This window comes from Stylophora pistillata, chromosome 9, assembly GCF_964205215.1.
Source record: "Stylophora pistillata chromosome 9, jaStyPist1.2, whole genome shotgun sequence".
Taxonomy (NCBI): domain Eukaryota; kingdom Metazoa; phylum Cnidaria; class Anthozoa; order Scleractinia; family Pocilloporidae; genus Stylophora; species Stylophora pistillata.
Genome location: NC_142527.1, coordinates 11,704,034 through 11,760,200, shown reverse-complemented (window position 1 = coordinate 11,760,200; position 56,167 = coordinate 11,704,034). Strand labels below are relative to the sequence as shown.

Sequence of the window (56,167 nt, the reverse complement as noted above, 5' to 3'; positions counted from 1 at the left end):
TGAAGACTGGATATGACTAAAAACCTTCTGGAAGGCAAAATCATTCCATTTTCTCGGGTATAACAAATTGTGCACAAATACCTTATCATGGACTTACTTTTAATTATTTGTATTACCTCAAAATGAGTCTATCCTCTCATAACTTAGAAATAGTAAAAATCTCAACATGAAGAAAATGCAGCCAGGAGAAGAAAGGTCCTTAACATATTTTTTAATAGAAGCTCTCAGTTGACCGGCATGTTTCCCATAAGCGAGGGATTTCAACAATCCTGAGTCAACTCGACGGAAAAGGGTGCAAAAACCTCCTATTCGTGGAAAATACAAATATTTGCTCTCCAGAGTTCAAGAAGATTAATGAAGAGTGGAAGGCTACTTTTACCGTTCGCTGCCGTTCAAAGAGCGCTGTCAAAGTCACGGCATTAAAAATCTGGTTTCCCTGACGCCAAATTTCAAGTCGAGCTTCACTCTTAACTTGCCACGTAAAGTAGTCATAACGGATTCATTCATACAATTCCATTCACCGAAAGCTATTTGCAATAAATACTGAGGATAAATACGTTCGAACAAACGGAAACAGTTCCAGAATAAACAGAATAAAACTGAATTCTTGAAATCATTGTGATATTGTTATCTGTTATAAATATAAATGATATTTCAAAGGTCTTGCATAGGTGATTTTGTGATACAAAGTAGACCTGAAACGAAATGTATTTAGACTCACCTTAGTTCCTTCGAACATTTCAAACGAACAAAATTCTTTCTTTGGCGACTCCCATCCGCACACCTCTTTTAAGCGTGCGCGCTTAGATTAACCACAAAGTCATATTTCCCTAATCGCGTCTGAAATAAGCTGTCTGTTTAAAAATATTCGTGGATTTGATTAAAAGCTATTAGAAACAGCTCAACCTGCTTTTTGTTCTTTTGAATGGGCCGACAGTGTGCAAAATTGAGTTAATTTTTCTTTAATTGAATTGTCCGCGAACTTTCCGTTCTTGGATGAGATATTTATGACAGAACAATGGATTACTTAAAAACGATTAAATATTCTTTGTTGGAATTAATAAGGACGGACCGTCAATAGTATAAAACCAAGCAAAAAAAAAAAAAAAAATCAGCACTCTTTTAGTGACTTATTGAGAAGTAATTCCAGTCTAGCAGTCTACGAATACTACGCAAACATCGATCCTTAAAGCGGGAGGGCTAACATTTTTTTTTTAACCTGTCATTTGTTATGTGCGGAAAAATCCATAAACATGTCAACGATACTTTAATTGCACCGTTCCGTAAAACACAACACTTTATTATTTGTTTACCCCCACTGTATTATAGAAATGAAGAAAACAACAAATCAGCAATGTCACTTTTGACTTTGTAGTTTCACAACCCGAGAATCTCGCTCGTGTTCTGCAACTAGATATAATAGGGACCTAAAGAAACCACGAAGACGACGGCAAAGAGGACATGGAAAAACAAGAGATCTACTTGGCAGAACAATAGCTCAGCACGTGCGTTTTGAAACTTTGTACATTTCTTAGCTGTCCTATGCAAAACAAAAACGTGAAATTGCCAAAATTTGCGTCGTCTGCGAACCGAAACCGCGGCGGCAAATTATTTTAATTTCCATTCGGAACTCAAAGGCTACTTCATACGTCAAGCCGAAGTTGAGCTGTGGCCCTGTATGAGACAGTAAGCTCGTGCAGCCATTTTAGAAATTCTAACTAAGAGTAGAAATTAATCTTTTAATCGAAGTCTTCCTTGACGTTGCCGTCGTGGTTTCTTAAGGTCCCTATTAGCACAAAATCGTGACGCGGTACAAAGAAAGTCGCCAAAATGATAGCTTTAAAACGACCGTAAGCGACAAGGCGGCTACAGAGCGAGGGTAGGGAGAGTTAACACGCTATATTCCTCCTTTTAATTTTTTTCTATTTCTTTTTTCGATAATTTTTCGTTTTTTTACAGTACTGTTGTAGAGCGTTTTCAAGGCTCGATATTTCAAGCATTTTTAGGTTTACCTTTTGTTTTATTAAGTCTCGCCTTTTCGCCCCTACGAGCTATTTTGATGAATTTATATTTTTGATCATTTATTTTTAGTGTGTGCTTGAACTTGGCTCAGCACTTACCGTGCTAGACATTTTAATCCTTTGTTATGGTTGAAGATAACTAGTTTGCTAGGTGGTCATGTTTGAGTTGGTAAAACTGACCTTGAGTTTTACCCACACTGAAACATGACCACCTAGCAAACTAGTTATCTTCAACCATAACAAAGGATTAAATTGTCTAGCACGGTAAGTGCTGAGCCAAGTTCAAGCACACACTAAAAATAAATGATCAAAACTATAAATTCATCAAAATAGCACGTAGGGGCGAAAAGGCGAGACTTAATAAAACAAAAGGTAAACCTAAAAATGCTTGAAATATCGAGCTGTGGGTCCAGCTTCAGATCAAAACCCTCACATGAGCAAATCTGAGATGAAACAAATTATTAGAGACGAATTCCGCGAATTAATGAGAAGCAATATCAATAATAGACCCAGTGGTTATAATCAGCGCTCAAACCAGAATTTTCAGCCAAGGAGTTCCAGGTCTCGTTTTGGCGATGCCGTTTGCTATAATTGTGGTCGAAAAGGACATACCTATTATTTTTGTCGTTCAAAACCTGATTCTAGGAATTTTCGTCGTGGTCGTGGTAGACAATTTTTATCAAAATAGGGATCAAAACACTTCTGACTGGCAGTCTAAGCAGCAGGGAAACTGAAAAGTGCCCCTGTCTCGTTAGAAAATGAACCCATGTTGCAGAGGATGGTACAGTCCCTATTAGGTTGGTTAATCCTTCTTTTAAACCAGTGAAAATTTACCGACGGACTCGTCTAGCTAATTTTGAGGAGATAGATCGCAACATAGCTACTTTCGAGTTGAACGCAAACGAAAAGCTACACGAAAGTCATTGTTCTCTTAGTAGTGACAGCGAACCAGAAGAAGGTGATTATTCTCAGTTGCCTGACTTGTCTGATAGTATACTGTCAGCTGATGAAAAAATGAAATTTCGTGATTTGTTTAGTAAATACCGTGATGTGTTCGCTTTTTCTGATACCGAATTAGGTAGAACGTCGTTACTACAGCACGTGATCGATACGGGTGACGCTACACCAGTTAAACAAATGCCATATCGCACTTCGCCTGAAGGTAAAAAAAGAGATCGATAGACAAGTGAAGGATATGCTAGAACGTGGAATTGTTCAAGAGTCAGTTAGTGCTTGGTCTTCGCCTGTTGTTCTAGTCAAGAAAAAAGATGGTTCTATGAGATTTTGCGTTGACTATCGTAAATTGAACAAAGTTACCAAAAAAGATAGCTTTCCTTTACCTCTGATTTCCGATACTTTAGATTCTTTAAGTGGAACAAATGTTTTTAGCACAATTGACACGAAATCAGGTTATTGGCAAATAGAACTTCATCCTTCTGCCAGAGAAAAGACTGCTTTTGCTACGCACAATGGCTTGTATGAATTCTTGGTAATGCCTTTCGGTCTTACAAATTCTGGACAGAGTTTCCAGAGACTTATGGGCCATATTTTGAGAGGATTGGAATATCGATTTGCATTTATATATATCGATGATATCATTATATTTTCAAAGTCGGTCGACGAACATTTGGTCCATTTAGAAGAAATTTTTAAAAGACTTCGTGAAGCTAATATCAAACTAAATCCAAAGAAATGTGATTTCGTTAGACAAAGGGTAGAATATCTTGGTCATATCGTAACTCCCGAAGGTATTAGTCCAAACCCAGAAAAGATTCGTGTTGTGCAGGAATTCCCTACTCCAACTAATCTCAAAGAACTCAGGAATTTCTTAGGTCTCGCTAATTATTACAGACGTTTTGTCAACGGTTTTTCTCATATAGCCAATCCTCTGAATGCATTGACTAAAAAGGGTGTTTCTTTCAATTGGACAGAAGAGTGTGCCGTCGCTTTCGACAAGTTGAAACGTGCTTTAGTGTCCGCTCCTATTTTAGCTTATCCTAACTTTAAAGGACCTTTTCTACTGTTTGTCGATGCTAGTTCTACAGGAATAGGATTTACCTTAGCTCAAGTCCAGGATGGTAAAGAAGTAGCGATTGCTTTTAACGGTCGCGGTTTGAGTAGTGCAGAGCGCAAGTATAGCACAACTGAGAGGGAAGCACTCGCGTTAATAGAAGGTATTAAGAAATTTCAGCCCTATCTTCAGAGTCGCCAATTTACAGTTGTTACTGATCACAGTTCGTTACGTTGGTTAATGAATGTTAAGGATGCTTCTGGTCGTCTTGCAAGATGGGCTTTACTTTTGCAACAGTACGATTTTGAAATTGTTCATCGCCCTGGCAATGCGGATAGTTTGTCTAGACGTCCTTATGACACAAGGGAATGTAATTCAATCCAAAAAGACGAGCCACCAGTAGCGAAAGTACGAGAATTACAAAGGCGTGATTTCGACCTTAGTGAGATAATCGATTACCTAGAAAATGATATTTTACCGTTAGACGATACTGCGGCGCGCAAGCTTTTACTTGAGACTGATAGTTTTTTACATCGGACATGATGGTTTACTTTACCATTTAGGCAACAATAGAAAGCGCAATTCTTGGGATTCATTTTCTCAGCTCGTTGTACCTCCAGCATTGAGATTTGAAATTTTTTCGAACATGCATGACCACGTTTCCGGTGCGCATTTTGGAGTCCATAAGACTTTCAATAAGGTAAAGCAACGTTATTGGTGGAAAGGAATGTACAAAGATGTTGAACATTGGTGTAAGTCTTGCACTGAGTGTTCCATGAGAAAATCCCCTAGGAATACCAAAAAGGCACCCTTACTTCCAATTCCAGTGGAGAATGCTTTTGATAGAGTAGCTGTTGATGTGTTGGGGCCTTTTCCACCTTCTAATAAGGGTAATAGGTACGTCGTCGTTTTCAGTGATTATCTTACTCGATGGTGTGAAGCATTTCCTGTTCCGAGCGTTGAAGCAACTGTAATTTCTCGTCTATTAGTGAATGAGATCATTGCCAGACATGGTGCACCTAGAGTTCTGTTGTCTGATAGAGGAAAAAATTTCTTATCTAAAGTGGTAGCAGATGTTTGTAAGGTCTTCCATATCCACAAAGTGAACACTTCCAGTTATCACCCGCAAACTGATGGCTTAGTTGAAAGATTTAACTCTACTTTATGTCAGTCACTTTCAATGTATGTCGCAAAGAATAAAAAAGATTGGGATGATTTTATACCGCTAGTTTTGTTTGCCCATAGAACGTCAATTTTAGAAGCCATTGGCGATTCTCCTTTTTACGTACTGTATGGCCGTGAGCCCCGTTTGCCTATGGATGTCAAGTATTTACCGCCAGTCGATGACGACGTTACTGCTTCAGTGTTTGAACACCGCAAACGAATTGTTGAAAACATTGAATTAGCACAAAATTTAGCTAGAGAAAATTTGCAGCGTGCTCAGCAGAAAATGAAGGATTATTATGATCAGAATACTAAAGAACCAGTGTTCGAACTTGGTCAACGTGTTTGGGTTTATCCACCTCGAACTAAAAAGGGTTTATCTAGGAAACTTTTGCACAATTGGTTAGGACCATACAGAATAGTAGAGCAATCATCTCCCGTTCATTTTCGTTTGAGCTCCGATACTAATAAGAAACTTACCTTTGCCGTGCATGCGAATCGAATGAAGCCATTTATCGATCCATCTTTACGACCAATTGAACCTCCACTAGTGGACGACCCTAATGAGCCTTACCTGGATGAGTCTGATATTCCAGATGACTGTTTTGAGTCGGAGGTTCCTCTCGATAAGAATGTTAGTCCTGAACCAGTTTCAGATACTACTAATTCAAGTTCACATTCAGACAATCAGGTCCAGCCTTGTTCGGATTCCTCAGAGAAAGACGACGATAGAATTTTCCAAGCTGAGCGAATTCTTAAATCTCGTAAAAAGAAAGGCAAAATGGAATACCTAGTTAAGTGGCATAACTTTCCCAAAAATCAGTCAACTTGGGAACCAGAGCAAAATATTTTAGATAGACGACTTGTTGATAATTTTAACAATTCGAGGAAGTGACTAGCTCCCACGTAATCAATTTATTTCTGTTTTGTTCTTCTCGAGAATTTCAGGATTTTAGGCAAATGTTTTTGTTTTCAAATGCAATTGGAGAGCTTTGTCGTTGATAAGGATGTTGCTGTCTGTAATATTGTCGTTAGTAGCCACCTTGTTGTTGAAAAGGAGGTTGTTGCTGCTACTGCTGCAACACGAATGAATTCTCTTGTAGTCGACTCATTCCTATTTTTGTTATCCCCCAGGAACTTCAACACTGTATGCAAAGATTTTCGTTTTTATATCAAATTAAAGGATTTTGGGTAAATGGATTCCAGGCTTGCATCCCGACCATTGCTTTATCTCACATTTGCCTTTGTTATTGTTCAATTTTTTTTGACGCATGCTCACAATTTTGACTCCCTCGTGCAGAAAGTAGAATTTTACCCCGCCCCGTTAATGATTGCTCATTCCCCTAAACCGCTTACCTTTTATACCGAGACAAAGCTTTTGAATATTCACACAGTCTTTAATTTTACGGAAATGGAGAGTACTTTTTCTATGAGTAATACATCCTGTTCCGCGCCTATGGGAAAGTTTTTCGATCAATTATTGCTGACAGTTCGAGGCTTCCAAAAGGTCGTTCGGCGACTTCTTTCTTTGCCAGGCTTTTCAACCCTAGTGGAGTGCGACACATATTTGCCAAGGTATTACCAGTTTACGGTAGGAAAAGTCTCCAGAACGTTGTGCCCAAGAGTCTATAAGAGCTCCGTTTCTGAATGCAAAACTTGGGCGTTAAAATTCTGTCGCGGTCATTCAGTTGACGAAAGACAGTGGTTACGAGGACAGAGTCGTACGCGACGTTCGAATTGGATGTGTCACGCAGGTGTTCTAGGTATTTTTCGTGCAATTTGAACCGGGACAGGACACAAATGTGAAAATAACCACATTAAGAACCTTAAGACCACTCTGAGAGCTCTAACTTACACTATGTCTATTTCACAAAGTATGATGCGAGTTCTCGACGGAAAAATTGTGTATTTATTCAAAATTACTGATCAGATGAACAGCAAACTAAACTTTTTATCTCAGGATTTAAAAATGGTTCAAAGTACCTTTAATGACTGGCAGAAACAGCTAGAAAAATTTTCCAATTCAGCCAAATGCCGCGCAGGAATGACAATGGAATTTCTTTCTAAGTATACCGCTGAAATTAATCGTGCTTTTGCCGCTTTTCTGAGACTTTTTGAAATCCAAGATACTTTGAGTCAGATATCCCATCTACATGAAAAATCATTAGTAGGCTATTCCGATTTACCTAAGTTTATGTCTTCCCACTTGTCTGCCAAACTTTCTACTGATCATTCATTGAGGTTAACTATAACAGCATTAGAACAAGGTTTGTCTGTTCTGGCTAGCCCAATGGTCGATGTCGAACACAGCGGTCAGGATTTGACTGTAGATATCTTACTGTTAGCACCAGAGATTACAGATAAAAATAGTTTCTGCGTCGTACAACATTTGACTCCACTCAAATTTAATATTTCGGGAAAATGTTTTTCAGGGCCTGTCCAACACACAAACCTTGCTTTAATTAATTGTCCAAATTCAAGGCAGGTAGTCTCTTTAGACGGATTAGATAGGTGTTTTAGAAGTGAAGTAGGTTTCTTATGCCCGAAGAATGTATTAAAGACAGTTTCTAGCTTGCAATGGTTAGGTTTTGCTTGGAATCCAGACCTGAAACTTTCTTTCCCGCGAAACCATCAACCAACTTCGAAGTGCGACCATATCCACCCATTGGCTTTCGTTCGGTATTTTCGCTAATGATCTATAGACCCCAAAATTGCACAATACTCTTGGTTCACCCGTGGTCATATCGGTTTGACAACTTGCCTTTATTTGCATACTAGGCTAACGGAACGAAGATATCACGAAAATTGTAAATGATCTTCTCTTCAGTAATTTAACGCACTGTACCTTTCTCCACTGAGTTTTGGCTTCTAAAAATCATAGACAAAGGAGAACTGCATGGAGAAGGAAGTGTCACTCACGCAATGGAGCGGCCCTGAAGCAGGCACTCTTTTAAAGATTTAGAAGCATTCGAACCAGCTTTCCAATAAAGGAATGAGAGAAAGTGACCCAATTACCTTCTAGAAGATACAGTTTGTATTTCACCTATTGTCCAAGGGTTAAATTGAAATCTATCAACTTTTATTGTCCAGTTAATTACACAAATTGTTTAAAATTTAGACAGTTTAGCCACGCAATGCACAGGAACCGAAGTTTAAGGGGCCGGGAAAAGCAGCAAAACGTAGAGATTGTCGCTAAAATGAAATAGTACCAGCGTAAATTATTAAAACAGTCCCACAGTGGTTAAAATACTCATAACAAATATAATATCTAAGTGTGAATAGGTTTGTAAAATACGTAAAGACCAGATCACTCAACTCTTTCCGCTCTTGTGACTCGTAAATCCGCTGAGGGACTTGGGAAAGCTTAATGCTTTTACTGTAATTGCTATCGTACTCAGCCGAATGGCAGTCGTTTAAATGTTGTTTAAAGCTAATCCTATCAAACTGTACCGTGTAAAAAGCATGCTGTTATGTTCCCGTTTCTCGTTCAAGAGATATAATATGAAAACTTTCTTTGTGGGGTAAAGCACCTAGGTGTTTAAAAGGAATCTAAAGCAAGTTATTTCAAAGCAAATTGACCGGTTGACACCGGTCAAAACAGCGCTTAAGTTTCTTTTTTCCGGGCGAGAAGTGTTGGGTTATTTTTACTTCGTGTCGAGAAACCTCTTCCATCATCAATAGGAATGCCGATTGTAGAAGCAGTGTAGTTTACTTTCATATGGTTTTCTAAAATTGCGCATACATAAAATATTTATGCCTGTATCTTATTGATTAAAAACTATCGAGATATCAAGTTGAAGGACAAAGATAAGGGAAAACCTCAAAAGGATTATTCAACTTTTCCAGACTTTTGAAACTCGAAATTGTAATATTTACCGAAGAGGAGTAAATAGCGCAGAAATGAAACATCGAAATATTATGAAGCTATTACGAAAATATAACATATGGAGCTTCAAGCTTAATGTTCTAAAAATTCCCTCTTCAGAATTTGCAGAGCCTGACTATCAATTCAGACTCTAAGCCGCTTAATGACGCATCTGCGTAATACAGATAAGTCGACACGTTCACCCAGTGGTCGATTAAAGATGACCTTAAAGCTTTTGTTATCATTCGGCAAAATCTTTTGAAGGTGCAGACGACAAAATTCTCTTAATTATGCTTAATGATATAAAATGAAAACGGGGCCGTGTAGAGTTACGCTGTATTATCAATTTTACCAAAGGGTTTCCTTAGGCTGTGGAGCCAAATGATTTCATTCGTCATGATTTGTAGTTGTTGACTGCTCGTGGTTTGCAAGAATATTAAAACGAAATTACATAACAGAGGCTGGGAAACTAATTTACCCCTCAAAAGAACTTGAGACTCCAATTACGGAGTGTTTTTATATACGAAAAGTCCTCAAGAAAAGCACTTTGTACAGACTGCTCAGATTCTAAAGAAAACTATATTTAACAAAGCCTATAACTAAACGAACAACACTAAGTTGTCTTGCTCAATACCGATATTGCCTCGTGAAGAAAGCGGCAAAACATTTTATTAAATAAAAAATGGGTCTTAAACTAGAAAAAAATAATTTTTACCTCAAATATCTCTCGTTTTAGCCTTGGAGGAATCAACTGGACAACACGGAAAATTTCACGTATAATCAAAGTTTGTTTCCTACATTCGTTTTTCATGATCAAAGCTACACCGTTGTAGCTTCACATTGCCCTTTGTCTAATTGATGTTGGAAAATTTTCCCGATAGAAATTGTTGTATATAGTCGTTTTCCTTTAGTTATTCTATAGAGCTTTTCCTAAGCGGTTTCTTTACACCTCACTCGGCATAAAAAATTAATTCATTTCCCGAAGTGGGTTCAAGTATCGCCTTCTTTCACGAATAGTTTTTCATAACACAGTAACACCCGGAAACAGTCATTTAACACGAAGCACTGACCAACTTAAAGCCACCGAATTCAGTTGAAGCCAACTACGCATATATCATGTCCACTGCTCCCACTTGTACAGGAAAAGCAACTGACAAAAAGAATTACCAAGGAAGCAGATTGGAGCCCGCAGTTGTTCTCTGTGGCACCTTTCGGCTTGAATAAGCGCCAGGAATTTCACTCCAAAAAAAGAATAAACTATGATTAATGTGGGAAATTTTTCCAAATTGGGCGGGCATCAAAGGTCCCGGTCTCAGCTTTGATTGGGAATTTTGGTACAATTCTTGCCTTATTTCAACGCTGGTTCCTTAACATTTTTAGTGGATTCAACGATTTTTTAATTTCTATGTTTGTTTTTCTCGTAGATTGTGATAATTTTTCGCGTAGTAACTACTGTTTTTGTTAATATGTGTCATCACGCCCTCTTTGTAAACGTATTTAAGGAGTTTGTAAGTTATTGTATTACAACTGATGAAGCTCTCGGATCGAAACGTTTTTTATTAAACTTTTTAGATTTTTTATTGAGTATATGTCTTCCTTCGCTCGAAGTTCTCCAATTTCGTGTGCCACAGTACTTCTTCTATTAGAAGAAGTACTGTGGCACTTCTTCTAATAGAAGAAGTACTGTGGCACACGAGAACGGACAACTTCGAGCGAAGGAAGACATATACTCCATAAAAAAAATCTAAAAGATCTATATATATATAGGAAAAATATTGTAGTACACGAGGACGGACAACTTCGAGCTAAGAAAGACATATACTCAAATAAAAAGTCTAAGAAAGTTTAATAAAATACATTTCGGTCCGAGACCTTCATCAGTTGTGAACAGGTAACTGATGAAGGATGACAGACAACTGATGAAGGACAACTGATGAAGGTCTCGGACCGAAACGTATTTTATGAAACTTTCTTAGACTTTTTATTTGAGTATATGTCTTTCTTAGCTCGAAGTTGTCCTTCCTCGTGTACTACAATATTTTTCCTACTATTTATCGAGGTTTGGACTGTGAATCCCCTTGGATCCTTCTGGCGCGGTGTCACTGTTGGCTCGAGGCCTTTTAACTTATATATATATATATATATATATATATATATATATATATATATATATTACTTGAAACCAGTTCAAGACATCAGGAGTTGATCGTTTTGCAATTGCTCCTCCAAGAGTTGATCGCTCTTTGAGATCCATTCACCACGAGAAAAGATAATACATAGATAATCTAGGAATGGGAGGAAATCCTCATCAACTTGAAAGTGCTCGATCGCTGAAATAGAGCAATGAATTATAATCCAAGAGTTGGTTATTCGCTCATTTATTCGCTACTCTGAGTTTCATGCTTCATGCGAATTTGCTTCCTTCAAATTTGAGTATTGCTCATGTAATTAGTATGCTCCTGAGGAAGACAGAGACTGTCGAAACGTCGAGCTAATAAACCAACAAAGCTACATTGGAGTTGGCCTCTTGACCATCACACTTCTGCTTTTTATAAACTATCAAAGTGCTCAATAGTTGGACTAGAGCAGTAGATAATATTATCAGCAACGAATTGGGTTATTTGGTCCAAGACATTTAATTGAGTTAATTTTTTCTTTAATTGAATTGTCCGCGAACTTTCCGTTCTTGGATGAGATATTTATGACAGAACAATGGATTACTTAAAAACGATTAAATATTCTTTGTTGGAATTAATAAGAACGGACCGTCAATAGTATAAAACCAAGCAAAAAAACAAAAAATTCAGCACTCTTTTAGTGACTTATTGAGTAGCAATTCCAGTCCAGCAGTCTACGAATACTACGCAAACATCGATCCTTAAAGCGGGAGGGCTAACATGTGTTTATTTTTTTTTTAACCTGTCATTTGTTATGTGCGGAAAAATCCATAAACATATCAACGATACTTTAATTGCACCGTTCCGTAAAACACAACACTTTATTATTTGTTTACCCCCACTGTATTATAGAAATGAAGAAAAAAACAAATCAGCAATGTCACTTTTGACTTTGTAGTTTCACAACCCGAGAATCTCGCTCGTGTTCTGCAACTAGATATAATAGGGACCTAAAGAAACCACGAAGACGACGGCAAAGAGGACATGGAAAAACAAGAGATCTACTTGGCAGAACAATAGCTCAGTACGTGCGTTTTGAAACTTTGTACATTTCTTAGCTGTCCTATGCAAAACAAAAACGTGAAATTGCCAAAATTTGCGTCGTCTGCGAACCGAAACCGCGGCGGCAAATTATCTTAATTTCCATTCGGAACTCAAAGGCTACTTCATACGTCAAGCCGAAGTTGAGCTATGGCCCTGTATGAGACAGTAAGCTCGTGCAGCCATTTTAGAAATTCTAACTAAGAGTAGAAATTAATCTTTTAATCGAAGTCTTCCTTGACGTTGCCGTCGTGGTTTCTTAAGGTCCCTATTAGCACAAAATCGTGACGCAGTACAAAGAAAGTCGCCAAAATGATAGCTTTAAAACGACCGTAAGCGACAAGGCGGCTATAGCGCGAGGGTAGGGAGAGTTAACACGCTATATTCCTCCTTTTAATTTTTTTCTATCTCTTTTTTCGATAATTTTTCGTTTTTTTTTTACAGTACACGCTTACGATTGAAATTCAATCTTAATAGGTTCGGTATTTTCGCTAATGACTTATAGACCCCAAAATTGCACAATACTCTTGGTTCACCCGTGGTCATATCGGTTTGACAACTTGCCTTTATTTGCATACTAGGCTAACGGAACGAAGGTATCACGAAAATTGTAAATAATTTTCTCTTCAGTAATTTAACGCACTATACCTTTCTCCACTGAGTTTTGGCTTCTAAAAATCATAGACAAAGGAGAACTGCATGGAGAAGGAAAGCGTCACTCACGCAATGGAGCGGCCCTGAAGCAGGCACTCTTTTGAAGATTTAGAAGCATTCGAACCAGCCTTCCAATAAAGGAATGAGAGACAGTGGCCCAATGACCTTCTAGAAGATACAGTTTGTATTTCACCTATTGTCCAAGGGTTAAATTGAAATCTATCAACTTTTATTGCCCAGTTAATTACACAAATTGTTTAAAATTTAGACAGTTTAGCCACGCAATGCACAGGAACCGAAGTTTAAGGGGCCTGGAAAAGCAGCAAAACGTAGAGATTGTCGCTAAAATGAAATAGTACCAGCGTAAATTATCAAAACAGTCCCACTTGATTACGAGTCAGTGAGTGGTTAAAATACTCATAACAAATATAATATCTAAGTGTGAATAGGTTTGTAAAATACGTAAAGACCAGAACACTCAACTCTTTCCGCTCTTGTGACTCGTAAATCCGCTGAGGGACTTGGGAAAGCTTAATGCTTTTACTGTAATTGCTATCGTACTCAGCCAAATGGCAGTCGTTTAAATGTTGTTTAAAGCTAATCTTATCAAACTATACCGTGTAAACGAATACTGTTATGTTCCCGTTTCTCGTTCAAGAGATATAATATGAACATTTTCTTTATGGGGTAAAGCACCTAGGTGTCTAAAAGGAATCTAAAGTGAGTTATTTCAAAGCAAATTGACCGGTTGACACCGGTCAAAACAGCGCTTAAGTTTCTTTTTTCCGGGCGAGAAGTGTTGTGTTATTTTTACTTCGTGTCGAGAAACCTCTTCCATCATCAATAGGAATGCCGATTGTAGAAGCAGTGTAGTTTACTTACATATGGTTTTCTAAAATTGCGCATACATAAAAGATTTATGCCTGTATCTTATTGATTAAAAACTATCGAGATATCAAGTTGAAGGACAAAGATAAGGGAAAACCTCAAAAGGATTATTCAACTTTTCCAGACTTTTGAAACTCGAAATTGTAATATTTACCGAAGAAGAGTAAATAGCGCAGAAATGAAACATCGAATTATTATGAAGCTATTACGAAAATATAACATATGGAGCTTCAAGCTTAATGTTCTAAGAATTTTCTCTTCAGAATTTGCTGAGCCTGACTATCAATTCAGACTCTAAGCCGCTTAATGACGCATCTGCGTAATACAGATAAGTCGACACGTTCACCCAGTGGTCGATTAAAGATGACCTTAAAGCTTTTGTTATCATTCGGCAAAATCTTTTGAAGGTGCAGACGACAAAATTCTCTTAATTATGCTTAATGATATAAAATGAAAAAAGGGGCCGTGTAGGGTTACACTGTATTATCAATTATACCAAAGGGTTTCCCTAGGCTGTGGAGCCAAATGATTTCATTCGTCATGATTTGTAGTTGTTGACTGCTCGTAGTTTGCAAGACTATTAAAACGAAATTACATAACAGAGGCTGGGAAACTAATTTACCCCTCAAAACAACTTGAGACTCCAATTACGGAGTGTTTTTATATACGAAAAGTCCTCAAGAAAAGCACTTTGTACAGACTGCTCAGATTCTAAAGAAAACTATATTTAACAAAGCCTATAACTAAACGAACAACACTAAGTTGTCTTGCTCAATACCGATATTGCCTCGTGAAGAAAGCGGCAAAACATTTTATTAAATAAAAAATGGGTCGTAAACGAGAAAAAAAAAATTTTACCTCAAATATCTCTCGTTTTAGCCTTGGAGGAATCAACTAGACAACACGAAAAATCTCACGTATAATCAAAGTTTGTTTCCTACATTCGTTTTTCATGATCAAAGCCACACCGTTGTGGCTTCACATTGCCCTTTGTCTAGCTGATGTCGGAAAATTTTCCCGATAGAAATTGTTGTATATAGTCGTTTTCCTTCAGTTATTCTATAGAGCTTTTCCTAAGCGGTTTCTTTACACCTCACTCGGCATAAAAAATTAATTCATTTCCCGAAGTGGGTTCAAGTATCGCCTTCTTCCACGAATAGTTTTTCATAACACAGTAACACCCGTAAACAGTCATTTAACACGAAGAACTTACCAACTTAAAGCCACCGAATTCAGTTGAAGCCAACTACGCATATATCATGTCCACTGCTCCCACTTGTACCGGAAAAGCAACTGACAAAAATAAATAGTTGTATCAGCTATACGGATCTAAGGTTCTGTAAATGGTTTAATTGGTTTACATCCTCTCGTCTTGTTTATAGTCATTTACATCATATAAGGGTTGTAATAGTTTTCACATTTGATCAAGACTCTTTTTGATCTATCTAACCTGAAACTTGCTAAATTAAACATGTCTTTCACTGCATCGATAGGGCTTACTTTTACACTCCAGTCCATCATCATGGTTCATTCACCCTTTAAATCGCTACCTTGCATTTTGTTATTCTTCGTGCAAAGGTGTTTTGACTATGTGCGTCATTAGGCTGGTTTGATTGGATAGTAACTTACCTTGTTGATTTATCTATTTTCCCAGTGTCAATAACTGCTGCACCTAAATTAGTTTTGGTTACTACGATACTGGAGTAGTTTTCGTGAAACATCTTTGCTTTTATCTCTCGCTTCTACTTCAGTTAGCAAAACTATGGTTACTAATGGTAGATTGTACTCCATCTATTCATTTTTTACCTGTGTATTCCGTTGCTCCAACTCTTTCGAAAAACCAAGGTGCTCTGACCTTAGGCGTCGCAATCTACTTCAAGTATCAGTCAGTGAATTGAAAACACTTGCTTATCCTTCGCCAAGTAACACTAAGAGACAAATAATTCAGAGATTCTTGTTGAGCTTGTCTAAACTGACTATGTTATGATGCTCAGCAGTCAAGCAAACCCACATCGGCTTAGTTATCCTGGTTCCTCTGACGACAGTTTAAACTTGATTTCGATCTGGCGGGCGATTTGGATAGATTTTAGTATCTGACACGAACGATGTGTACCCTTCAAATGGCCATGCGTCATTACCGCATGACTTTAGGAGACCACCCAGCTGGAAAACACCGCACTTGCCACTGCTAATGGTTAATTCTAAAATTCTCAAATAATAATGAGCTCTTTATGGAATGTATTATTAGAATTTAGGACTTTCTTTCCATATGAAGACAGAGTAACTTGGAGAATTGATAACAGATTTCGTGAAGACAATGTGAGGTGAAGATCATTGTCAATCTTTTCAGGGTAGGGCGTAACATTCGTTTTTGGAAAACAACAAAGAATAACAATTTACTTCTCACAAGTTTAATGCAATGATTCGGCCGAAGGGTGCAAACTGATCAGCTCGGAAAACTTATCTTAATATATCACAAAATGGTTTCGCTAAAGAGGAGATGCTTATCACATCTTTGGATAGAAATAGATAAAGGAAAAGCTTACGGAAAACCTTGCTTTCAGGAATGAAGTACATGGATGCAAAAATGCATCCAAATGATAATTAAAGTTTACCTACGTTCCTGTTGAAAGAATTTGTTGCCGCGTAGCGATGAATCTTGTATATGTAACTCGGCTGGGTCTAGATTAGGACTTATGAATAAGCTGAACTGTTAGTCTTTTTATAATCAGAGCGATTACGGCTCTTGTCAGTCAATAGGCATTGTTCAACGTACGCGTTGATGTGTATGGAAAAAAATAAAATTGCCTCTGATGGATGTTGAACAAACGAACCAAAATGTTGTAGAGTTATAATAGTTATCGACAGAAAATATCTGTAGACTTATTTGAACCGTTTTAATTCACTTCAGACTCGCCTGAAACAATTCCTGATAATCATCATTTGCATAAGACTAATGACAAAACAAGTTGAGACTATGATATTAACTTTACTGATTCAGTGTCAATCACTCTTCTTTCATGATCCATAATTCATTTGCTTCTGAATCTTGATTAATTCTTAATATCATGCGTGCTCATGCTAAATTTTGAACGACACAGACTGGGTTCTCGACTTAGCGCTCCAATCATGGCATTTCCCGTCAGAAAAAGTCGTGAAATTTCGTGTCTTCTTCATTCGCAGTGGAACTCTTCAAACACGCCAGCCGCGTTTAAACCCCCTATCTGTGGAACTATATATTTATATAACAAGTCTTGGAATCCAGGGTTAATTTCTCAGACTGTATTTGAATCGCACCTAAGATAAAATGAATAATTCGCCTTCAACTGGGAAAATAGGTTTTTCTTCTCTCAATTAAGTTGAAGACTTATTCGGCTGAGAGAAACTAACCCTGAGCAGATTGTGACTGCTTGCCGGGATGGAATTTTTATGAATTCCATTAATAACGATGGAGCCGCAGGGGCTGGAATAAAAACACTCATGGCACTTGAAAAGTTTATCCTTCTACCCTCATCCTACCAGTTATTCGTAATAGAAACGGTACAACAATGAGCTAGCAATATAAATCATGATCATAACGCGGTGAAGTGATCAGGGTTGAAAATAGCCTGGTAAACCGTATAAGTCATTAACTTTTTGGTTTAGTATATTGTTAGACTTGATTTCATATTTCTGAGTACAATGGAAAGAAACCAGCTTGAGAATTGAAAATTAAACACGATATATTCCAGGGGGAGGAAATCTGGATAAAGTTAGAACGAGATATAGAGTCAAAACACTAAGCAATTTGTAAATGTGCCTAAACAAAATCAGCTCGACGACAACTTGACAGCTTGCAAACTCAGTTTGTAGAGTGCGCAATGGCGAAAAAACATACAATATTTTTAAGAGCTGGATATTTAGCATAGAAGCAAAAGCAAAGACAGTCTATTTTATGACATTTGTTGAAACAAATTTGAACTTGAAATAAATGAACTTTACTAGTCGTACAAGCGCAAATGGATAAACAGTCCCTTGTCCATTTATTTCGAATACCAATAGGTCCTATCCTCAGGTGTAAGTTACTGTTTGTTGAAAGTGTTCAACACTATATCGATGTTTGAACAGTATTTGGTAAGAAACGTTGAAGTTCCATCCTAAGTAGTTCAAACTAGTTACCCATAACAAGAGGAATTCAATGTGTGTTCTTTCTAAATCGCAACGGTGTAGTTTTGATAATGGCACACTTCCACTTTCTTTTCAGATTTCCGTCTAATTTCTGCAGAGTTCAAATTCATTTCTTCTGGGAGACAAAAAAATGGAACTGACACCCACTCATTCCTGCTCAAGTCACTTGAAACCCAATAGAAGTTCATGCGTTCCCAATAGAAGTTCATGCGTTCCTCTAAATAGCTAACCATGCACCGTTGAAAGTCAGCAATCAGGAAATTTTTAAGAATACTGAAAAATTTTTTAGTTGCGTTCTCAAATAAACCAATCCTTCGAACAGATAAAATAACACCGTTGAGCAGGTGAGGAAACACTTACATTGTAAAAATAACGACTTCTCACTTTTAATTACACAGAATTACGTGTATTGAATTTAACAGCCAGGATGCGTGATTTCCTTTTTTCTCAGACAAATGATATTACAGTACGTTCTAAGTTTGACAGAGAAGATAATTTAAGGCTTTGCGAGCTTTTAGTTCACTGTGGCGATTTAGACGTTCGCAACACGTGTCTAAGTTCATTTCACCTTACCGCAGATTAAGCCTATTGCGAAGGCCAGTTACTTTAAAAGACCGTCATCTTTCATAACGCTGATATTTTTATAGAGCTCGCTTAATTTGTTGTTCAAATATCCAACACGGTTACCTGCTTTAATCTAAGCCATCTAAGGCAAACAGTAATAATTATTCTTTAGTGGTGAAACACCTGTAAAAATTGACTGCGGCAAACTGACAAATGAAGTATTCTTGGCCTCAATCATCGTAAAGAATTTTCTTTAATACAGAACGTCAAACAGGAAAAAAATAGATAAAAGTTGCGCAGATGAACTCCTAGCTAAACTTTCCTCGGCAGTTACGAAATATTTTTATTAATGAAAAGGATTTTGAAACTTCATAAAATCAATAAAACCCTAAGCAAACAAAACGGATGTCACGTCTCTGTAAATATATCCTCTTGCGTAAGTGACAACTAAAAACAATTTCCTGTCATGTGGAAAGCCACTCATTATAAAAAGAGTACTTACTGTTGAAAATGAACAAATAACGTTGGCTACGACAATGGAAATCAAGATCTTTCCATTGCTCCTGTGTGCCTTGATTCTTCTTTGGACAACAAGAGAAGTCCACGGGTACACTTCTCCGTGGACTCATGGAAGTGGCGGCGATAACACGGGCAGGAGGAAGAAAACTGAAATTTGGGCGAAAGTGAGTTCTATTTCACCTGCTTCAAAATGAGTTCCCTTACCTTGTCTGTTATTGTGAGTTCGATGTAACGTACTTTGAGTTCAAATCCTGTAGCTTTCCTATTAGGTGACGTAAAACAACAGACGGTATTTCTCCCTTAACTTGTAAGCCAGCGTTTTTCCTGTCTCCCTCCGCTTAACTTGAACATGTCAGCGTTTTTTTCTGTCTTATAATTTATTAATCGCTCGAACAAGATAGAAGTAAACGCAGATCTAGTGCAGTTTATTATTGTTTTGACTTCAGTCTCCGGCAACGCAAGGATTGCCTCACCATCATCTGTGGGACACCAGCAAAGTTTATTAAACAGAAAAAATGATTTGAACTAAGAACCAAAAAAAAGTAAAAAAGAAAAAAAAAACTTAAACGAGTTGAGTTTTCTTACTCTCTGCTTGTTTCCATACCTTACAAAAGGCTCGGGTATAATGTAAACTTCAGTAATTGCTTTGGGTTGGAAAAGAGACGGCATTCCTGCTTCATATTGTCAAATTTGAACCAATTGCAGACTTGTAAAATAATTCTTAGCCTTAAGGAAATTAAAATACGCCAAGAAACGGCTGAAATATTCGTGACTCAGGGCTCTTTATGATAATTGACCACACCGGTCAAAGACAAGAGACGTTAAGGAATTTAACCAAAAAAGAACTAACACCGCATGAGAAAAAGATATCTGCTCAATGAGAGCTTATGCCCTGGGTGGGCTCCATAATCCATAATTCAAAGCAAGATTAATAAGATTTATGATCTTCAACAAGTCCTCGCAATTCAAACTTAATTATTCATTAAAAAAAGCATCAATCCTTTTAAATTTATAAAAGTCAATCGTGTTTGTGTATCAATTCATTGTATTGTTCCGTACCTGTTTCTGATATTATTCTTTGTTTCTACATGAGTCTTCGTGCGTTCAATGCAACAAAAGCTCGAAAATGAAGTGATCGGGTCTTATGAATTTTCAGTGCTCTTCTCTTTGAGAAGGTTAATTATCATTTTACTTTATCTGTTATCTAGAGCAATTTTGCAAGAGCACCAGGGTGTACAATCGACTTGTGTTTGATTGCAAAGAGGCTTGGCTGTGACAATGATGTCAGACGAGACGAAGCAAATGCAGAAATATGATGTCACCCGACAATAATTTAGTTCATTTGAATTTGAGCAATAAAAATCGGCTAAGAGATCGTATTTAGTCAAAACGACGCGCAGGCAATCTGTCATTTACATTAAGAAGAGTTTAAATAAAATGAGACACAGAAATTTGAGCTTATCAATTTGTAGAACTGTGTGTTAACTTGAACTTTTTGTGGAATAATAGAATCACAGTGGCAACATTTAAAGGTTAATATAAATTCAAAACCTCTTATTCTAACCCAAACACTAAAGGGTACATTTTAACTTCTTTAATTCATTTTGTATTTAATCATGATCTAATTGGAAATTCAAGCTTACTTAGATGGAGATAGCCTTCGAGATTTTAAACGCAACTGATTTTCTCCAAAGGCAAAGAGAATTTATCGATGCACAGAAGCACAGTAAAAAGGACCGGTGTTGGCAGAAAGCGAAAACAAGGGAACTTTTCTAGGTTTTGAGAAAGTGAAAGCCCATTTGATATAATTGTTTAGTGTTTATGCCAACTTAAATTATGATGAAATACATTTAAGAAAAATGGATCGACAAAACGAAAACTATTTACAGTCCACCACTCCAGGTATATTTCCTTGCCTACACGGTGTACCTCCATTGATCAGAATTGCGCAAAACAAGGGAAGGTAATAGAAAAAAAAAGAAACAATGAGGAAAAACTAAGCAAAGGAGAAAAATATAATCACGTACAGAAATAAAGATAAAAAAAATAACTCAATAAAAAAAGGAAAAACATATATCAGTCAAAAGTCGTTAAACAAATGGGGGCTTTTACTTTCAGGATATCATTACCCCCGTTACTGAGCTAAATGAGGGAAACTCTGTTTACCCATAATTGGACTAAGAACTGTCCTGGAATATGCTATTGCTACTTTTCACAAGAAGTATTGCAGGTTGATTTCTGTATTTCAAAATTCGTCGTCAATACGTACAACATAACAGTATCAACAATATATCAGCGCACAATGAAGTTAGCTAACAAGGAAGTTTTTTTTAAAATTTAGCGCAGAATGCAGAAGGCAATTGCATAAACCGACTGAATTTCATCTTTCTTTCGAGTAGTTCTAATGAACCTTCGACGGTCTAGATATTCCGCAAAATCGACAACAACAATTTCGATAAGCATATGTTGTTAACTTTATTCTTTTGGAGAGAAATTGCTAGCTTCAAAGCTGCTTCTACTTTAGTGAACTGGTTGAAACTGAAACGCAGCACTTCTTCAATCGAAAAGTGCTCTAACGCATTTTATAAATTCAATTTTCTATTTACATGTAGGCTCCATCTTATGAAAATGATTAATGTCTAAGTAACCTACCTTTCAATAACAGGCAGAGCTGAGCGATCAAGAAAGAGAAAGGCAATTCTTTAGTCTTGTCCTAATGTTTTCCCCTCGGTTTGAATCGAAGAATCGGTAAAACAAACAACGAAAAACAGACCAATTATTCATATCAAGGCGACAAATGTCTCTTGACCCAACAGCTGTTAAGCTGCAGCTGATTAACTTTCTTGGCATAATGACGAGCGTCACTAAAACGAAGCAAAACTCAAAGAAAAATACAGATAAACTCCCCTACTGTTACTATCTCCGAAGAAAATTCAAATCTTGAGATTTACCATATCATGTGGTACACTATGGTTTTTCAACTTTTCCTATAATCAATTGACCGAGGCCCTGAATAGAAAGCAATATGCATTTAAACTCGCTTTTGGGATTTTATTTACATACATCATCATTAGTTCAACCAAAAGTGCAGGCGTTATGTAAGTGAAAATCGTTCCTTTCCACATAAGGGGGCCATTTTGCGTCACTTACTAATGACTTTGAAAGTTGCTAACCGTCACGTCATTTGTAATGCATCTTCCGGTTGATTAGTTCTAAGTTTTGTGTTTTGGACTAATGGCAAAATTTCCCATAACTGTAGAAAGACTGTTTCTATTGTCATGATGAGCGATCCCAAACAAAGAACAAAGAGCAGAAAAAACAAAGAATAGCGCACGATTACAGCGATGAAATTTGGAACCTTCGAAATGCCTCAGAACTAAATGACATTTATCACGACAGTTTTTGCTATTCAAAGACAGCGCGATCAGTGAGCAGTGAATAAATTTCGCGTCGGAAATTCACAAGGCTATTCTTGTCATAAGTAATACCGAAAGTAAACGTTTGAAGTTGTCCCTCATTAGTATGTTGATTAAATGGAAGATTCAATCGTGGCATTGAGCTAATGTGTTTCTTTTTCTTATTCCAAGCTTTTGCCTACCTACTGCATCGTCAGGGAATGTCTGGAGTCAGTAATCTTTAGCGTTAGTTTAGCGTTAGTAAAGAAGTAAATGGCGCTTTCCTGCATGAGCCAGTTCACCTGATCACAAATGTGTGTGAAAATGATAGCAAATTTACACCAAAGTTAAAACACGTTTTAAAATTGTTTAGACAAACATTTGACGGTTGGCAGATAAATTTTTTAACGACTAACAATTTGCGGTTATTAGGAACATGTTCCTCATAACAGGTTAAATAAAAGTTTTCACTTTTTTTATAATTTATACTCAGATTTATTCAATCTTTCTCTTAACTGAAGTGGATTCCTACATCTCTAACTATAATTATTGTTAATTTTGGTTACCGTTATTAAGGTGCAGACAGAATTATCACTATCGCAGTATGCACCACGCTGGTTACTATATTAACGGTAGTAACTTAGCGCTATGTATAGTATCTATGTTAGAGTAGTGAAGCATCGGAGCGCTCCATTCGATTCGCATTTTTTTTTTACCGACTCTCGTGAAAGCAGGAAAAAATATCTTTTTGAAACATGACCAGAACTTTGCGGCCCTGACTATCCTAATTCTGAGCACAGCACGTAAAAAGCACGAACGAAACTAGACCGCTCACGGGGGATGTACCGAACGTGAACGCAAGCGCTCGCTTTTCATGTTCTTCGCTTAAAAAAATAAAATCATACGAGAGATAAAACGGCTGTGGAAAGACCATGATTAATAGATTAATACATGTAATCCTGGTAATAACGTATCGCAAGAGGTGAAGATTTCACAAGCGTCTTACCGTTTTACTTGAGTAGCTATGTTATCATTTTCAGTTTTCTCATTAATTGTTTTCACCAGCTGGTACTATGGCCTCTCGCAAAATGCAATAGCATTGTCGCCCTTTGTGATACCTGTCGCACTTAGTCATAAAAAAAAGCTAAGCTGTCTCACTTTGTATAATAAAAGGCCGCTGCAAGTTCTAATAAAATAAGCTGTCGCACTATGATAATAACCATTATTCATTTTATCATCGTTCTCATTCTCGTCAACATCACCATCATTATTACTGTTGATAGCATTTTCCATTTTTATTATAATTATTGCTATTATTATCATCCTTGGTAAGGACGATGATAATTATTGGGTCTACTTTCCTCCTCACCATGCCGACCAAGTTCACAACAAACTGCCACATCTTATTTACAAAGTGAGATGGTTTATTTTTAAATAGTGTGACAGCTTTCTTTTTACAAAGTGCGGCAAATGTTATTGCAAAATGCGGAAAGAGTCATTACAAAGTCGACAAATGTCATCACAAAATGCGGCGAATATCATAAAGTGGGACGATTATTACAAATGCGACAGAACAAAAACTTGAGTTCTAATGAACCCAGGCCGACTTTGGGAATCAAGTCGTTTATGTTGGCGAAAACCCCCAATTATCTTTTAGTTTTCCCAATAGAAACTCGTCGTGTCTTGTATTGCTCAATAGGCTCCATTTCGTTTTACGATAAGATATGATGGGGCAGTCAGGATGCTCAACAGGATCTCGAGTTGCTCTTAGATGTGAGAATGTATAACGGTGGAAATGGCTCGATGTGGATCAGTCAGAAAGAAGCTATCTATCAATGAAGTAAGCTATTTTTGAATGACAAAGTATTTATTTGACATAGTAAAGATGAGTTAAAGAAAGATAGTTCATTTATCCATATAACGCCAAGGAGCACTTAGTATACTCGTTTATAATGCGCACGCGCAATTACAAAATACTGAAAATAATTAAAATTACATTAGTATAAAAGACTATAAATAATCATGTGTAGTGCAGAATAACAAATAATAATGATAGCAATTATTTACAATTTTAAACCATATGTCTAATTATTTACAAATATTAAAAGAATTAATATTAATGTTCACGATTGTGAATGAGAACTGATTACAATATATGAGAAAAGAAAAAATTTAGCATTACTAAATAGGAAAAAACAAATTCTTATTATGGTGCTTAGCGATAAATAAACGATACAAGGTTAAATTTGTTTATTATACTTCTAAAAGTATCCACATTACCGATAATTCTAACATTGTGTGGTAAAGTATTCCAACGGTGGCTGGCCATGGATGCAAAGGAATTAAGGCGCCACTTGCTATTAAGAGAGTTTTGCTCAAGCTTAGTGCCTGAGTCTCTTAGATAATAATAGGCTCCTTGCACTAAGAAGTCACGTGATCTTCTCCGCCATGTTGGAGAGCAAACAAATCGGTTGCTACGGGAAACTATGGCTGCCTCGTGGGGTCACGAAAGGTCAGTTACACAAATATTTGCACTATTAGCTTCTTTATTTTGGAACAAAACGATCTTTACCCACTCGTCAAATTTGCATAATGCCCAAAGAGCTTCTGTGATCGAACATTTGTATTCACTTTTACTTCTAACGCTTCGGGAACGAACGAATGGCAGGCGAAAGTTTATTTAAGCTTAATCCTATCAACTGATTCATTCATTCATTCATTTATTCGATTTTTCGCAAGAGTTCTGCTCTTTCTTTGGGTTAGGTAAAGATTGTCAAGAATTGTAGTCTAGTTGCATGTCTACAAAATGCGAAACTTACCGAAGGTTGACGCTATTTAGCTTTGTTTGATTGGACCGATTTTCTCAGTAATCCAAGTGTGGACCCTCACATTTACCGAGTATAACCTTCACCGATGTAGAGAAATATGCAACACGTTGAACGGGTTGTGAAAGTACTGCAAAAGTTTACAAATATCTTGCAGAACCAGGATATCTCCATAACATCAAAAGTAAGTGCACTGGTAAATAAATTGGTGTAGTCTCCTGAAAGTTGCTGATGTTTTCGCCTTTCATGTTATGAAACCATTCCTTAAAAAGTGGTAAAGACTGATCCTAATTAACTTTACAAATTTCAGTTACATATAGTGACTCGGAGGCATTTGTTTTGGCCAGATGCTACAGATCGATGAAGAAAAATGAAACACCACATTCCCTTCAAGTGATAATTGGTATGGATCAAACAACAGTGTCTGGAAAGTGTTCTTGTGTAGCAGGTGTTGGAGGGATTTGTCACCATGTTGTGGGCCATCTTTTTTACTTGTCACAGTTTAAGCAACTTGGGCTAAAGAGCTTACCTGATGATCTGACATATACTATGATGGTGCAGCGATGGAGTGTTCCCAGAGGGAAACACATAAATCCTAAATGTGGGGACACCTTGATGGTGAAGATGCCTCAGGAGGGTGCAAACTATAATAAATTCATTAAAACCACTCTGTACTCACCTGCATCCCAGTATCATATTCTGAGCCCTGATCAAAAAGCTAAACTCAAAAATCTAAATCCTGAGCCTTTGCTGTGGAATTTGTTACCAGATCTGAAAACTTTGCAAGCTCACGTCTTCCTTCTGTACAAACCAAATTTGGAATGGTGCCAAAGGAGTCTGTAATATCTTACCAAACAAAGGCTCACAGAAAAATATGTCATAAATGGTTCTGCCCACACCTTATTCCCCAAGCTACCCCTTCCTAATGCAGGTTAAAGGTTTAAGAACAATGAGTCAATTTGTTTGAACAGTAGCAAATCAGCAAAGTTAGAGTCATGGTACATGCTTTAGAAGAAAAAATGAGAGAACAGGATGAAAATGACCTTTGGCATTCATTAAGAAAAAAAAGAATCACTGCAAGCAAGTTTGGAACAGTGGCAAAGAGAATTTCTAATTTTGATACTCTTGTTGAACAACTTCAGCCATCTAGGCTTGTACAGACAGCTGCTATGAACCCGCTATAGAAATGGGGGGAAGAGCAGCATCCATATATGCCACTAAAGCAAAGAAAGGGATGGTAAACTTGTACTCAAGTGGTCTGGTAATAAATCCAAAATGCCCCTGGCTTGGAAGTTTTCCAGACAGGAAGGTTTAAGATATTGAGGCAGCTCAAAATGGTTCATCAAGTCCCTATGGCTTCTTTGAGACAAAGGTTGTCCAGGAAGGAACAACAAACTTAAATGATGTGGCTTACCTTAAGAATGATCCCATTTCTAATTAATTAATCCTAAACAAGAAACAGGCATATTATTTACAAGTACAATGCCAATTAGGTACTTCTGGCCTGGATTGGTGTGACTTTTTCTGTCACATCAATGATGATTTGTTTCTTTGCCAAAGAACAGTATTTGATCCTATTTTTGCCCAAGAATGTAAAGATAAGGTTGACATGTTCTATTTCAACTATTTTTTGTGAGAACATTTACATCACTGTAATATGTATGATGATAACACCCTGTGGCACCTGCTAAGACAGATTATTTTTCAAAATTAATGGTCCCTGAAAATTTACAAGCAAACATGCCACTGTCCACATCTGATTAACAGTGCCCAAAAGTGACAAAGGAATTTCATTGTCGAAAAGATGATATTCTTTAATTCGGCGTATGGCCCTCTCCACATGAATCCGGATTTTGGCTATGGTTTTTGTTTCTTTGACTTCCTCTGGTGAAAACTGTGCACGATTTAAAAGATATGGTGGAAGGTTTAGCTTTACCCCTTTACTACATAATAGATCATCAATATCAAAACCCTTATCAGCCATCACAATTTTATTAGGCTCCAAAAGATCTAAAATTCCACAACACTCTGTGATCTCTTTATCTGAAATAGAACCAGTATATGGTGAGGATACAAGTAAACAAACTTATTTTTTCTCACCTTCACTCAGAAATGTTTTATTCGCTACCATTCTGGAAACTACATTGACTCGACTATCATCGCCTAACAATATCAACTTAAAAAATAGACAAAACCGGCGTTAAAAGGGAGTTTAAAAAAACGATATGACATACCAGTTGGCAAAGTGCGGATTATACGAACGCGAAAACACGAGCAAATATGGAGCTTTCCGACACATCAAATACGTCAGTAAGTCTGCAACTATTACAGTCGTTCTTTTTGAGAGTTCTCAGTGGATAAAGATCGTTTTGTTCCGAAACAAAGAAGCAAGTAGAGCAAATATTTCCGTCACTCCCCTTTCGTCGTCTCACGAGGCAGCCATTGTTTCCCGTAGCAACCGATTTGTTTGCCCTCCAACATGGCGGAAAAGATCACGTGACTTCTTAGTGCAAGGAGCCTATTGGCTGTACGAAGTTTAAAGAAATCTTTAATGCAGCTAGGACCATTCCCATTGAAAGTTTTAAAAAGTAGGATCCTTGTCAATGGTATAACTAAAAACCATTTTCAAACATCAGTATTAGCAAAAAAAGAAAAAAATAATAACAATAAAAGACAACATATTAGGCATGTTTAAAACTAAGAGATAAATTTACATGTCAAAAGCATTTTCGAATCTAAAACTGCCTGTGGGAAGCGGCTAGAAAAGAGATATCTAAGAGACCTTAGAAATTGTCTGCTGACTGGTACATTGAGCTGCATGTTTGACGGTTGACGATAAAAATGTATTCTTTTTTATCTTTGACGTTTAAATTTTTAGGCCGAAATCGGCTCACTGTTAAACTCCATCAAGACCCCTGGTATCCATCTTTGTTCAAAGATAGCTTATTCCACCGCCTTGGTGTTTAGAAATAGTCATTATCCATCAATCCTAAAACGACAATTGGGGATGGACATTATTCCTCGATTTATAATTTTAAAAATCAAGTTGAATAAAAAAAGGAAATCTGCTATATTACGCGACAATTAGTGTGCACCAAAACTCCGGGAAAAAAAGTCAGTTTTTTTCATCAACATTCGCTAGTGGTGAAATAATGGTTTATTTAAGCGCTCTGGTACCTTAAATCACTTTTACAAGATACTGTTGTACTCAGTGAAATACTTGTTTAACAAATCTCTTTTTATAAGTTAAAAGAACCTTCAATCGGCAATTACGCAAGTGACGCATGGTTATAACGCTACTGTGTAATAAAATTTAGTAGTGCACTTTTTTTACCTCTTTCTACTGACGCGCATTTCTACTTATTTCATTATCGACCTTTACCTTTATAGACAATCTGAGCACCATTTGGACACGTGGTTCTTCCCCAGCGAACGTACTTCACCCCAGTCTTCCAAAGTTGTCCTTTCTCTCCCTTAGCCCCTTGCGCCCCAGGTCTTCCAAGTGCTCCACAATCGCCCTTAGGACCCAGAGAGCCTGAACAGGTTAAAGATTCCAGGTTTCCCTCCTCTACTGTAGTTATTGAAACCTCTGTTTTTATATCGGAGATATTTTTCTGCTTTGTAATCAACTAAATGGAACGTCTTAACTTACAAAATGCTCATTTGAATTTGCTGCTGAAAGCATTTTACACTTGCGGTGGATTTTTCTGCAGTTGTTATGAACTGTTTGGTTTGTTGCAACAGTGCAAACCACTTTCATATTATACGTTGCTTGATTTAATTCAAGGTTAACTCCAGACTATCGAGAAAAACACATAACAAATAAGTCAGGTGAAATTTTCATATATACCTTAGAATGAACGCTTAACTTAAAATTTAGCCTGAATCAAATTCTGGCAATTCAAGGCTATCGAGATACACAAACTCGGCTGCACCGAAATCATTTCCTATGCGTTGTTTTAACTTTTCATCAATTGAATTAAAAACGTGCCTATAAAAGAGTTACTGTATGTTCGTATCTAACGGGTCGTGCAATCAGCCAATCAGCCCGATCATCCAGTTGACCATAAATTCCAAAACTCAATTCATCGTCGTCTTATTAATTTCGTCCTACCGAGACACTGAGAGGTATGATTTACGGTTCATTAGAAATGAAGGGAGTGCAATTTAAAAACTAAAATTTTTCTGTCTGCTTTCCGGCCATTTTGGCAATAAAATGATTCTCTCTGTATTTGTTGTGAGATAGAGTTCTTGTTATAGCGCATTTAGGATGCGCGGGTTGGAAGCAGAGGTGAATTTTGTTTCATGGGTTTTCAAATCCATTAGATTAAAAGTGTTTCGGAAGCTATCTTGAAGACTTGCTTTTCTTCCAAGGCTTTCAGTCGCTTGACTATGTCTGGCAAACCCATGGTCTTGTTCTCTTTAAGCGCTCTCTGTCCTCGACGGAACCTCTCGGGGTTTCGCGGATCGGCCATACCGACGAGGTAATGAAAGGCCAAGCAGATGAAAAGCGCAACAAAGAAGTAAAGGCGAACGTTCTTCGAGGTGAGAAATTTCATCTTTAAACAAACTGGCGAAAACTGATAGCTGAAGGGATTTCTTACCATGATAACGCAATTCTGACACAAGATTATGACTAAGAGTCATAAAAGGTGCGATGACTTGTCTTCCTCCTCGAGTTTTTTTTTATTTTTATCGTTTATTACCTCATCATTAGAATAAAACAATATAAGTAGGAATAACTCGCAGTTTTGTCTTTTATCGAAAGCTTCACTCATCATTCATTTTGTAATTTCCTTTCTAAAAGATGCGGGATGGTGGACATGACTCTCAAGGACGTGAAGATGCAATAAAACACTCTCCGCTGTCGATATTTTCCGTTTGCCATGCGAGAATGTTTAAAAATCATTTGAGCGGACTTGTTTCTCATTCATAAACTTATCTGTTTTGTCTCTCGACGAGAGCGAGACAGACATAGTTATGCATGCAAAAATACAGTCTCACAGGAGCATTACACAACTGTATGGAGTACAGTAAGATAGAGTTCTTTCAGTAGGCTTGAGTGGGAATGAAAGTAACACTATAAAACTTTATTCACTAATAAACAGTGAAAAGCTCAATCGGTTTTAGACACCACGATATCATATACGAGATTAACATTTTAGATCGTTCTCATCCAGTGAAAAAATTCATTGTTATCAAGATAAAAACCATCTCGATGTTTTGACTGATGATTTGGAATAGATACAACGGGAATAGTTCAAGATATTTCCGAATATCTCGAGAAGTTATCTGAGTTCGTCCAGGAGCAAATATCACACGCCTACAAGCAAAAATTTAAAATCATATGCATAACGATTAAATTAGAAACAGAACTAATAAAAGAAATCTGAATATATATCAACCAAGATTGACTACCCGATATTTCAGATCATCAACTGAATCTGTTAACCTCTCGACCAGCAACGTTGATACTTTACTTGTCATTAATGTCTCGCTAGATAAGTCCAGAGGAAAATTCTAACACAGGATCAACTTTTTTCCTTAGGTGTAAAATGATGAACAGTCCTTTTTATGTGGCAAATTAATATAACAAGCGAAACGTTAAAACTACATATATAGCATATATTTTTGAATTTAAAATAAGTTTGATATAATCAATGTGTTCAAGTTATGTTCTAAACATAATTTTACCTAAGAAATACTGAGACTTTTAAAACTACATCCACGAATTGAAGACTTAAGTTTGAGGTCAGTTGCAGCCAATTACCATTTGAAAACAAATTTTGCCGTGAAAATGACATTATACCTGGAATAAATCTTAAATACGTTTTTAAAAGTCTCCGTTTTCATTTTTGGCGAAAGCGAAGCAAAATATTTCTTCCCACACCAGCGTTTTCGCAACTGAGGTCTTTACTTCTCCTTACTAAAATGGCCGAAAACGATAAAATGAGTTGGACTTGGAATTAGAAATAACATCAATCGATCGCTATCCTTCTTCTTGGCCTGTACATTGCACAAGACTATGTTTAGCTGATGACATAGAAAAATGCTTGAATATCCCAAAGTTATCAGCCATCTTGGACAAATGCTCCGTTTAGGACTGGAAACGATCACATCTATTAATTTGTTCGTCACCGTTTTCAGATGCCTCCGTTTTTACCTGTCCACACTAAAACAGAGCGTTTTAAAAAGGTCGCGTTTTCAGAAAACTCCACGTTTGGAATCGTTTTCGAAAGTCTCCGTTCTCATTTTCCGTCGTTTTTAATGTGGATGACCGGTAAAGCTGCATCAGAACGTATGCGTTTTCAAATAGGCTACGTGTGAATGCTTCAGTCATTCAAAAGGGGCTAGGATTTCTGATTAATTAATTTAATTTAACATAATTTATATAGTGCTAACTCCACTAATTGGTCAAAGCTCTTAAATTTCATTTTGTTCCAGGAAAATAAAACAGTATAGAATCAACGACGTATTTGAAAGAATGTTAAACTCACGGGTAACGAATGAATCAAACGAGTACAACTTGCGTTGTTATCAGGAAACACCTTCAGTCTGTGTCGAAAATTTTCATCATGAGACGTTTCTGAAGGCAACTGTTCAGTAGGAAGTGTAATGTTTCTCGCTGTGGTGAATCAATGAGTAACCACTTCCGAGGTTTCTCTAGGCGGGTTAATTCTCAAGAAATTATTTCAGCTGAGCTTGATATCTCCCATAGGGCAAGCTGAAGTTTCCTCCAAAACAATCTTACTGCTCAATGATGAACCGTAACTGATTCAAGATGGATACGAAAAACACGGTGTATGCGGTTAAGCGTTGGTTAGAATAGATTTTTATACGTCAGTGAAAACGATATCTACGCTCGTTTGCAAAAGTTTTGACACCTAACGTTCCCCTGGAACTTCTTGTAATTTTTTATTACAAATGCTTCAAAATAAGTGAGAAAAAGGGTGTGTGAGCGATGAAATAAGTGATACATCACATACCATGCAGGTTTTTTATCGTGAGTTTTCACTCTCTCAAAGAGTTCGGAACTCCAATATTAATATGGGACTCGAATCTCATTAACTTCTATCAAAATTGTTTTTAAGTACGCTGGTAATTTGAAAGTCAGAAAGTCATCTACCGAAAAGACTAAGAAAAAGGAGAAAAATGATTGAAAACTGAGGGAAAACACTGCTATTTCAGTCGAAATTTAATACCTAAAGTTATAGCCGGTAAATAATGATCCTACAATTTTATAAAGATTCCTATGTAAAAAAACAAAAAACAACGACAAAAAAAAGAAACTCCTAGATGTCCGAGAAAAAGCCATTACCGAAAAAACAAAAATGCAAGTAAGCCAAGGATATTAACTCGACTATATTGCCACCTAGAAAAAAATATTTTTTGACTCATTTTTATTTCAAACAATTAATTTTTTCATTTGTTTCGCTCCAATTTGTATAACAATGATTGCTCTTTCATATCTTCTTATTTAATAAACAAGCACACATGGTATGCCACTCTTGATCAATTCTTATGAAAAGGTTAAAGACATTTTTTTACTTACATGAAAAGTTTGATTGCTTCATCTCTTCCCGATCATTCTCTCTGCTTTTCTTTTCTGCTCAACAGTTCGCTTGATGACAAACTTCTGTCACTTTCCTTAAATAATTTAGTCATTCTAGCCTATTTAAGATAAGAAACACGCATTCCACGACAGAAACAAATTCTTTCTGATCAGAAAGTATCCGCGAACAAAATGGCAATCAAATTGGTTTCCAGTCTCATTTGTATCCTTTTCCTTGCCATGTTATTTTCTCCGGAATCTGAAGCCGCTTTGAATGGAGCATGTATGGGCCTTCCCTCAGGAAGCTGTGGTCGCAAAGTCGAACGCTCACAAAAGATCAACTTTCATGTGCGTATACTGCAGCGTTAAGTATAAGCTTCCCCTGGTTTTATTTTATTCACTAAAAAAATTTTCCATAGTATTTAACTGAATACAATTTGGCAAGATACCTGATAATGTCTTCTGCAGCAAGTAAATGATGCTATTTTTGGCAACATCCGTTTTTAAGTTGATTTTAAAAAGTAAAGGGAAAAGTTAAGTTTTGTATAGCGTGTTTTAAAAGCTCGGATGAAATTTGTTCACATCTGTTTTCTTATTGACTGTATATTTTCTTAAAACGCGTTCATGTCACATGATATATTTTGCACTTTTATTTTTATTTTCTTACTCTCATCTTACAGGACGATTTAGAAAGTTCCCTTATGAAACGCCGTTCGTGTGATGCTGCGAAACGCGTGGGTTGCTGAACCTGAATTTGTGAAGTAGAATGATAAAACAAAGCCTCGTCACTGAAGACAATAAACAGGCTGGGATGAGTAAATTAAAAATTGAAAAATTAATCAACCAGTCCCATGTGTTTGTGGTTCAAATAAAGATAACTTAAATATACCAGTGTATGTCTAACCTCTAGTGAGTGTAATTACTGTAAAACGCGAACGACGTTATTGAGTGTTGAAACTAAAAAAATATCCATATTTCTGCAATCGGGAAGTACGTTTATTTGTCGTTACGTAACTTTCGTTTCTCGGGGATCTTTGGTAAATTATATCCTTTGAATCAATTGTTTCCCTTGGGACAGGGCTTTCGGGTTATCTCATAGCCAAAAATTTCGGACAGCATGGCTGCCAACTTGGCCGTAAGCATGCGTATATAACACGAAAAGAGATTAAATATGGCGGCAGAACATAAAGGAAATATGGGGGAGACTTTTTACGTTCCTAATTTTAGTAATTTCCGCTCAAATGGGTACTTTCCCCAGCTTAAAAATTAATAAAGCAATAATCGAACTACATTTTTATCGCACAATAAATGAAAATAATTCCAGTCAAGCCACTGCCTTTTGCGATGAAAAGAACTCCAGACAAACACAATGAAGCCCTTACTAACCTCTTCAAAGAGCACTTAACTTCATGCCTTTCTGAGCGTGAGGAGAAAACGTTCTTGTTCCGACAAGTTTTCCCAGCTTCCCATTCAAGAGATGAGATGTAACCTTTGCAAACCAAACATTTTCTCCCGAAGAAACACACTCTAGCGCACTGCCTTTTCAGGACGAAAAGCAGGCTTCTTTGAGGGGAAAATCATTGAGGGGAAAACGCTCCATAGACGGTTTGTTTTCCTTCTTCTCGGCAGCTATTTGGTAGCCATCTTTGTTATTCTTCGTAATTCCCCATACACGAAGTATTCACATTAAAATAGAGAAGCTGCTGAAAATAAATTTCGAAAAAAAGCGGGAACGCGGGAGGGATTTTTTGCTAAAATAATTATATTCATATGTGCCATGTCTGATATACCGCCAGTTAAATAATTTGAACCTTGGAAAATCAACGTTGTGGACATCTCACTGCAATATGCAAGAGACAGAGAAGCAAGAAAAATAACCTTGGCAATTGCCTTGGCCTATAGCACCATTAAAGAATGATACTATCTTGTCAGAGGCCAAGAAAAGGTTCAAGAGGTTGATCACAGTGAAGGTGAGATATTTTCTTTTGGTATTCCAACTTACCCTAGGAGGTTTTTCTATTCACTTTATTTTCAACAGCAGTGCTCACATCATTTAAATCCTTGTAATAGCCCTTACTTACTCTTTGATTCGCTCTAACCGCCATTTTGATTTATTTTGTTTTTTGCGCCCGCGTTAACTGCCGCTTACCGTCCACAATTTCTGGCTATGTAATATATAAAGATATGTATGAATTGTGGGCGCCAACCGTAGTACATAACAGAACCTCCCCAAAGTATCAAATTCCGGGCCTCGAGGAATGACGCAATTGGTAACTAGAAAACTTATAAGATTGACTACTACGGCAAATATCTTAATTTTTATGTTTATACTGGTTTCCAATGTACGTGATGGTTTCCTAAGATGGCGCGTTGTGACTAGAAACGCTCTGTGACCCTCCACGAGAAACGTATAAGATGAACGCACGAGCACCGTTGAATCACACTCTAGAAAATAGGCAATGAATGAAATGACATGGCGAGTTTTATGCGGTGTGTCCGATGGCACGACCAAGAATAACAATACAATAAAATAGCACGCAGCTTAAAGGGAACGCCACCGAGTCAAATGACACACTGTGACCGCGTTTGAACAAATATAGTAAACAGCCTTCGATGAGCAAAACCGGTCAAACTTGGGGAAGAGTTAAAATGAATATGTACCTGGATTTAATTATGAATAAATCTATATAGTGATATTTATTCAAGGGTGAAATTTAAAGTTATTCGTTATTTTTCCTGATAAAAAGTGTAAAACTCATAATGGTTGAAACACAGTAAAACGTAATAGATATATGTATATATATCTGTGTAACTCATAACTCTGTCTGCGCACCCCTGCTTCGTTCAATTTATTTCACTTCCAACTCGAAGTTCATAAGTGAAAAAAAGTTCGGAGAGGATACAAGGCCTCTTGGACTGGTTTTATTCAGTATTTGAGAGCTCAGCTTTTACTTCTTTACAGAAGATAAAAATGAAATTCACAAACTCCCACTCATTTTTGCATTGGCCTACAAGGAGTCAATGAAGATAAAACTACTGTAGAAATGGAAATCTTTATCAAAAATTTTAATTCATAACACAAGGAGATAGTTTTATTCGTAGTTTTATGAAATCAACTTATCTATTTATTTTCTTTAGGGAAAAAGTGGAATAACAAAGAAGGTAAATAAAAGACTACGATCAGCGCCAGGTGGTTTAAAACATGGCTGAGCTACCCTTAGGAAAGTTTCCTGCCGGTATTTTATTACTGAAAAGATATGAGGAATGGCGAAAAGAAACCCAAAACCAAGTTTAATTTGTAAGTCTTTTTCAAACACCGTGCCCGTTTCATAACTTTTTTCCCTTTACACGTCAGTTTGAAAACAATTTTTTTGTGCTTGAGAGTCTCTTTAATTTTTTCCTCCTCGCAGCTGACTAGATGGTTTTCACATGAGCCTCTCATTAAAGCTTTTTTAATATTTGTATTTATTGCTAATTTGTACACGTAAGCATAGTTACATCTTTATTAGTTTGACTTGAAGCTCGGCTTTACATAACAATATAGAAATTGAACTTAACCAGGCTGTGTAACTGAGCGGTAACAAGAACAGCTGTACGTCACTCGACGGATTGGTGGAATATTTTTTGGGTGTATTGTTTTTTTCGACCCATACGCTGAATTACAAAAAGCGTGGGCTAATTTACAGACCTACAAGTGGGCGAAATTCCTTCAAAGGCTTTATAGCAATTATTGTAAAAAGCAGGACAGTCTTCCTTCTGTGATCAATAAACGTGAATCCAAGGCTTCAAGGTTTTCCAGTCGTCTATCAATTAAAAGAGTATTTCAATTTGAGCTTTTAGGTCTAAATTACAAATGTAGTAGCAATCAGGCTGTAAAAAAACCGAGCGGTCAATTGATTGACACCTCGAACATCGACAATTTAAAAGGCAATCCCTTTGTGGGTTTATATAACAATTCCAATATATGTAATTAAGTAAGCGAGTCCAATAAGACTGTAGGTTGAAGTATATTCAACAACAGGTGTGTTTTTTTAGTGAGTTAACAATGCCAGAGCATGTTTGATTGTCATGAAACTTTCACGAAGCATCCGCGTGTCGACGCGTGGATGATTTGGTAAGTGTGAGATGTGAGTTAATTAAAACCAAACCCAAAAAATTAACTTTTAAAAGAAAAAACTAAGAATATTAATTATAAAAGACCGGAAATCGTTCCTTTCCGATTGATCTCCTGTAAGGCAGCTATGAAGACAACTGATTACTTGTCCATCAGAATTTAGCAAGCTGATAGCTTTCGTGTTTCAGTCTCATTGTCTCCAAAACAGGCGATAAAATAAACCAACATGTCATATTCGTGTTGTCTTCATAAAACTTGTGATAACTTCATAAAGTTTCATTACACTGTAGTTTTTTTCTTTTACTATGACTAATTAATTTGCTTTGTAATATACACATTAAATGAATATCTACATATAGTATGTCTTTGTTCGCTTTTCAATTAATAAAAGTAGGACTATATTGCGAACTTTTTTCTCGCGTGGCAATTTATTCCTCCATTGCATCTCCGTCCTTTTGGTATTAAATTTAATCACTTTAACCAGCCAGAAATTAATGGTTTTGATCATTTTCTTTAAATAATTCATCGCCAAAAATTATAGCATATTAAAGACAACTGATAAAAGACTCTTAACTTTGTCAAAGCCAAGAAAATTCTTTGAACAGAAAGTGCTTAGTGATAGAATGGCAGTCAAATTCTTTTTTTGTCTGGTTTGTGTTCTTTTCCTTGTGGTGATATCTTCATCCGAATCTGACGCCTTTGCCAATGGGGGAACTAAAGGTTCTCCTTCTGAGAATCGTAGGAGAGACTTTTCAAACCATCTCGATGTTTTGACTGATGATTTGGAATAGATACAACGGGAATAGTTCAAGATATTTCCGAATATCTCGAGAAGTTATCTGACTTTGGCTAGGAGCAAATATCACACGCCTACAAGCGAAAATTTAAAATCATATGCATAACGATTAAATTAGAAACAGAACTAATAAAAGAAATCTGAATATATATCAACCAAGATTGACTACCCGATATTTCAGATCATCAACTAAATCTGTTAACCTCTCGACCAGCAACGTTGATACTTTACTTGTCATTAATGTCTTGTTAGATAAGTCCAGAAAAAAATTCTAACACAGGATCAACTTTTTTCCTCCGGTGTAAAATGATGAACAGTCCTTTTTATGTGGCAAATTAATATAACAAGCGAAACGTTAAAACTACATATATAGCATATATTTCTGAATTTAAAATAAGTATGATATAATCAATGCGTTCAAGTTATGTTCTAAACATAATTTTACCTAAGAAATACTGAGACTTTTAAAACTACATCCACGAATTGAAGACTTAAGTTTGAGGTCAATTGCAGCCAATTACCATTTGAAAACAAATTTTGCCGTGAAAATTACATTAAACCTGGAATAAATCTTAAATACGTTTTTAAAAGTCTCCGTTTTCATTTTTGGCGAAAGCGAAGCAAAATATTTCTTCCCACACCAACGTTTTCGCAACTGAGGTCTTTACTTGTCCTTACTAAAATGGCCGAAAACAATAAAATGAGTTGGACTTGGAATTAGAAATAACATCAATCGATCGCTATCCTTCTTCTTGGCCTGTACATTGCACAAGACTATGTTTAGCTGATGACATAGAAAAATGCTTGAATATCCCAAAGTTATCAGCCATCTTGGACAAATGCTCCGTTTAGGACTGGAAACGATCACATCTATTAATTTGTTCGTCACCGTTTTCAGATGCCTCCGTTTTTACCTGTCCACACTAAAACAGAGCGTTTTAAAAAGGTCGCGTTTTCAGAAAACTCCACGTTTGGAATCGTTTTCGAAAGTCTCCGTTCTCATTTTCCGTCGTTTTTAATGTGGATGACCGGTAAAGCTGCATCAGAACGTATCCGTTTTCAAATAGGCTACGTGTGAATGCTTCAGTCATTCAAAAGGGGCTAGGATTTCTGATTAATTAATTTAATTTAACATAATTTATATAGTGCTAACTCCACTAATTGGTCAAAGCTCTTAAATTTCATTTGGTTCCAGGAAAATAAAACAGTATAGAATCAACGACGTATTTAAAAGAATGTTAAACTCACGGGTAACGAATGAATCAAACGAGTACAACTTGCGTTGTTATCAGGAAACACCTTCAGTCTGTGTCGAAAATTTTCATCATGAGACGTTTCTGAAGGAAACTGTTCAGTAGGAAGTGTAATGTTTCTCGCTGTGGTGAATCAATGAGTAACCACTTCCGAGGTTTCTCTAGGCGGGTTAATTCTCAAGAAATTATTTCAGCTGAGCTTGATATCTCCCATAGGGCAAGCTGAAGTTTCCTCCAAGACAATCTTACTGCTCAATGATGAACCGTAACTGATTCAAGATAGATACGAAAAACACGGTGTATGCGGTTAAGCGTTGGTTAGAATAGATTTTTATACGTCAGTGAAAACGATATCTACGCTCGTTTGCAAAAGTTTTGACACCTAACGTTCCCCTGGAACTTCTTGTAATTTTTTATTACAAATGCTTCAAAATAAGTGAGAAAAAGGGTGTGTGAGCGATGAAATAAGTGATACATCACATATCATGCAGGTTTTTTATCGTGAGTTTTCACTCTCTCAAAGAGTTCGGAACTCCAATATTAATATGGGAGTCGAATCTCATTAACTTCTATCAAAATTGTTTTTAGGTACGCTGGTAATTTGAAAGTCAGAAAGTCATCTACCGAAAAGACTAAGAAAAAGGAGAAAAATGATTGAAAACTGAGGGAAAACACTGCTATTTCAGTCGAAATTTAATACCTAAAGTTATAGCCGGTAAATAATGATCCTACAATTTTATAAAGATTCCTATGTAAAAAAAAAAAAACAACGACAAAAAAAAAAAACTCCTAGATGTCCGAGAAAAAGCCATTACCGAAAAAACAAAAATGCAAGTAAGCCAAGGATATTAACTCGACTATATTGCCACCTAGAAAAAAATATTTTTTGACTCATTTTTATTTCAAACAATTAATTTTTTCATTTGTTTCGTTCCAATTTGTATAACAATGATTGCTCTTTCATATCTTCTTATTTAATAAACAAACACTCTTGATCAATTCTTATGAAAAGGTTAAAGACATTTTTTTACTTACATGAAAAGTTTGATTGCTTCATCTCTTCCCAATCATTCTCTCTGCTTTTCTTTTCTGCTCAACAGTTCGCTTGATGACAAACTTCTGTCACTTTCCTTAAATAATTTAGTCATTCTAGCCTATTTAAGATAAGAAACAAGCATTCCACGACAGAAACAAATTCTTTCTGATCAGAAAGTATCCGCGAACAAAATGGCAATCAAATTGGTTTCCAGTCTCATTTGTATCCTTTTCCTTGCCATGTTATTTTCTCCTGAATCTGAAGCCACTTTGAATGGAGCATGTATGGGCCTTCCCTCAGGAAGCTGTGGTCGCAAAGGCGAACGCTCACAAAAGATCAACTTTCATGTGCGTATACTGCAGCGTTAAGTATAAGCTTCCCCTGGCTTTATTTTATTCACTAAAAAAAGTTTCCATAGTATATAACTGAATACAATTTGGCAAGATACCTGATAATGTCTTCTGCAGCAAGTAAATCATGCTATTTTTGGCAACATCCGTTTTTAAGTTGATTTTAAAAAGTAAAGGGAAAAGTTAAGTTTTGTATAGCGTGTTTTAAAAGCTCGGATGAAATTTGTTCACATCTGTTTCCTTATTGACTGTATATTTTCTTAAAACGCGTTCATGTCACATGATATATTTTGCACTTTTATTTTTATTTTCTTACTCTCATCTTACAGGACGATTTAGAAAGTTCCCTTATGAAACGCCGTTTGTGTGACGCTGCGAAACGCGTGGGTTGCTGAACCTAAATTTGTGAAGCAGAATGATAAAACAAAGCCTAGTCATTGAAGACAATAAACAGGCTGGGATGAGTAAATTAAAAATTGAAAAATTAATCATCCAGTCCCATGTGTTTGTGGTTCAAATAAAGATAACTTAAATATACCAGCGTATGTCTAACCTCTAGTGAGTGTAATTACTGTAAAACGCGAACGACGTTATTGAGTGTTGAAACTAAAAAATATCCATATTTCTGCAATCGGGAAGTACGTTTATTTGTCGTTACGTAACTTTCGTTTCTCGTGGATCTTTGGTAAATTATATCCTTTGAATCAATCGTTTCCCTAGGGACAAGGCTTTCGAGTTATCTCATTCTCTACTTTCGCATGACCCATAATGCTTTGCGCCTTGGGGGGTAACCACAGTAAACAAAATGGTGGATCTTGGTGCTCAACGCAAGGTGAATTTGAAACTCCCAAAAACCTGCAAAGAAGTGTCCAGTTTAACTAAACCGAGGCTGAAAGAAATCTGCAAAGTATTATTTATTGATTTTGAAAAATCAATCGGTAAAAAGGCGCTTGTCAACGTCGTAATGCAAATCAAGGTATTCCATTGCCCCCAATCTACCACATTCTTGGTAGTAAAGAAAATTACGCTTTTTCAGAAACTGTACTTCATAATCTTCCTGATTTTATGACAGCTGATGACATAAATCTTGTTTTTTGTCATGAAATACAAGTTGATTTTGAAGATAATGAAAGAACCAAACAAGAGAACATTATAAGCCCTATAAAGGATCATCCAGCATCCTTATCCGATATTCTTAGGAAAGCAGATTCAATCATTGAGAAGATTGGCGTGGATGATGACAGAATTAATGAAATTGAAAATGCCACAAGAGAACAGTCGAGGAGCTCCCAGTGGCATGCTGATCGCTTCCCTAGAATCACTGCATCCAAGTGTAAGCGTGCTCTTATAAAAGAAACAACAAGCCCCACCAAAGCCATGCAAGAAATCCTCTGTTACAACAAAGCCTTTCAATCACAATACATGAAGGATGGAATCAAATCAGAACCGGAAATTATTAATCAATATTCTAAATGCACAGGGAATGAAGTACAGCCATGTGGATTTTTTGTATCCAAGTCCCATCCATTCTTGGGTGCCTCTTCCGATGGACTTGTTGGTGATAATGGTTCCATTGAAGTCAAGAAAATTCATCCCCAGGACAGTGAAACACTAGAAACTGCTCTCTTGAGGCTTAACATTGTGAAAGCTACTGATAGCATAAATGAAAACCATCCATATTATTATCAAATTCAACAGCAGTTGTTTTGCACTGGAAGAAAGTGGACAGATTTTATTGCTTCAGATGGCATCAAGTTATTTATTAAACGAGTAGTATACAACCCTGAGTTTTGGAACACTAAGTTGTCAAGACTTGAGCAATTTTATTATAATGTACTGCTACTGGAGCTTGCGTACCCTAAAGTGAAGGATGGTTTGGAAAGGATAGGTAAATTAGGCATTGATTTCTCCACTTTATCTACCTTAAGGCAAGAGTAACGATATTTCAATCTGCTTTGGAAGTATGGGTGAACTATGCATTGTTTTTTCCTACTTTATCAAGGGATATATAATCAAAATTGAAAGGAAGATTAAGATTAACCATAATGAAAATCACTCTAATACAGGTGATATGTATAGCTTTTTTGCTTAAATAGATTTCAACGGAATAATATGCAAGTAGTTTTATTTGCAAACTTTAATAATAATTTACTTGCTTCACAGCCAAGACTCTAGGTGTTGCTAACATTTTTACTTGGTAATATATTATAAACATGAAAATATAAGAAATATAAGAAATCAATAAAAATAGCCAGTTCTTGTTTCAAAACTGTTTGTGCTCACTTTAAAATTGGTGTCTGAAAATTAAGTAAATATGCACAAACAGTAAAAATCTGTTCTGCCAAGTGAGCCATACTCAGTCGGACTTCATTATCAAGAATGTGATAAGTTTTGATCCTTTGAATTGCCCTTTCGACATGAATCCTGGCTTCTGCTATTTTTTCAGACCTTTCCCCCTCTTCTTTTTTCATTTGTGACCTCCCTTGCCCTTTAAAATCCGGAATAGTAACCTTAACCCCACTTTCACGCATTGTATCACTAATATCAAACCCCCTATCAGCCATAACCTCATCTCCTTGCTCCAATGTTGCTAAAAAGTCAGCACTATTTTCTGTAATGTGCTTGTCAGATGTTCTCCCACCCCAAGCCCTGGAAACATAAAAAATAGCAACGCAAGTATTAATGGCTACTAAAAACTTAAAAGTGCTGTGGCTCTTATAATTTGAATACATTTCCTTGTTAGCCTGTAGCGAAGATGCCTTTTGTGCAAAAATTTCTGTACAGTCAATAATAACATTCAAATGAGGGAATTTTGAGAACTGCTTTGCCCTGCCATGATCTTCACAGTAACTGGGCATCTGGCACAGGTCCTTCAAATAAAAATGTAGTAAATTTACCCAAGTGGTGAATATTTTACTCACACTTGATTCACTTAGGCTAAATCTAAGGGCCAGGTCTGTTAATGTAAGACCCACACGTAGGCGGACCAGCACCATAAAAAACTCCTCTTCTAAAGTAAATTTGGATCTTGGGCATTTTTTTTCTGATGTCAGAATTTTGGATTTCATCTCAGATCCTCTCCAATTTTTCTTTTTCTGAAGGGCCACAAAATTTAAGTAATCAAAGAGGGCTTTGAAGGTGGCATAATTTGGAAAGCCAGTCCAAAACTGAAACCTCTTATCATCCAGCTTGATATTCTCAAGGATAAGACATTTGCTGGGAACATAGTTATTTTCCTTTTCTAGATCAGCAATTTTCCTGTTCAGCAAAACCATTTCATCTACGACTGACTGATCCACTTTGAGAGATTCAGGATCAACTTGAAGCTTGTAGTAGTCGTGTTCCTTCAAGTTGTGGCTTGAAGGTAAGCAGCTTCCCCAGATGTTGTGGTCTTCAATAGTAAACTGGTCTTGTTGTGGTCTCCCTCTTGCTTCAGTTGCCTAAAATTATAACAACAAGAATACAAAGTATTAGCTATTTTGCATTTTAGTCATATGCTTACACTTGAGTTATAGACAACAAATAAGCTTGTGTCAAATCAAGGATCTGGTTGTAACTTCACTTACATGTAGTTCAAGTCTCCTTCGCTTTGGCTTTGGCATTTCAACATACTGTGTCGTGTCCGTTTTTAAACTGTTCTTGCTCGACCTAGATGTCTTAATCGAACTATGGCTGTGGATAAATATTGATGGCACGAATGCCTTGTCACTTGGATCGTCAGACTTTGCACCTCCAACAAAGTGCACTGAGCAAAGACGAGCGTTGTCTGTTGGAGTGAAATTCACTCGTCTTATACGTTACAATCAAGCTCTTCTTCGCCTTTCTTCTTTTGGAATTCTGTAGAACTTTAATTCTGGATTTCCTTTACGGTTATTCGAGCAACCATGGGCACAACAAAAGTCACTTTTACCCATTCTAGAACATGTCAACAACCAGTTCGTCCGACGAGAATCCAAGATGGCGCCCACTGAAGTCCAGGCTACCCCCCAAGGCGCAAAGCATTATGGGTCATGCGAAAGTAGAGAATAGCCAGAAATTTCGGACAACATGGCTGCCAACTTGGCCGTAAGCATGCGCATATAACACGAAAAGAGATTAAATATGGCGGCAGAACATAAAGGAAATATGGGGAAGATTTTTTACGTTCCTAATTTTTGTAATTTCCGCTCAAATGGGTACTTTCCCCAGCTTAAAAATTAATAAAGCAATAATCGAACTACATTTTTATCGCACAAGAAATGAAAATAATTTCAGTCAAGCCACTGCCTTTTCCCATCAGAAGAACTCCAGACAAACACAATGAAGCCCTTACTAACCTCTTCAAACAGCACTTAACTTCATGCCTTTCTGAGCGTGAGGAGAAAACGTTCTTGTCCCGACAAGTTTTCCCATCTTCCCATTCAAGAGATGAGATGTAACCCTTGCAAACCAAACGTTTTTCCCCAGAAAAAACACACTCTAGGGCACTGCCTTTTCAAGACGAAAAGCAGGCTTCTTTGAAAGTGAGACCAATGTGGAATGGGCGCCATCACTGAGGGGAAAACGCTCCATAGACGGTTTGTTTTCCTTCTTCTCGGCAGCTATTTGGTAGCCATCTTCGTTATTCTTCGTAATTCCTCATACACGAAGTATTTACATTAAAATAGAGAAGCCGCTGAATATAATTTCGAAAAAAAGCGGGAACGCGGGAGGGATTTTTTGCTGAAATAATTATATTCATATGTGCCATGTCTGATATATCGCCAGTTAAATAATTTGAACCTTGGAAAATCAACGTTGTGGACATCTCACTGCAATATGCAAGAGACAGAGAAGCAAGAAAAATAGCCTTGACAATTGTTTTGGCCCATAGCACCATTAAAGAATGGTATTATCTTGTCAGAGGCCAAGAAAAGGTTCAAGAGGTTGATCACAGTGAAGGTGAGATATTTTCTTTTGGTATTCCAACTTACCCTAGGAGGTTTTTCTATTCACTTTATTTTCAAAAGCAGTGCTCGTATCATTTAAATCCTTATAATAGCCCTTACTTACTCTTTTATTCGCTCTAACCGCCATTTTGATTTATTTTGTTTTTTGCGCCCGCGTTGACTGCCGCTTACCGTCCACAATTTCTGGCTATGTAATCAGAGATATGTATGAATTGTGGGCGCCAACCGTAGTACATAAGAGAACCTCCCGAAAGTATCCAATTCCGGGCCTCGAGGAATGACGCAATTGGTAACTAGAAAACTTATAAGATTGACTACCACGACAAATATCTTAATGTTTATGTTTATACTGGTTTCCAATGTACGTGATGGTTTCCTAAGATGGCGTGTTGTGACTAGAAACGCTCTGTGACCCTCCACGAGAAACGTATTATAAGATGAACGCACGAGCACCATTGAATCACACGCTAGAAAATAGGCAGTGAATGAAATGACATGGCGAGTTTTCTGCGGTGTGTCCGATGGCACGACCAAGAATATCAATACAATAAAATAGCATGCAGCCTAAAGGGAACGCCACCGAGTCAAATGACACACTGTGTCCGCGTTTGAACAATTATAGTAAACGGCCTTCGATGAGCAAAACCGGTCAAACTTTGGGAAGAATTAAAATGAAATATGTACCTGGATTTAATTATGAATAAATCTATATAGTGATATTTATTCAAGGGTGAAATTTAAAGTTATTCATTATTTTTCCTCATAAAAAGTGTAAAACTCATAATGGTTGAAACATAGTAAAACGTAATAGATATATGTATATATATCTGTGTAACTCATAACCCTGTCTGCGCACCCCTGCTTCCGTTCAATTTATTTCACTTCCAACTCGAAGTTCATAAGTGAAAAAAAGTTCGGAGAGGATACAAGACCTCTTGGACTGGTTTTATTCAGTATTTGAGAGCTCAGCTTTTACTTCTTTACAGAAGATAAAAATGAAATTCACAAACTCCCACTCATTTTTGCATTGGCCTACAAGGAGTCAATGAAGATAAAACTACTGTAGAAATGGAAATCTTTATCAAAAATTTTAATTCATAACACAAGGAGATAGTTTTACTCGTAGTTTTATGAAATCAACTTATCTATTTATTTTCTTTAGGGAAAAAGTGGAATAACAACGAAGGTAAATAAAAGACTACGATCAGCGCCAGGTGGTTTAAAACATGGCTGCGCTACCCTTAGCAAAGTTTCCTGCCGGCATTTTATTACTGAAAAGATATAAGAGGAATGGCGAAAAGAAACCCAAAACCAAGTTTAATTTGTAAGTCTTTTTCAAACACCCTGCCCGTTTCATGACTTTTGTCCCTTTGCACGTCAGTTTGAAAACAATTTTTTGTGCTTGAGAGTCTCTTTAATTTTTTCTTCCTCGCAGCTGACTAGATGGTTTTTACATGAGCCTCTTATTAAAGCTTTTTTAATATTTGTATTCATTGCTAATTTGTACACGTAAGCATAGTTACATCTTTATTAGTTTGACTTGAAGCTCGGCTTTACATAACAATGTAGAAATTGAACTTAGCCAGACTGTGTAGCCGAGCGGTAACAAGAACAGCTGTACGTCACTCGACGGATTGGTGGCATGTTTTTCTGGTCTATTGTTTTTTTTCGACCCATACGCTGAATTACAAAAAGCGTGGGCTAATTTACAGACCTACATGTGGGCGAAATTCCTTCAAAGGCTTCATAGCAATTTTTGTAAAAAGCAGGACAGTCTTCCTTCTGTGATCAATGAACGTGAATCCAAGGCTTCAAGGTTTTCCAGTCGTCTATCAATTAAAAGAGTATTTCAATTTGAGCTTTTAGGGCTAAATTACAACTGCAGTAGCAATCAGGCTGTAAAAAAAGCGAGCGGTCAATTGATTGACACCTCGAACATCGACAATTTAAAAGACAATCCCTTTGTGGGTTTATATAACAATTCCAATATATGTAATTAACTAAGCGAGTCCAATGAGACTGTAGGTTGAAGTATATTCAACAACAGGTGTGTTTTTTTTAGTGAGTTAATAATGCCAGAGCATGTTTGATTGTCATGAAACTTCCACGAAGCATCCGTGTGTCGACGCGTGGATGATTTGGTAAATGTGAGATGTGAGTTAAAAAAAACCAAACCCAAAAAATTAACTTTTAAAAGAAAAAACTAAGAATATTAATTATAAAAGATCGGAAATCGTTCCTTTCCGATTGATCTCCTGCAAGGCAGCTCTGAAGACAACTGATTACTTGTCCATCAGAATTTAGCAAGCTGATAGCTTTCGTGTTTCAGTCTCATTGTCTCCAAAACAGGCGATAAAATAAACCAACATGTCATATTCGTGTTGTCTTCATAAAACTTGTGATAACTTCATAAAGTTTCATTACACAGTAGTTTTTTTCTTTTATTATGACTAATTAATTTGCTTTGTAATATTCACATTAAATGGATATATACATATAGTATGTCTTTGTTCGCTTTTCAATTAATAAAAGTAGGACTATATTGCGAACTTTTTTCCCGCGTGGCAATTTATTCCTCCATTGCATCTCCGTCCTTTTGGTATTAATTTAATCACTTTAACCAGCCAGAAATTAATGGTTTTGATCATTTTCTTTAAATAATTCATCGCCAAAAATTATAGTATATTAAAGAAAACTGATAAAAGACTCTTAACTTTGTCAAAGCCAAGACAATTCTCTGAACAGAAAGTACTTAGTGATAGAATGGCAGTCAAATTCTTTTTTTGTCTGGTTTGCGTTCTTTTCCTTGTGGTGATATCTTCACCCGAATCTGACGCCTTTGGTAATGGGGCAACTGTTGGTTCTCGTGGCCATGGTAAGAGAGGCTTTTTAAACCGTAATGACAAGAAGGTAAGTAAGAACTATTTGTTTTTGGTTTTGACTTTTCACAATACCTTATTACTCATTTTTGCGACAAGTCCATCAATTTAAAGTCCATCAGATTTAAGTAAAATGTGTCTAAGAGTGTCAAAAGAACTTGATGACAAACGTAATCGAACACGCATAAATTGCTTGATTCATTATTCGTTTAAAATTCCTAAGACGATAAATTGGTCCAATGATCAAGCAACCCGCCAATACACTTTACTTCTAGTAGATGAATAACAAAAGAAATTGTGCTTGCGTGTTGGTGTCATTTCAACTTTGGTACAATTATTTACTCTTCCATTCTTTCCGTAGGACGACGCTAGAAATGTCCTCGTTAAACGCCGTGTGTGTGACGTGGCAAGAAGAATGGGTTGTTGAAACAGGATTTCAGAAGCAGCCGAATCAGAGACTTATTCATCTACTAGAGTTTCTAGTGCGTTATGGCGCAAAAAATGTGAAGTAATGAAAAATTTATCTTGATGAAAAATACAGGTTGACGTGAGAATTACAAATTAAAGAAAAATGCTGAAAATCCCGTTTTGTTTTTGACTATGATCATCATTATTAAAACAATCGTTTAATGGACATTTCATGAATCGAATAACCCTGAGTGCATTTATAAAATATAAGCTACATCGAGCACCTGTCGATTGGAGTTTAATTCAAGTAATGCTTTTTAACTTTTTATATTATTTCAACAACAGGATTTTCTTTTTATATAAAATTTTTGTTTTTGTTTCGGTTTTGGAACTGAACTTTTCGACTTCCAATGCTTTGAGCAGCTTCGTAGCTTTAATCATTAATTTATTGCGGTCTGATACGCGAATGTAACACAACAGGCGTTTAATGCCATTACAAATTATTGTGAAGACTAGGATGCGTTAGTCAGTGAATATATACTTCTAACTAACTGACACAAATCAATTGATACAAGGTTTCTTCTCATGCGTTTTTACAAACGTATGAAAAGAAGAGCCCGTGGGGATCTTTAATGACTGACAATATTGCTCTGGTCTTTCCTGCTATACTCAGTTTATTTGATAAAAAATTAACCTATCGACCCATTCCTCTCTGCGGCCCGCCCCTGCCCCAGCTTGTGTTCCAGTGCAGAATTCCTACCCGTAATCTTAAAATTTTGGAAGGCATGTCAGCAACCATGTTCAACCAAATACGATTTCTTTTTACTTTTAACTTTAATATCTATATACTGCATACACGTCATCGAAGGAAACCAATTTCATTAACGTCTCCTTTATCTAGGTGGGTAGTTAAAAAGCAAATAGTTAATATCAGCTGAAAAATGCTAAAAGAAGTGTTTAAGAACCCTTTCAACTTAAAAACTTCGAGTTACAGTGACAAGCTACTCTGGAATGTAAATCAAACTATTAAAAATCAATAAGATAGGACGCAGAAATGAGCCTGGTATAGTTACCTTATAAATAATCAATATAGTTTGTTATGAACGATTAAAATTGTGTTAAAGTTACAAAATCTTATTTTTTTTTAATCAAGATCAAAAAAAAAATTAAAAACTTCCACTGACAGTGACAAGTCACTCTGGAATGTAAATCAAACAAGTAGTGATTGGTAAAATATGCAGTTCCAGCTGTAAACAGTATTTTATGGATCAAAACATTGGTCAGAGCGGAATGATGCAAGAGAACAGCACGTTGTTAATCATGGATAAACAATTTTCACAGATTTTTTTCATCCATTACCTATCATTACAAAGGTAAGCTTTACAAATAAGTTCCTTTTTATCAAAGGATGCAAAAATGAGCGTGTCATAGTTACCTTATAAATGATCAATATCGTTTGTTATGAACGATTAAAGTTGTTGTAAAGTTACAAAATCTAATAAAGTTTTAAAATTTAGATCAAAAAAATTCCGCACTGAGTAATTTCAAAATTTCATTAATGCCTCTGTGATATTAATTATTATTTTTGTTACGATTTATGTATAATAGCCATATAACCATAGGGTGCCAATTTTTATTATATTTTTCAAATAAAAGTTTAAGATCAATTTCTATATCCATGAACAACTATATTTCTTTATTTCTGATCCGCCATTTTTTTGTTCTTCTTTTCTCAGAGATGGCCATTTGGTATCCAACAGAATGTTAAAAGTGTACTTTTATTTCATGTTAATAATTAATGGTAATTTCAGCCTATAAAAGACCACAAACAAGTGGCCCAGAACATTTTACATTAGCACCCAAGACAAGCTCTCGTTGACCAGAAAGTGCCCAGCGCTAGAATGGCAGTCAAATTGTTTACTTGTCTGATCGGTTTACTCTCACTCCTGGTGTTATTTTCACCCGAGTCTGATGCCTTTGCAAACGGAGCAAATAGCGGTCTTGGCAAAAGAGCCTTCGAGGTGATGAGTGACTTTCAGGTGAGTACCTCCATACGCTGGGAGTTTTGTTTTCCGTTTATTCACCTTTTATACTATGATTTGTTTTATTGAATGAAATATAGCATAATTGGGTACGTGCCGGATAAAACGTTTTTCAGCAAAAGCATAGGTCTAAAGTTCTTGAAAGGCTGAGAAAAATTTTGGATGAATGAGAGTTTTATTTCTCTTCTTTGGTTTTCTTTCGAAACTTGAAACTTAAGCTACATTTAGTTTCATTTGCTTCTCTCTTGCATGATAATTTTGACGTCACCCTTATTACCATTCCCTGCTTTCAGTGTTTGGTTGCAGCAAGTACGAAATTCGTACTCTGAAGATTCCAAAACGTTTAAGGTAGAAAAAGTCTCATGTCTGATCTATTTGAAACTTTGATCTAAGAAAATAAAAAAGCGCTAATTTCTGGATGGTTATTAAAAAATAAAACATTAATAAAAAGGTGACAAAAAAATTGATTCAGTAAAGGGAAAGTTGTCGACATTTTCTTTCGAGTTCATACCTATACTTTTAGAATCCTTGGATAATTTGTTTTCGTAGTTTGTATTTCTGTTTACTTTCTTTATTTCTCTCTCTTTTCATAGGAAGCTGATGAAAATTTTGTCATAAAACGTCGACTGTGTGATGTGGCAAGACGCGAGGGTTGCTGAAATGTGATTCCAAATGTTGATGGAAAGAAACAACAACCTTAATAATTAATTACTCCTTTGAGGAGTATAAAAAGGTTAATATGAGCGAGTAAAAATAAAAACTCAATGGTACAGTCTCTTACTTTTGTTTCTTTCTAACATATGAAGATAACGTGAAGAATAAAAACAAAAATAGAGCTAAAATACCCTAAGGACAGCAAACTACCAAGTTCACAATGAAGTATATAAATAGTTTTTGCATGAAAGAAACGTCGACCAGTGATAACTTCACGAATCATCTAAGTTTTCTCGCTTGTTTGACCAAGCTTTCACGGAAGACGATAATGTGAATAATGCCCCACCATTACTAGCTGAAAACAGGGCTGTTGTCTCCTGAATAGAGAATACAGTATATGTTTCTTAATAGCTGAGGTAGAGTCCTATGTCATGATATCTCACTTTGATTTAAAAATAAGACAAACATCATTAGAAGTAAGAAATGAGCTCGAGCAAAATTATCGTCTATAAATCGATGGGAAAACCTCAGGAAGCCCCGAATAACAGAGTTTAGTTTCATTTAGAAATATCGCGACTAGCAAAGCCTCAACTAGCTCATAAAGCGCCGTCTGCATAAAATGGATCTTTTTCTTATTTTCTGAAAAGTAAAACTTTACATCTAGCACCTTCTTTGTGTGGGACGAAATCTGTCGTAGGACTTCTTTGATCTTGGAAGGTACATTACAGCATCAAGACACCTATTTCATTCCAATAGGCTACTGTACGCCGAGGCTTTCTGAATCGTGCGTGAGTAGCAGGGGTGGATGTGCACCACTCAGTTCCTTTTATCGTCCCTCTCCCAAGGGTAGCTAACAAAGAATTTCTCCTAGCTATAGCTTCAAATTTCCAAGTAAAAAAGGTGATAAGAAGAAGGAAGAGTCAGAATGGCTGGCAAATATAGGTCAAAGTTTATTAGATGAATCGAACGAAGAAAAACAGCTTGACGACCAGAAAATTTCCTCATTTAATGAAGAAAATAGAAACAGCAACACGATAACGCGCCAATTCCGTTCCGCTTTTCATACTTCTGTCACGCACTCCCCGTAAATAAATATCCGCGAATTCGCCCGCACTGAAATAACAGATTGGCGTGTTGGATAATAAATAACTTATTAGACGTTTTCTTGTGTAGTATCGCTGAGTATTTTTACTCGTTATTTGTATTTTGACGAGCCCGTAGGGCGAGTCAAAATACGGCAGAACTCGTAAAAATACTCAGCGATACTACACAACTAAAAGTCTGATAAGATATATTTGTTTGATTTGTACATAAGATTCTATAAGCTAAAATGATAAGAATTATTCGGGTCAGTGAGGAAAACTGGTAATTAAATCAAATATGGCAATTAAAAAAAATACAGTTTCCTTGATTGTAATGAAAAAAAAAATCCTTTTTCGCACTAATTCACTTGCCAAGTTGTTATGGGATAGTCTGTTATCGGAAAGTTTGATAAGCCAATCACGTTGAAAGTTGTAGTTTAAATCAAACAATCACAAGTTTGATTTCTTATAAATACAAATTTCTCTTTCTTTCATAACCTGGTTATTCTTAATTTCTCGGAAATTGTAATTTTTATAATTAATTGGTAATAAGACTTTGTGTCGTACGATTCGGTATTTAATCATACTCGTAGTGAACAAATCGGACCGCTTTTGTTATCATTCACATGATTACACACCGAATGGGACTCTTTTAAGAAATAAGCTGAGTAAAATAAATCTTTCCTTTCATAGAATAGGTAGGCTTTAATTTAACGCTAAATGAGTTTTACACATTATCTATATAGTATACTTCATTGGCTTTTTTTTCTTTAAGAATGGGACTCCACTCAGTCCTATAACCATTGCATGTACTTAGTTATCGCAGTCGTTCTCATCAACAACATTATCTTAATGTTTTTCCAAGGCTATGTTATCATAACGCAAGAAATAGCGATGCACATATATTGGGATAGCATTCCAGTGCTCTGAGAATCGTTTTTAAACGGTCTCTTCTTGGTTTCAAACGGTTTCAAACGGTCTCTTCTCGGCTAAAAAAATCCCTCGTTCACCGTTAATAATTAACCCTCGTTCACCGTTCACTGGTTTGGTTCCGGAATGGTGAATGACAGAAAAACTCAACATTACGTTCAAGTTTTCCGATAACTTAAAACGCACGCCAAATTCACTGTTCACCCTCAGTAAAACTCAAGAACAACACGAAGTTCATGGCATGTTATCCAGCACTAGGAAAATACCAATGAATAGCCTGTTTTTCTATAGTTTTCCCGTGTGTGCGAATGTTGCATTTTCAGAATAACTAACGGTGAATGCCATGAAAACACGATGTTTGTCGATTGTTTTCCAAAATGACTATTGCGTTTACTGCAACGGATTCTGTAAATATTTTGAAGGTTTATGGAAAGACTAATCGCTAACTTTGATTTTATTGGAAAGACTACTCACTAACTTTGATTTTATCAGTTCAGTCAAATAAAATCGCTTAAGTTTAAGTCGCCTTAAACTGAAACGCCAAAAGTGGCAATGTTTTTTTCTGCCAATTTTACTTAAGTCACCTTAAGTCGCCGTAAATCGCCCAAAGTCGCCCAAAGTTACAGTGACTTAAGGCCCCAGAGTAGGCTTATAGTTTTCCCTAGCGCACGAATGCTGCATTTCCCGAGCGTTTTCCCGCGGAGTTACCGACGTAAATGCATGAAAATATGTTTTGTTGACTGTTTTCCTACTCTACAAAAACGCTAGTGTACAGCTTGTTTTCCTGAACGTTTTATAAGTCTAGTTTTCCCGAGCTTTCGAAAGCTGCATTTTCCGAGCGTTTACTCGCATAATTACCAACGGTAAATGTCATGAAAACATGATTTTGTTGATTGTTTTCCTGCTCCATGAAAACGCTAGTGTGTAGCTTGTTTTCCTGAACGTTTTTCTATAGTTTTCCCGAACGCACGAACGCTGCATTTTCCAAGCGTCTTCCTACTGAATTACTAACGGTGAATGGCATAAAAGATTATATTCGTCTATTGTTTTCCCGTTTCATAAAAACGCTAGTGTACAGCTTGTTCTACCGTAAATTTCTTTAGTTTTCCCGAGCGCGCGAACGCTACATTTTTTAAGCATTTTCTCACAGAATTACTTCCGGAGATTAGGCCATGAAAATGTGTTGGTCGTCTATTGTTTTCCTGCTCTATGGAAACACTCGTGAACAGCTTGCATTGTTTTCCTGTGTGTTTTTCTATAGCTTTCGCGAGCGCACGAGCGCTGCATTTTCGAAGCGTTTTCAAACAGAGTTACTGATGGTAAACGGCAAGAAAATACAGAGTTCGTCGCTGTAAATAATTCGTTTTCCGGAAAGTTTTCCTAGTGTTTTCTGACGCGTCTGAACAATGCACTTTCAAAGTGTTTTATCTGAGAAATTCTGACGGTCAGCGCCATGAAAGTAAGATGTTCGTCGATCGTGATAATTATTTCCTGTTCTTAATCCTGCTCCGTGAAAACGCCAGTGGATATCTTGTCTAATATTTAGAATATTGACCACGATTGGGTCATTTGAGGCGATTCAGTCATTTGAGCCAGTTAAGTCATTTTAGGCAGTCGTGTCACTGGGACCGATTAGGTCATTTGAGGCTACTTTTGTCATTTCAGCTGGTTGGGTCATCTTGGAGCAGTTGGGTTACTAGAACTGATTGGGATACTTGAAACAATTCAGGCATTTGAGCCAGTTGGGTCATTTGAGGCAAATGGCTTATTGGAAATTTGGGTCATTTGAGGCAATTGAGTCATTTAATAATAATAATAATAATAATAATAATAATAATCAACTTTATTTAACGAGAGTAACACGGGACAGTACTTCAACTGAGTAACTAGTGGCCCTCAACCTAAATTTATAAAACAAAGTTAAGTAACAAAACTTGTCTTAAAGAAAAGGAAGTATAAGTGTATGTGTGAATAGGACTAACAATAGTAAAAACTATATTACACTTATAAAGATATTCTTACAATGAATATCTACAAACTATAATTATAATAAGAATACAGGTGGGGTAGGTCGAGCGAGAGGAAGGTTATGAAATGTTGGATTAGCATAAAATTATGAATAAAATTAAGTTTCATTTACGCTAAAATGATCAACGTCATTTTATCTGGTTAAAAAATGTCTATGAATAACTTTTCTAGATGAGGTCATACATGTTACTTTCTTTAAGGTTAATGGGCAGAGAGTTCCAGAGCCTGGTTGCGGACACGCTAAAAGTTCTCCCTCCCTCAGATTCACGATCATATCTGGGGCAGAGGAGGTTTAAGGCACTGTACCGCTTACTGCGTGTGTGTAAATCTGCATTGCATTTAAGAAGGTCATACATGTAGCCGGGGCAGTTTCCTTGAAGGCGCTTAAGGACTAGCGAGCACTTATTGATTTTAGCTTCATCATAACATGGGAGCCACCCTAATTTATTAAAAATATTTACGCTATTTGATCTTGTGTCAGCTCTCAAAATTACTCGGGTAGCACGTTTTTGCAGCTTGAGGATTCTCGCTAAGTTATCAGAAGAGCAGTTTGACCAGATAGTTGACCCATACAACATTAATTGTTTGATCATAGCATTGTAGTAAAGTATGCGCTGTTCAATAGGGATGAATCTCCTTATCTTTCTAAGAACCGTTATTCTCTGGGACAACTTCTTGCACTGTTCCTCAACGTATACATCAAAGCTTAAGTGTTTGTCAATAGTAACCCACAAAAGTTTCTGACTATCACTGGTTAGGTCATTTGAGGCAGTTGGGTCACTGGGACTGATTGGATCATTTTAGGCAGCAGGGTGACTAGAACT

General features: G+C 36.6%; 3 protein-coding genes and 4 long non-coding RNA genes across 8 annotated transcripts in view; 5 read left to right on the top strand and 2 right to left on the bottom strand.

Moving 5' to 3' along the window:
• LOC111328113 (neuropeptide FF receptor 2-like) overlaps positions 1–17,144 on the bottom strand; it is a 27,188-nt gene extending 10,044 nt beyond the window's left edge. The window contains exons 1-2 of the mRNA XM_022932489.2: positions 15,628–17,144; positions 15,035–15,114 (exon numbers count right to left, since the gene is read on the bottom strand). The gene's annotated coding sequence lies outside the window, so the exon portion shown is untranslated. The remainder of the gene's footprint in view (positions 1–15,034; positions 15,115–15,627) is intronic.
• A 1,909-nt stretch (positions 17,145–19,053) lies between these two features.
• On the top strand, positions 19,054–20,532 carry LOC148723310 (uncharacterized). Its single transcript, XR_015991798.1, has 2 exons — positions 19,054–19,235; positions 20,280–20,532. It is a non-coding gene; the product is annotated as an uncharacterized LOC148723310 (long non-coding RNA).
• Positions 20,533–32,948: 12,416 nt separating this feature from the next.
• LOC148723309 (uncharacterized) lies at positions 32,949–33,731 on the top strand. Its single transcript, XR_015991836.1, has 2 exons — positions 32,949–33,191; positions 33,524–33,731. It is a non-coding gene; the product is annotated as an uncharacterized LOC148723309 (long non-coding RNA).
• A 6,347-nt stretch (positions 33,732–40,078) lies between these two features.
• On the top strand, positions 40,079–40,883 carry LOC148723308 (uncharacterized). Its single transcript, XR_015991951.1, has 2 exons — positions 40,079–40,389; positions 40,722–40,883. It is a non-coding gene; the product is annotated as an uncharacterized LOC148723308 (long non-coding RNA).
• Positions 40,884–41,160: 277 nt separating this feature from the next.
• On the top strand, positions 41,161–42,661 carry LOC148723307 (uncharacterized). The gene is made up of 2 exons (XM_088734418.1): positions 41,161–41,224; positions 41,339–42,661. Exons 1-2 carry the CDS (start codon positions 41,161–41,163, stop codon positions 42,328–42,330), a joined length of 1,056 nt encoding a protein of 351 aa, XP_088590544.1. The 3' UTR covers positions 42,331–42,661.
• Positions 42,515–43,944, bottom strand: LOC148723306 (uncharacterized). Its single transcript, XM_088734216.1, has one exon. It carries the CDS (start codon positions 43,665–43,667, stop codon positions 42,672–42,674), a length of 996 nt encoding a protein of 331 aa, XP_088590342.1. The 5' UTR covers positions 43,668–43,944; the 3' UTR covers positions 42,515–42,671.
• Positions 43,945–48,027: 4,083 nt separating this feature from the next.
• Positions 48,028–51,424, top strand: LOC111328148 (uncharacterized). 2 transcript variants are annotated; one of them, XR_015991897.1, is made up of 3 exons: positions 48,028–48,230; positions 48,561–50,646; positions 51,243–51,424. It is a non-coding gene; the product is annotated as an uncharacterized LOC111328148 (long non-coding RNA). The 2 variants fall into 2 exon arrangements; XR_015991898.1 differs by lacking the exon at positions 48,028–48,230 and having other exon boundaries at positions 50,395–50,646.
• Positions 51,425–56,167: the final 4,743 nt, after the last annotated feature.

Excerpts from the sequence above, each read along its gene's own strand:
- LOC148723307 (XM_088734418.1), top strand. The coding sequence starts at position 41,161 with ATGCTTTGCGCCTTGGGGGGTAACCACAGTAAACAAAATGGTGGATCT. Across the intron at positions 41,225-41,338 it reads ATCTTGGTGCTCAACGCAAG|GCGCTTGTCAACGTCGTAAT; the intron begins GTGAATTTGAAA and ends ATCGGTAAAAAG.
- LOC148723306 (XM_088734216.1), bottom strand. The coding sequence starts at position 43,667 with ATGGTTTTGCTGAACAGGAAAATTGCTGATCTAGAAAAGGAAAATAAC.